Raw genomic sequence first — 60,948 nt, forward strand, 5'->3', positions numbered from 1 at the left:
TTGGGGGTTTGCTTGGGCAAAGAGCACAGATGAAGGGCAGTGGAAAAAACTGTCAAACTTTGGGAGGGAAAGAAGGTGAGAGGGGTGAACACCGTGCCCTGCGTTTCATGGCAAAGCCAGAAAGCATTCATCAGTGAGAACTGGTGATACTGGACGGGGTCTGAACTTGGCGGGACCCCTCAGCACCTCTGCTAGCTGGGGCAAATGTTGCTTTTGGAGTAACGCGTTTCTTCCTAATGGACCTTCTCCTTGCAAGTCTCACGGAAGCGTGTCGATACTGGGGTTAACAGCCATGTAGGCACCAAGGGAAAAAAAAGAATAGCTTGAGGAAGGCTAAGCCTTAATACCCATACAAAGCAAACAAATGGTATATCATTTGACGCGGATTAGGTGAGCCGCGAGATCTCTGGCTCTAGAGGCCCCGGGTAGGAAATGCAGAGCCTTTGACAAAGGTGGCTTGGCCGCCCCTGCTTCCAGAGACGGCATCCGCGTGCTGATGCAGGTACCGGTGCTGCCGGGAGCCACGAATCTGCCTCTCCCCTCGCCTTTCACAGGGATGCTCTTTCTCTCGCACAACATATTGTTTGCTGTCCTTGAATGTTGCTAGCTGGCAGGGAAAGAGATCAGTGTGGTTTTTTCCAGAATAGTCAGCTGATTTCGTCCCATGGGAAGTGGTTGAAAAGCAGGAGACAGGTGGGTTGGCATTCCTGCTTCGTAGCCTTCCATAATTCCAGCAGGAGAAGGATAAACGGAGAAGTGCAGTTGCTGGGTACTTTTTTATGTTTGCATTTGAAATAGCTTGATAGGCTGTGATTAATGAGGCTAAATGGAAGCTTGATAAATGGTAAATTCAAATGAACCTCAAACAAAAATGGCTTTGTAAGAAGGGTTTTGGTTGCGTGCAAGGTGCAGATTGTGGGTTTCGTCTAGTGCTGTTTGGTCTCTGGTTGGCAGTGTTGCAGGGGCTGTCCCTGCCGCGGTGTGTCCCTGTGTGCCTGCTGCAGGAATAGCTGCTGCGCAGCAGGTCCTGCCCGAGCGGGGTCTGTGCAGACCCTCCTGCAGGCGGTTGTTTCTTTCCTGGTTTAGGTTAATATAATGTTTCCAAATTTGGACTATCACATCTGCATCCTGGAACCCCCCATGTCCCCATATCCAGGCTCTAATTAAGGATGCTCTAAAAGCGGCAGGCCAGCTACCATGGTCTTGCAGATCAGAACCATTGGCCTAATCTATTTTTAAAGTGAATTAAACTAGAAAAAGGTACTGCCACTCTAGAATAAGAAGCCACCTGGGGAGTTAACCCAGAATAATTGTTCTGCTTTGAATTCGCACCCTATCTCACTTCAGAATAACTTTTCTTTCCATACATCCATAAGCACAAAATACAGGGCATGACTTAAGCAAGATCACCCAACAGAGCTAGGGAAGCATCTTGTTTTTCACGAGGTCTTCTCTGCATCGCCTCCCGGCGATCCGCACACGCTCCTTAACTTAGGCATCCTTTTCTGTAATAAATCTGCCCTGTTTCTTCCTCGATCCCTTGCAGAGAGCTGCGCTCCTTTCCCACCCCCACGGTTTGCTGTAACACCCTGACTGCCAGCTCCCCGCACCCACCTCTGCTCTCCTCCCCCGTCCTCTCTCCGGCTGCTGTGCTGGTCACACGCAGTGGAACGAGCATCCCGAGTGCTCATCCCCCCCCAGGTCCACGGCGAGATTGCGCAAAGATCTTTTCTTAGGCCGGATGGAACCTTATCACCTTTCTCGGTGAGTCAGTGTGGGCGCTCCGTAAGAGGCAGCATCAGGTGCCTTTTTCTAAGCTGGGGCTGATAACCTGAGCTGGGCATAGTGGCAGGCGTAAATTATTTGCAACGGCCGACCTAGGCGCTGCTCTCGTGCTGCTCTCGTCTTGCGTTGGCTGGGAGGAGGAGTGGGGATGTTTGCATGATGTTTTGAGTTGTGCTGAGACACTCTGCTGTTACACCGCTCCTTTGGATTTGTCAAGCTGAAGTTAAATGTATATAATTTTAACATCTTATGATTCTTTGGGGGCTGACTCATGTTTTTTTGGCCTGAATGAATCATAGCTCTTGAACTCCATTGCTAAATTCATTATGCAACAATTACAGGGTTGGAAATGCCACCCTAAGTGCACACAAACAAGCTGGCAGCAATTTTCCCCTCCTTTTCTCTCACCTCGTGTTGCCAAGAGACCTCCCTTGTGAGTTTGCTCATTAGCTCTTGCCTCCGCTCTGTAGGTGAGGGGCTGCTCGGCACCCTAACTCTTGATGCTTTGCCCTTCAGCTGGAAGGGGCAGGAGTTGCAGGTTGGGCATTTCTGGAGGAGAAGAGAGGGGACAGCCTGGGAGGGAAGGCTGGAGATGTGCAGCTTCGCTCATCGGTGCCAGTTGCCTTAATTTTGTCCCAACTGCTCCATGTGACGTTATGGTATAGTCATGGCACCTCTGATGATCTGTATGGGAAAACCCCAAGGATGAGGCATTGCTCTACAGTGGCTCCGTGTGGCAATATTGGATGTTGGCAGCATTTCACAGGCATAAATTCTGTTTGATTACTTGCTCGGCAGCTCAAAGGTCAAATACCCATCAGAGGAGAAAGACCAAGGAAGACGTGAGCCCCATGCTGGCTGTGACGTGTCTAGTAATACCCACCATCATTTTCTCTACTTTATGGTGCTAAGCTGAGATTTAGGGATTTGTGTAGGGCTTGGCTTTTTATTGCTGAGGTCTTAAGCAAGAGTTTGTCTGGTATGTGAAATTAAGAGGGGCTTTGTGCTGGGTGGGCTTTGCTTGCTGACTTGGTTAACCCACCAAAGCAGCTGGTGGGAGCTGTGCTGTAGATCTGTCAGCAGGATGCAGAAGGGCCATCTCCCTCTGCAGGCTCAGATTTCTGGCTTTAAGATGCCCCTGCTACCTGAATTTGACTTTTACTTCCAGAACACTGATTTTTTTTTTTTTCTGCCATCCAAATAAAACTGCTGCTCAGAACAAATATTCAGCTGAGGTACCTACAGAATGGCAGGGTGGGTACCTGTGCCCGGGAAGCCGTCCAGAAAGCCGTTCCTTAAGAGCAGCCACTCTTTCCAGCTGAGTTCTGGCCCTTAAATCTCTATATCTTTGGGAAGAGTCTCTCCCCTGGTCTGGCTGTTTGCCCATCGAGACACCAGAGAAGGATGGCTAAACCTTGTGCTCATGGGTGGACGAGGAGAGGGACCTTGGTTCTCCTTGGCCTGTGGCAGCAGAGCCCTAGTGCTTGTAATCCCAGAAATGGGAGAAGCAAAGTAAGGACTAGAGCAGTACCAGCAATTCTGGTTCATAGTCAAGTTAATGTAAAGTATCCAAAAATCATGTTTTCAAACCAAGAAGTGGTAAATATTTGATGAAACTGAATGTCAGCGCAACTGCATTGTCAGAGCAGCAAGTCAAGCCAACGTACCATCGCTGACTGTGGCCAAGAGTAGATGCAGAAAACATAGAAAGTAGGGCATGTATGGTGACGTGAGGGTTGATAACTGCGCCTAAAAATAAGGTACTTTAGAAACATAAAATCTGCCTCGCAAGCAAGGCAGTGGCAAGCTGTTCCGAGTGTCTGATTTAAGACTGAAACTGGTGATGTTGGCACTGCGGAAAGCTGTGCTAAAATTTTGTTAGCATTTTGCTAGCGAAACATTTTGTTTCAATCTGGTGGCTTGCATCTAAGATAAGGCAAGTTACTCCGGAGCTGTGCTTGGGCAGAGGTGGAAGCGAGAGGCAGTGGTGGGGCTGTTGGCGGAGATGCTTTTCCTCAGCCAAGCCCCGCCGGCAGCAGCCTGCTTCCCGTGCAGGGTTTCTGCTGATCTGCATTTGAAGGAGCCTTTGTCCTCTTGAAGTATTATGGTTCAACTTTCTAGAAGATGCGCTTATGATATTCTTGCGGGCTTCAAGGGAAAAGAGTCTTGATTGCCCTGCGGTAACAGTAGCTGGTGGTGCTGATCTTAGCTGCCGTTGTTGTGAATGGGCTGATACCGGTACCTATAGCAACTATATGATGCTGCATGTCGACATGCTGCAGGAAAGCCTGACCCACCGTGCTGTAGGTCTCTTAGTGTCAGATCAGCCCTCAGGACCCCCTTCTTGCATACTGGTGCCTGACCTTGACCTGCAAAGGCTATGTGGACAGGAGGATGAGTGTTTTGGAGTGGAGGGGAGAGGCACGTGCATGGTCTGGCAGTGGAATAAGTAAGTCATTGCGGAGTTCACCAAGGTATAAGGGCTGTGCTTTAGATAACAAGTCCAGATGTTCGAGCCATATGGAATAAAACATCCCGCACTGTAGCGTGGATAATTCATTTTTCCCAAAGTCTCACCTCTTTACTCTCCCAGCAGAGCCCGCGGGCACCCCGCTGGTCCCTGCACAGCAGAGGCAGGTGGGCAACACCATCCTGAGTAGATGTACGGGCTCCCTGAAGGATGCAGGATGGGTCAGAGGGCACCTTCTCGTGTTATTTGGTTAAGATCTTTTGAGGATTATTGGAATGGTTATAGATACGCTCAATAGTGTCCGTAAGCATTAGAGTTGAAAGCATTTTGTTAGCAATAATTAAATACAACTGCTATTTAAAAAGGATGTATCAGATTGTTGGGAAGAGCATCCTCTCCTAAATCTCTCAGAAAATCAATATTCCTCTTGTCAGCTGTGTAGCAGACACTTTCAAATCCTGCCAGTCGTATCCAAGCCCACCACAAAGCACCACATCATCCTCACAGTAGCGCTTCTTACCAGTCTCCCAAAACCTCTCTCCATGCCACGGTGAGCTCTGTGGCATGTTCGGCTCTGGCACCTGGGTGCTCAGAGTCGGGTGGTGGTTGTGCCCAGCTGGGGCAAATGCCTGGTGCTAGCGGGCTCCGTGGTGTTTGCTCCTATGGTCTTGCAGTCTGGAGACCTCTCTTACCTTCTGCACAAGGTAGTGCTTCCTGCTGGACCTGAGCTTGGGTCACTCTGTGCTATGGTCTAGGTGTCCAGCTTGGATGTAGTTATTATCTCTCAATGCCAATGTTGGTATGGCAAACTCCAGTATGGAAGTGCAGGGACAAGTCTTCTCTTGCATACCAGCATCATCTTGCAGCATGAACCCAACATGCGTTGTCCCTTCCTCCCATTTGATTGTTGTTGCGGTGGCTTCGTTGGCTGCTGGCATTGTCGCTGCTGGCATTGTCACCGCTGGCAGAATCACGCCTTTGCCTTGGAAAGAGAAGGGCGGCAGGACTCTCTCCTGGTGGCAAAGAAACCAGAAAAAAAATTAAAAATAGAGGAACGTAGTCCCATCAGATGGTAACTCCCTGGGGGGATGCTGGGTTCCCCAGCCAGCCCCGGGGGCTCTGTGGGGGCAGGTGGGCTCTCGCTGTCCCCCCTGTGCGATGCACCCCGGTGCACAGAGGTGACAACGAGAGCGGTCTCTCCTGGGAAAGGCACGTGCCTGTCAATAGCTGAGAGCCTGCAAAAGCCCTGCCGCTGAAACATCCCACGCTGGCACGGCTTGAGGTGCCCAGGAGCTGTAAATGGAAAATCCAGGCACTTATCTGGCTTGTTGCTGGGCCAGAATAGGGCTGTTGTTCCCAGGGGTTTTTTAGTTGTTTTTTTTTTTAACCATGGGCCAAAATGTGTGTAAGTGTGTAAGGCTTTAAACAATGGAAGGATTTCTGTTAAAGACTGGGGTGCGGGCGAATAGGGCTTTAATTTGTATTTTAGGGGAAGGGTGTGGGCTCTTGCAATGGTGTTTTTGAGATTCTGTTGGAAATTAGCTTTGTTTTTTTCCCATGTCTTATTTTAAAGCCGGTTTTGGGGGAAAGTTTGTCGTTTTTCAAATTACAGATCTCTAAATGAGTAGTTTAAAATGTCAGGAAGGGGGATGCAGTTTTGGAAGACTCCACACATCTGTCTGTGGCAGGGCTGATAAAAAAAGGAAGCTTTAACCAGAAAAACAAATAAAAGGAGGTAATATCACTGTCACAGATGGGTCGGGCTGCTTTCCCTGCAGGTGTCTGCATTGCAACCCACACTCACATATAATGTGCTGTGGAAAAAATAAATGGAGAGCCGAATCGGAGGCTTATGCCCTCAATTAATTTTTGTTCCACATAATCGGAGCTGCTGCATGCCTTTCCTTCAATATTTAACTGCCTGGCTCAGAAGATGGGGCTGCTCTGGTGCGAGGGAACTTGGGATTCGGTTCATGTTTGCACAGAAATCCCATTCTGATCTTTCTTTCTTTGCCTAAGGGCAGGGATCCTGCTGCTCCTCTGATGCTAGAGATAAATTTTGCTAGCAGATACTTTTCTTTGGGAGAGCAAAGGGGAGAGGGGAGTGGTATGTAATGAATTCTTGAAGGAATAAAATTTCCTTGTCTTCAAGCATCATCTTCTCTAGAGTCCTATGTGCTGCTCTGGGTTCAGTGGGGAGCAGAGGGGAGAGCTTTGCTCATGGTTTGATGTATACAGTCCTCATCTGCCATGGGGTGACCCTGGCTGGACACCAGGTGCCCACCAAAGCCGCTCTATCACTGCCCTCCTCAGCTGGACAGGGGGGAGAAAATATAACGAAAAGCTCGTGGGTGGAGATAAGGGCAGGGAGAGATCACCCAGCAATTACCGTCACGGGCAAAACAGACTTGACTTGGGGAAAAAAATTAATTTAATTTATTATCAATCAAATCAGAGCAGGATAATAGAACACCTTCCCCCCACCCCTCCCTTCTTCCCGGACTCAACTTCACTCCCAAATTCCCTCCCTCCCAGCGGCGCAAGGGGACGGGAATGGGGGTTGTGGTCAGTTCATCACACGCTGTCTCTGCCACTCCTTCCTCCTCAGGGGGAGGACTCCTCGCACTCTCTCCCCGCTCCAGCGTGAGGTCCTCCACGAACTTCTCCAACATGAGTCCTTCCCACGGGCTGCAGTTCTTCATGAACTGCTCCAGCGTGGGTCCCTTCCACGGGGTGCAGTCCTTCAGGAACAGGCTGCTCCAGCATGGGTCCCCCACGGGGTCTCAAGTCCTGCCAGCAAACCTGCTCCAGCCTGGGCTCCTCTCTCCACGGGGCCACCGGTCCTGCCAGGAGCCTGCTCCAGTGTGGGCTTCCCATGGGGTCACAGCCTCCTTCAGGCATCCCCCTGCTCCGGCGTGGGGTCCTCCCCGGGCTGCAGGTGGATATCTGCTCCACTGTGGACCTCCATGTGGTGCAGAGGACAGCCTGCCTCACCATGGTCTTCACCAGGGGCTGCAGGGCCTGGAGCACCTCCTCCCCCTCCTTCACTGACCTTGGTGTCTGCAGGGTTGTTTCTCTCACATATTCTCACTCCTCTCTCCGGCTCCAGTTGTGCAGGGTTTTTTTCCCCCTTCTTAAACATATTGTCCCAGAGGCACTGCCACCGTCGCTGATGGGCTCAGCCTTGGCCAGCAGCGGGTCTGTCTTGGAGCCGGCTGGCGTTGGCTCTCTCGGCCATGGGGGAAGCTTCTAACAGCATCCCCAGCTACCAAAACCTTGCCGCACAAACCCAATACATCATCTAAGGAAAAAAAGAATCGGTACCGTTGGTGCGTGCTCTCTGCAGATTTACAGGCTGTTGAATCGTTTTCTCTATTGCACGAGGTTAAAAGGGGACGGCTTGTTCTGGTGTGTAGTTTGAAATTGAGCCCCAAACTTAGTTTCTGATTTTTAACTCGATTAAAAATCACAGTTAGATTTTCAAGTTCAAACTGAAATGTCCCTCTCCCTTCCCTGTGTGGCAAGCTGGTGGCCAGGGTGTCTGCTTTTACTGATTCACCCATCGACCTGGAAGCAGGAGGCAAACCTGAGGTTTCACCCTTGGAAAGCAAAAAGGGGGCTGAGCAATTTCTGCAGCTCCAAGGCACCCTGGAAGGTGCGCCCAGTGCCCAGTCTGCAGCTACGCCTCGCTCCAGGGGCTGGAAGAGCCTGCTCTGCCCGTGGATGTGGAGGGAGGGCCAGCAAGAGCGGAGCTTGGCTGCCTCACCTCAGGAGCCTGGGTGATACGTAGGATGCTAGGGAGTAAAAATGGAGAGGGGATGAAACGCCCCAAACTTCTAGAGAACATAAAAACTATGCATGTAAAAGTTCTGGACTTGAAAATCTACTCAGGCAAGAACAGTTTAATGCAGAAAAGTGGCAGCCTTGAGAGAGCTGTGTGGAGCAGACGTAGAAAAGAGCATTTGCTCTACAGAGCTTCTAGATTAAGGTTTTCTAAAATGCCTTCAAGTCCTGCTGCCTTGCACTGGGAATTGGGCTTAAGGAGCAGCTTTGCAGAAGAACCACGTGGAGGGAAATAAGCGCTGAGTTGGTCTAGCTCTAAGGCTCTGGCTTGCTCCTAAATCATGCGTGTAAGCTGCGCTTGGGCTTGTGTCCGTGGCTGCAGCCATGTCCACTGGACCCAGAGACCCAGCTCTTCAGCTATTGATAGGAACTTAATGGCTGGTGTATATACGTCTGGAGACCACCACCAGATTTGTTTTGCTCGTCACTGGGTATCACTGGAAAGAGCAGCGTGTTTGCAAGCACGCTGATGTGGGGGAGGACTGCTTGGCACAGAAGGTCCTTTTTTTAAGGAAGCCCACGTTGAAATATTGATAGTAGAAAGAATGCATATTGTGCTGTGTTGAGTATTTACAGGAAATATATAGTGAAAATACTGAGGGGCTTTCCTCCAACAACGGCCAATATTGTTAGGAGTGGAACAGTTGGGAGGAGAAAAGAATGAGGCACTTAAAATTTTCTGTTACCAGCATTGGCTCCAAAGAGATTTTTTGACTTGCTGTTTTGCTTTTTTCTTCTTGCTTGTATTTCATTCCCACTGCTAGGAAGGAGCTCACTGAAGCGGGAGAGATTATCTGGAACTAGAGATAAAGCGGCCAAAGCAAAATGTTTTTAATACCCTGGGGAAGAATTTAACTTTAAATTTTGAGCTTTCCATTAAGTCCTAGAAAAAGGACTTACGTTGATGCACCTTCACCACCAAACTTACCTTTGCATCAAGCAGCAATGAACCTTCCTTTGCTGCAGATGGGTAAAACAATATCTTCTCTTCAAGAAGGTAATTGGGGCACAGATTAAGTTACTTACTTTGCATTCAAGAAACCTGTGGGAAAGCCAAGAATCTCTCCTGAAACTCCCGATTTCTGATGAGATCTCTCACCCAGAAGGCTTCTGTACCTGCTCTTCCTCACCAGCACTCCAGGGCAGACTGTAGGAGTGGTGTTCCCTGAGGGGTCTTGGCTGAAATCTCTTTTTTTTTTTTTTTTTTTGTTTCTTTTTTTTTTTAAAGTGATGTTTCTGCCACTTTCCCCTTCATTCCTTCAGGAGGAACCATTCATTTGGTAGCGCTGAGCATCTGCTGCTTAAAATGCTGTAGAAGCCCTGAGTGAGGAAAGGAGCTGTTTGCTTCTAAGATACCAGTGAAATTAAATCATGCAGCAACAATTTTCATAATTTTCACTCCTCCGTGTGGTTAAAACCTGCGGGTGCTGAGGGGCTCGCAGCACGCTGGAGGGAGAATCGCATGGTGCGTGCAAGAAGAATTTGCTACCACAAGCAATAGCCAGAGCTGCTAGAGTAGCACCAAGGGACGAGTAGGGTTTCACCGGTACCTCGTGGCTGGAGCACAGGACTAGGAATGATAATCCTGAGGTGGGGGTGTAGCTCTTGCAGTGAGTTTGCTGCCTGAAGTCAGGCGAGTGACCTTGTTCTGTATTCATCTGTTCACCAGTGGATGCTCTCGACCTCTGGAGAAAGGTTTGTTGTATATTATTTTGAAAGTACTGGCTTAGGTGGATGTCAAGCTGTGGTTTAATGTGCTGCCTTGGGCTGCGTTCAGGGTGCGTGCGTTACCAGCGGCAGGTTTCTGACTCAGCTGTGCTATCAGCCCTGACGTCCCGGAGGAGATGGTGGTCAGCGCGCACCTGCGTCGCAGTCGTTGTGCAGAGATCCAGACAAGGGAGATGGTACAACCTGTCTGGCAGGGTGTCATATTAGAGAAATAAAAATTTCCGTTTTAGAAAAGAAAGCCTTCAGGAGGCTGGAAACGCTGCGTTTTGAATTGCTTACCGCTGCAGCCCTTCACCGCAGGCGTTCTTTTCTCCTTCTCCTCCCCTGGGCTTTGTAGGAGACGTGACTGTCCTGTAGCATTGCAGGCGAAAACAAGCGTTTTGGAGCCGTGATTCCTTGGAGGGGCAGGCGTGTCTCTTGTGATTTGAACTCCCCGTCCCAGTTTGCCGTATGGTCGCTGTTGGTATCTGACCCTCTGTCTGTCTTTGTTTGGAAGACCTGGTGGCAGAGTCCCCTGTTGTAGGTGCATAAGGCTATAATGGTTTGGGTAGTTGGGCTTGATGCAGTGTCCTTGTTGACGATGCTCTAATGAAATGTTTTTCCAAGAGGCAGGAGGTGAGAGAAGCAGTTATAATAAGTAAAGAAACCCTGGTTCTTGGCTATGGTCGTCTTAGCATGAAAGACCCTCTTGTCTTGAATCACCCTGAACTAATTAAAAAAAAAAAAAACCCAACCCTACAAACCCCAAGAGCTTTTGATCCAGAAGAGGGCTCACGGTTCCCATCGGCAGGCCAGTAGAGGGGTTTGGTTTCCCATCTTCCCCGAGGTATTGCAGATTGCTGCAGGGAGCAGCTTGCGTGACGGCGGTGGGGTGGGGAGCGCCTTGGCAGAGCCGGCGCGGTTACGTGCTCGGCAGTGACACGGTTTAGGAAATGACTTGGAGCGTGTTCTGCTGGGGAGGGCGGGAGGGGGACGCTGCTGCCCTCCTCACCCCCGGTCTGGGCTGCAGGGAGGGAGGGAGTGGACCTCGGCTCTTGGTGTGTGGTCAGCCCCATGGCCCATCCACGCTTTGGGCAGCCCCTCTGTGTCCCCCGCCTTGTTTTCCTTGGGGACAGTTGAACTCCTATGCCTTTCTTTCCCTGCTGCTCCTGCCTGTCCCTCAATCTGTCACCTCCTTCTCTCGGTGGCTTTCTGGCTGTCTCTGGATGGTGTTATGGCTGCTGGGCTGCCAGTGAGCTCTTCCCCTCGTCGGGGAGCAAGCGATGAAGAGCTGCTCTGCTGCTTCCTCCAGACCTTGGGGAGATCCTGGCCAACAGCAGAAACAGCAATACAGAACATACGTCATCGGCAGCTTTGTATCACCAAGCAGTGACAATCCTGAAGGTGATGCCTGAAAGAGAAGCCTGTGAATTCTTCATTGGTGCTCGTTGCCGGAGGATGGGTTCAGCAAAAGGGCTGGGATGGGCTGGTCATCTAGCATTTCATGGGGCAGGGATAGCACCGATTGGCCTTGGCCCTTGTAGGAAGCAGAAGGGGTAAATTTGGCAATTCTTCACCTTGCCGTGGTGCAGGAGTTGGCTCTTAATGAAATAAATAAATCGGGCAACCACCTCCTCTGCAGGCTGCTTATGTGCTCAGATCCCTGCTATAGGCTTCCGTGCTTGGTTTCCAATTCCAGCTGAGAGAAGATTAGCTTGGGGTGGGGAGGAGAGGGCTATTTCTGTCGTTCTTCATGCCGCTGACTTGACTTTACACTGCAAACGCAGACGCTTCACCTAATCGGCTGGGCCCAATCCTGCAGGTGCCTCCCCACAAGCAATCCAGTGAATGAGAGTGATCTCCTTGACTTCAGAAGTGGCTGCTCAGATACCTGGGTCTTGAATTTTACCTTTGCTTGAAAGATGCACAACTTAGAAGAATTCTCTAGTTGCTGAACTATTTCATTTCAAGGTGTCCCATTCAAGGGTTGCTTTTCCATGGTTTGTGTTTAATTTTTTTAAGTGGAATAAAACCGAAGTCAATTGATGACACTTAAGTGAAGGGCTCTTGTAAGTGTTTGTGTTCTGCTTCAGTGTCATGCTGGCTTTAAGTGGTGCCTTGGGGAGATGTGACTGAGGATTTGCAGGTCTTAGCTCCACCTTCATCGTCTGGTGGGAAGATGAGGAGGCTCTCCAGCGTCACTCACGTGGCTGTTTTAATGGATCCAGCCCCAACCTCAGCAATACTATGGCAAGTTGAATGCTATGTAGGAAGGTCGAGGGGGGCAGCTCTGAGTGTGTGCTGGAACAGGAAAATAAGCGCACTCGGTTTTCTCCTTTGCGGAATGCAAGTGCCAACCTCTAAAAGTGAAATGGGAAGAAGTGTGTGTATAGGAGACGAAGGACCCCTCCAGGCGGGGTTGGAGGTACGGGGTAGGCAGCTTGTTGCAACCACTGACTCCATAAACTCCCACTTCACAGAATCGCCATCTCTTCTTGTATTGCAAGGGAGTAACCAGTGCCCTGAAAGTCCTTTTGAGCTTAGTGAGATGAATCTTGTACTAAGGTGAGTCAAAATGTACAGGAAATGCAAACTTCTTTAAAAAAAATGATTGTGTGTGTTTGCCAACACTTGCATGCCCTTTGTAGGGACTGATCTTTGACACGGTTGGAGCGGGTCTTTCTCTGCCGCAGCGCCGAGAGGACGGCGATGGCACAAGCACAATACAATAGCGAGCGTCTCGCCTTCCTCTTGGCCCCTGAAATAGAATCGCCTGTTGTCCCCGCGGGGCCGGGGGCCGCGTGCGTCTGGCAGGATGCTCTCGGCAAGGCGGCAGGCAGATCTGCTGAGCTCATGGAAACTCAGCTCGGTCAAACACGAGGAACAGCACTTTTTTTTTTTTCCTCTTCTTTAAATAAAACAGAAACCAAAATGCGATGCCTTGTAAACCACAGACACCCACACAGCCAGCTTCTGTGTCGCTTTGCAGGTAAACAAATGCTGGGGCCTGAAACTGTGCTATAGTTAGACTGACCAGTTTGTGCAATGAGAAGTCAATGTGCCATTTCTTTCGGTACAGGGAAGAAACTAGGTCATTGGAAAACAGGCACCTGGAGTGATGGAGCCAAAGTCTTTCTGGGGTCCATGGAGGGTGCTAGGAGACTTGTACCTAGGTCTGGGAGAAGTTGAGCTGTGTCCCCTTCAGGAAGACCTCTCAGGGTGACCACTCTGCTCCTTTAGAGGTTCATTCGCTGCTTGGTTTGAGGAGACGCTGGTGTCTGGTACTTACAGAAGATGTCTCTTGGTGTTCGTGGATCTCCCCTCTCCATTTCATTCCCCTCTGTAGGCCTTTTGTTCTGTCGTGAGAGCAGAGGAGCTGCTGGAGGACGAGGTGCATACAGGAAAGCTGAAACATGGGCAAGCAGAGCATGCCATGCTTCTCCTCTCCTTATAAATCAATGTCCTCTTGCTCTTCCCAAGGTGCAGTCCTAATACCACCAAGAAAGCTTCCAGCTTTTTTTGAGTAAACAGGGAAACACTGAAATAAAGTTTCTTTGCTTTAATAAACCTGCAGGATTAGGTCCTCGTTTCTACTTCAGGTGTGTTTTGGAAAATATTTGTTCATCTTTCAGCAAACAATGGCAGAAGTGGCCTGGAAAAGGAGCAGGGTGGGAGTGCCGCGTGTGGTATGCCGAGAGGCATTTCCTGCCCTTATCTCCCCTCCTTCGAGGTATTGTAAACGGGACTTCAGATCTGCAGCCTGTGTTACTGGAGCGGAGATCGCCAAAAAAGATACCTTCCCAGGAATGCCTGCAAGGGGCAGGAGCCGTGCTGCGCGGAGCCGAGTTCACGAGAGGTGGTGAAGAGCTTTCCAGCCAAGTGCCTGTGCTGGGAAAATGTATCTGCCCCAAAAGAAAAGCTTTTTGGAGAGTGGGCTGCATTTACGCTGCTCTTGTCGGCAGGGTTCCTGGGGGCTGTGGTGAGTCCCGGCTTGCGGGGGCTGCGGGCAGGGGTCAGGGAGAGCTGCGCGGGGCTCTGGTGCCATGGAGGAGCCGTGGCACGCGTCCCTCGCTTTCTGGTGGCATGCTTAAGTCATGAGTTGATATTTTCCATCTCAGGCAAGTGTTTGAATTTCTAGGTAGTATCTCTCTTATGAAAAACATTGCAAGGATTTGGGTTTTTCCCTATGTGGAACTAAAGCATTTTTTTGCAATCTTAAGTTCTTATGGAATGGAACAGGGTTTTTTTTGTTCAGGTCTATCCTGAAATCCTCAAAATCAGGTTTGCAGGTGCTGCTGAAGCTGCTCTTGGCCTTCTGTTGGCCATTTACTGGAAAAAGCGACTGCCCGGGACCCGCCTGTGTGCTCTGGCTGAGTTTGTTTGTTTTCAGTTCTCAAACCAATTATCTCGTGGAGGAAATGGCGTGCCTCGCTGTCAGTCTGCCGAGATATTTATAGGTAAGGTCAAACCCCTGTGGAAGGTCTGTAGCAATGTTTGGAAAGAGTGGATGTGTCAACCTTGCGAAATTCACGGGGACGTGGTGGATGTGCTGCATGGCATGGACATTTCCCTGCAGCTCCTCAGAGTAATGCCTCCCCGATTGGGGTGCTTCACCCTCTGAAGAGGGATGAACAGTGGCTTCTCCTGGCTTGGCTGGATGGGGTAAGGTTTGGTGCCCTCACCACGTCTCTCACCTGGGTCTAGCTACCTCTCTTCCTCTGCTATTTTTCCCATAGATGCTTTGCATCCATTGCTTACGAGACTGTTGCTTTGTCTTCTTTTGGGGCAGGAGAGTTGTGCAAGGAATGGCTTCAGCTGCCCTGTTGGGGCTTTCTCAGGTGCTTGTGAATACTTAAGCTCTCCACAGTCTCTCTTCCCCATCAACTCTTTTTTTTTTTTCTTTCTTTTTTTTTTGCTTTTCCAAGCTGGCTGAACCATAATAACTCTCATCTCATACGTGGTTATTTGCAGCTTACCTCGATTTGGCACGCTCACCTTGCCATTCGATGTGCTTTGCACGGGTCTGTTTGGAAAGGACTCGTTCAATTTGCTCGTGACATTGGCTTTATTTCAAATGCACCTTTCCCTGTTGGACCGCTCCTTAAATCTGGGACATGTTTCCTCCTCCTGTGCAGAGATGACTGGGCGGCTGCCCAGGGTCCCCCGGCTGATCGCTCTGCGGGTAGCGCTGCTCAGAGGTCTCTGATGTCGTGGTCACATCGAGAGTCTGGGGCTGTGATTTAACTGCTCTCGTTGCTGTGCTTGTGGAGCCCACACAGCAAAACCAGAATGAGCTAGCATGTGGTGAAGAAAAAAACCTGAAGGAAGGGAGAAATGAACACAAACCCCCATGTTTTTAAGTAGCTGAGCTGGTTTAAGTGTTAGTAATACCTCCTGGGGAGCCACGTTCTACCCGTCTGGCCTCAGCTAGGGCTGGGGTGAGAAGGGGCCGATGGATGAAGTAGAAGAACGCATATGATGCTCCTGCTGGTGGGTAGAGCTCTGGGAAAACCTGCCTGGCCTCGGGGCACCGGACGGGTAGCCCCATGCATCTCCAGCCTCTGGCTTCTGGGTTATTTGTGCTGGGATGGCCTCGTCTGGTGTCGGTGGCTGCCCTGGGCTCCGCCACCGTGGTCTTGGTCCCTTCTGTCCTGTGTTTTGCTGCTCAGACCGAAATGCTTCAGGGAGGCGGCTGCTGGTGTGCATCAGTGCGGCGCAGTCCTGGCTGCAGTGTTGGGGACACCGGTGACAAGGGGTGATGGTTACGCTGGAAGGGGCCAGCTAGAGGGAAGGATGTGTCTCAGTTCTTGAATCTCTCCTGAGTTGTCGGAGGAATGATATCAAATACTATGGAAGATCTTTGCTCGTTAAGACTTTCTTCTGCTTATAAGAGAGGGCTACCTTGAACTACAGACAGGAATGAATTGCACACTAAAACTACTGCTTAATCAAGAGGGTTTTGCTTGGGTGTTTGGAGTGGGTGAAGGGTGCAATCATCAAGGCCAATGAGAACAACCAAGCAATTAAAGCGCAAGTAAGTGAGCTGCCTTTTGAGATGGTAGGTGTTGCCTGTTGCGTTTTCCAACGGGCTGGTCTTAGTTGCTTGTCTGCACGGGATGATGAGACTTGATCCCTCACGCTTTCCTCCTCATTTCAGGTTTCCACCATATTCTCATCGGACACTGCAATGGGCCCTTCCCAGCTCGGCCTCAAGATGCTGGTATAGCAGCAGGCGGCTGCGATCCAGAGGACCTGTGGTGGGACATCGTTTCCCGCTGGGACGTCCTTCACCCCCTCTCTCTCAGCAGAAGCGATGGATGCCCACGTGGACCTCCTGACAGAGCTGCAGCTGCTGGATAAGGTGCCCACGCTGGAGAGGCTGCGGGCAGCCCAGAAGCGGAGGGCTCAGCAGCTGAAGAAATGGGCACAGTATGAGAAGGAGATGCAGCACAAGAAGAGGAAGCATGAAAAGAAGAGAAATGCTGTTAACCGAAAGAAAGTGTCTTTTGAAGCCAGCGTTGCTCTGCTGGAGGCTTCTCTGAGGAACGACTTGGAGGAAGGTACGGCACTTGTATCTGGCAATTTCTTTGTCTGGCTACGTGCGAGGTCCGTGTAGTGCTGTGGTGCGCAGGGGCATCTGTGTTGACATCCGTGGACTGGACTACCCTTGACGTGGTGTTGGTCTCTAGAGCGTTGCCATCTCTGATATAGCCATCAGGTCCTCAAAGCACTGTGTGACACCAGCGTTACCTAGATTGACATCGGGCGTGGGCGCACGAATGCCAGGATGGGGCAGGAGTTATGACCGAGATTTGGGGAAAGGGAGGCGGCTTTCATCTCTTTCCTTTTCACAGTTTCTAGTTCCAGAAGGTGTGAAACACTTCTTTGCCTTCTGGGTGCGCTTCTTTTAGTGGTTTTATAAAGTCTGTCGCAGGGATTTACATGTCAGTGTAAATCTCTTTAGCTTCCCTGCTTGGGGGGATGGATTGAGAGCTACATGGATGTATGAATTTTTTCCCTATTCAAAATACTGGAAAGCATGGCTTTGCTTAATGCTTCCTGTAGAAGAGAACTGCAAATTGTTCAGAAATTGTTTTAATTGCACCATTTCAAAGTGGATCAAAGTGCTTTGCTTTTGCTTCAAAATCTGAAGGGAGGAAAAAAAAATACATCTAAAAGTCAATCCCCATTAACCTCAGCACAGCACGGGGGAAACCCTGTAAGCTCTGGGGAGCCAGAGCTCACCTCTCTGCAGAGAAGTAAAGACATTTCTCGGAGGAGAGCTGGAGCAGCCTTTGGGGTTGCCGCTCTGTCGGGTAGCGAAATTGCTGTGATTTTCCTGATCCCTTGGCATGGCAGAGACAAGGGAGATGCTTAGGAAACCTGGCCAGTTGAGTTGCGTCTCTGCTGGTGAATGTTGCTCTAGTTTCCAGCCTCTTTTGCAAGAAGCTACCTGGTATGTGGGTGGAAGGCAAGGACCTCATCTTGTCTTGTTGAGGAATCTCCCCAAAGTCATGTCCCTGTTTCTGAGAAGGCCTTTTGTGCACCGTGACTTGTCCCTGTGTGTGTGGTTTTTACCCGTTTGGAAATGGAGCACTTTGGTGGTGGACAGTGGTGCCTGCCTGGGCCGTGTGTTACAAGCGTTTGCCAAGCCCTGCTGTGCCTCTGTGGTTTTGTGTGCATTTGTGGCCTCTCTCTGGGAGAGCAGACCTGTGATAATGCCCTGGAAACTGCAGGCTTTTATTTCTTTCTTCCTTGCTTTAAAGGTTTAACAGTTGCTTCCAGCTTTTTGCTCCAGTGAACCTGTGTTTCTCGCTCTGAGCCGTTGTAGTCTTCTAGCAGAGCCCCAACAGTGAAGCCAGCTAGAGCCCTGCTGTGAAATTGTCTGTTGGCATTGCCTGAGATGGCAGATTTATGACTTGTATTGCCTCTGTCTGTGCTGGCAGATACTTGGCAGGGTATGGCTTTGGGTTTTGTACCCAGCTGCCCACTGTAAGTGGCAGGTCACAGCGCTGGGGTGGATAATGAGCATTTCATCATCCTCTGCTCCGTGCAGCGACGGTGCCTCCGCTCAGCGCTTGGGCTGGAGGGTGCGATGGGGCCAACGGGTCTGCGAAAGGCCCAACCTTGTAGTTTTGCTTTCTGCATTTTCTGGCTTTGGATCTGGGCAGTTTGGAAGGAGGAAAGCTCCTTCGCTGTCTGCCTTACAAATACTTCTTTATTTTGTGCGAGATGCACAGATGGCGGAGGTGGCACTGGTGGAGGGTGGTTGTGCACCCTGATGGCCCTGAGCAGGCAGGGCTGGCGTGCGTTCAGGCAGCGGCGTTAACGTACTGATGTCGGAGGTCCTGTGGACGAGCGTCTTGCACCACGTGTGGACATGGATGCTTTGCTGTTGGGGGTGCAGGAGTTGAGCTTTCAGCTCACAGCTTCACTCTTTTCCTCCTGTAAGGGAAAATCCATTGCTGCAGGTCTCTTTTGGTACTATAATCGTCTCGACCTCTTTCTGTAGGCGAGCCCAGGTAGCGGGCTTTAACCATCGGCAGCTTTTTCCGATGCGATGCTGGTTACACCAAACGTGATAAAGGCACTTCCCTGCTCGGTGGGAAATCAACCCCTCCACCCGCCGGAGAGGGCAGGGCAGCACCCCCGGTGCCATGAGTGCTTCCTCTCTGTAGCTGGATTTTTTAGATGCCTCAAGTTTTTAAATTCAATTTGGTTTGTGGTCAATTAATTTAAGTCCTAAAAATAGTGTGTGGGCAGGTTCTGTCCCTGCTCTGCCCGCTCTGTGCTGTGGGACCAGTATAAAGGGGAGGAGGGGACAGTCAAACCCAGATGCCAAACTGGGAAAATTCCTTATCAAGTGCCCTAGGCCAAAGTGAGGGAATTCATGAGCTTTTGGAGGTCCCGGGTGATTATTTTGGTGTATGAATCATCTTTTGTTTCCATGTGGGAAGTGGAGAGGGAGGTGGAATATAAATGATTAAGAAGTTGAGAAGTTGGCGTGAGGAGGGTTAGAGAGCTGGCGGTGCAGCTGGCACGCATCACCTCCGAGCTACCCCTGAGCGGGTGTGCCGTTTCCATTCTTTGTTACTTTTCTGTACTTTTGTATTTATTTTTAACATTCCCACTTCTGAAGTGGGAGAGGGAATGGTAGTAGGTGCTATGCAGTGAAATCAGGGAAAAGAAAGCCGGGTTGGATAGTGAGTTGGCTCTTTGTGCGGAAGGCGTCTTGTGCTGCGGTGTAACCTCCCGATGCAGGCGATGGGTCGAGCACCCTGGAGTCGGTGGGTGCAAAACCCTGCCCTGCTCTTCAGGGAGCAGCCCCGTGCCCCGAGGACCTGGACGTGCTGACTTCACTGTCCTACGCCCGCGCCTTGCCCAGGTGTAACTGAAAGAGCAGCGCTCGTTTTGCTCAGCTCCCGTGCACCCGCGGGTATCTGCAGCACCTTCCCTCGTCCCCATTTCTTCTGCCATCGATGGCACGGCCAGCGGGCTGAGCCACCCCGGCTTCCCACCTAGCCTGTGACCTCTCTGGCTCTGCAAATGTGGCAGCCTCGGAGAAGAGGGCTTCTTTCCCATGTAAAAAAATCCAGGTTTGTCTGCAGCTGACGAGTCCGCGGGTGACTGGGCATGTTGCAGAGTTGCTGTACCTCAGCGTGGTGGCGAAGCAGGGCTGAAGGCAAGGGCTCCTGCGGAGTGTCAGCCCCGGCGTGGGCAGGAGCTGCGAAGGGGTGACGGCTCCTGCCTGCTTGTTCCTCACATCTTCTGCAACAGATCTGTCAAAATATCCCAGGTTTAACAAACAAGCTGCTATTAAAAGCTCCTTTGGATCCCTGCTGACAGAACCAGGGTAGAGAGCACGCTGGTGGCAGATGTGAGCGGACAGTCACGCTGGGGAGAAGTAGGTGATGGGCAGCGATCCCAGCCGGAGGGCAGCAGTCCGCCTGGGCTGCAGTGTGCTGGCTGGGACCTTTCGTTTGGAAAGCTGAAATATCTACAGACAGTTCATGGGTGAGCTCCGAGGTGAGAGCAGAGCACTCCCAGTTGCCACACTGGAGCCGCTCCACTCTCCCCTGTGGAGGAGCTGGGAAGGGCATGCTGTGGAGGGGCATCATGCGCAATCACCGTTTTAAGTGGAAATATGGTTCAAGCCTTCACCCAGCTCTAGGCATGATCTGAGCTGGTTGCAGGGGGACGGTGCAAAGGGGAGGACGCTCAGTCCGTACGACGCTCCCAGGGAGCGGCCGTGTTGTGTACAACCTCCGGGCTGGTCTGCGGGCTGCCAAGGAGAGTTGCTTTATCATGCAATAAAGCAATGCTTTATAAGCTACCGTACTAATTGCAAAGAAATTGTGAGGGCTGCTGAACACTGTGGCCCTTCGAGGCCGTCCTGCAAGGTGTTGGACTGAAACTGTAGGGAGGAGGCTGGTCCCGCTGTTCCCAGAGCAGCACCTCATTCCCGAAAGGGCTGTCATGTCCAGGTCTTTCTACATCACTGAGCTCCTACAAAAGCAGCCCCAGGGCATGGAGAGAGGAGCTGGTGTTCTGTAAATCGAAAAAAGAGATCCCAGAGGTGGGTAAAGTGGTAAGAGGTGGGTAAATGCCTGTACAGACATGTGGCATTTGCTGCCTGCAAGTCCCTTTGCACACCCAGGCCGTTTGCAGGGGGAGCTCCCACTTGAATGACAGAAGCTGGGGGTGTTCGCGTTAGCTGGGGGGTGAGCTGCGTTCCCTTCAGCGAACCAACGGAGAAATAAAGGTCCCGAGGGACCCATTCACCTTCCCGCAGCGCTGGAGGTGCCCTGGTTTCTCCTGCTCTCAGATGAGAGCTCCTCCCCGCGGGCGCCCGCTGCCGCCCCGGCCGTGGCTCCGGGAAGCATCGCCGCAAAGTCCTTCAGCTCCCACCTTCTGGCACTTCATCCTGCAAGCAAAACTTTGTCAGAGCCAGAGCGTTGCATAAAACAGCTTTTCTGCAGGAATTTAACCATGCAGATCCTTACGGCTGGTGAGCCAGAAAGTGAGCCAAAACTCAGATTTGGTGACCTTGGACTTGGCATCCAGCAAAACGGTTGCTGTTAGGAGAGCAGCGGGTGCAGGCTTGGGGCTCGCTGGGTCCTGCACCAGCACGGAGAAGATTTCCCCGGGGAGGGTGGAAGTATTGCACAGCTTATTCGTATAAATACATCCCCCACGTTTCCCTTCATGCCGACCCTTAAATCTCCTGTAAATGTGCGGTAATGACGAGCGTGGTGAACCCTTTTAGGAGCCATCCCCAGGCAGCTCCTACTGCGCTCCCTTTGCACCTTTCTGGAATAAACCCAACCTTGTCATTTGCAAAAGCACTTTAAAAAGAGGCCCTAATTAGTGTCTATAAATTGCTTTCTTTAACCTTTCCAAGTTGATGTGATCTGTGCCCTTGTTACTAAAAACCTTTTATGAGGTGCCTTAATTTTCCACCCACATTATTAGTCTCCTGAAGCTTTTTACATGGGGTTCCTGTGTCCATGTATATGATCGAGTGCATTTATCTGTCTGAGTAGGTTTTTCTCCTGGGTTTTTTTGTGCCCTTTGAAGGGCTCTGGAAAAAAAAAAAAAAATCTCTTTCATCACCAGCAGTCTGAGTGTATACCTGGGTATTTGGGGAATGACTCGAGTCAGAAATGAAAAGTTTCTGTTCAATAATAAAGGCGTTTCTTGAGTTTAAACTCCATAGGTGTGGAAATGAAAGCTGTCCTCTGTGGGAAGCTGTGTGTGAGACCTCTTGGCAATGATGGATTTTGTTAATTTTGTTGGTGGTAGTTGGTATGTCTTCCAAAAGCAGATTCACATATTTGGCCACATTTAACTTGGCTTTTTCATGCAATCTGGATGTGATGCCAATGCGGGGTGGCAGCTAACTAGATGGCATCCGGGAGCACGAGCAATATTGAATGTGCAACTTTCTCTGTTGTCATAACAAGTAAATAATCTTCTTTTTTTTTTCCTGACTTCCTGGAATTCCAATCAAGTGGGAAAATTATTTCCATTTCCGTAAGAGCTTGAAATGCCAACTTTTCTCTTTGGAAATTAATGCTGAAAGTCCATCTCAGGTTTTCCTGGGATGAGGCCTGCTCCCTCCCCAAATCTGGAGTCAACTTAAACATTTTGTTTCAAACCCTTTCTTTAAACAAAAAAGTTTGATCGGAAATACTTTTTAAAATTTTTTAAATAACAAAATGAGATATTTCCTTAACTTCAGAATGTATTTTATAAAATGTGACACCAGCTGTTGCAGAAGAGCTTTAGTTTCAGTGGGTCAAGCCTCTTCTCAATCCCTTTCAGAAGGATCGGGGTGTCTGTTCTTGGGGCACTGGCTGTTGCATGCGCTGAGCATTGCTGCTTGCTGTTTCAAGACGTGCGAGTTGGGAAACAGACTCTTTCCATACCCACAGACCAGAAATTCTGCATCTTTTGAGTTTCTCATAGCACAGGCAGCCTCCCTCCTGCCCCGCGCAGTGAGCAATTGCTCTCCTTGACTAAAACAAGAACTGAAAACGTGCACGCAAATGCGCTCTGACTGTCCTTGCTCAGAAACGGCGATGCAGGGATCCTGGCTGGAATTTTTTTTGATCAAAATTTAACCTCCCCAGCCCCCAAGCTCTGGCAGGCCTGGCTGCCCACCCCCACCTCTCTGGGCACATCTTTCCGCTTGCACCGTGTTTGGGCAGAGCGCGCGTTCTCGGCTTGCGTGATGGAAATGGGTTGATTTCATGTCGTTTCAGTTTCTGGCTTTTACACGTGTGCCAGCTTCCACCATTACTGATACCACTGAAAATAGTCTTATGTATCTTGTATTACAAGATAATGATTACAAGATAATGAATAAACATTGGATTCAAACTCCTTGTCCATCCAGTTTGGATTCAAGGTGTTTTAAGTCAAACAGGGATTGGCCAATGACTGTTGCCAATCCCAGATTTTGTTTCTAACTACAAGTGGCTTAAATCACTTAATCGACTTTTAAAATTTACCTACTATGTGTTTTGGAGGGGGGACTTGGAACTGGTGTCTCCTTGGTTGCATGTACGCCTAAATGCAAACTGGCCATTTCTTTGGTTTATTAGTATTGTCAATGGTTGCTCCTTAATGAAACTGGGGGTAAGGAGTTGTTGTGGTTTAACCCCAGCCAGCAACTCAGGCCCACCCAGCCGCTCGCTCACTCCCCCCCCGGTGGGATGGGGGAGAGAATCAGAAGAGTAAAAGTGGGAAAACTCGTGAGTTGAGGTAAAGACAGTTTAATAGGGAAAGTAAAAGCTGCGCACACAAGCAAAGCAGAACAAGGAATTCATTCGCTCCTTCCCACCGGCAGGCAGGTGTTCAGCCCTCGCCAGGACAGCAGGGCTGCATCATGCGTAACGGTGACTTGGGAAAACAAACGCCATCATCCCAAACATCCCCCTTCTTTCTTCTTCCCCAGCTCTATATGCTGAGCATGACGTCATATGGTATGGGATATCCCTCTGGTCAGTTGGGGTCAGCTGTCCCAGCCGTGTCCCCTCCCAATTCCTTGTGCCCCCTCAGCCTCCTTGCTGGTGGGGTAGGGTGAGAAGCAGAAAAGGCCTTGACTGTGTGTAAGCCCTGCTCAGCAGGAACGAAACATCCCTGTGTTATCAACACTGTTTCCAGCACAAATCCAAACCACAGCCCCATACCAGCTACTGTGAAGAAAATTAACCTTATCCCAGCCAAAACCAGCACATTCTAACAAGTAAAACATCAGTGTGTTATCACATTATTCTCATCCTAAATCCAAAACACAGCACTATACCAGCTACTAGGAAGACAATTAACTCTATCCCAGCCAAAACCAGCACAGGAGTATTTCCTTTCGAAAGGAGATGTGGGCAGTGGGGACTAAAGGCTGAAACTCTTAGGGCTGTGCATGCAAGGTGCAGCAGGTAGGATATGTAAGGTCACCATCTGCTCTGCAAACCCTGCCCGGCCAAATCACAGCAGGAAGAGCTCAGGACGCAACGGCCACCTTCACCGGGAACGTCAGGACCTTTTGTCAGCTGAAGGCAGATTATCGATGGGACCTTAATTCAGTCAGGTGCCCGGGGATGTTCGCGCATACAACCAAGTGCTAAATCGCTGGCGTTTAAGCTTTGCCTTCCCTGTCCTGGCTACTCTGCTTCCGATGACGTGGAGGCAGCCTTGGATGGCTGCTTATTTTCTGATATCTACAGACTGCCAAATGTCGAGGCCAGAACTTCCCAGTTGGAGCCTGATAATACTTGCTGATACATCGGTTGATGTATGATGATGATACATACATTTTTCTAGCCAGTAGCTTCCCAGCTTGGTTGTCCCTGTGATTTCCCCGGGGGGATCACTGCCTGCCATCCGCACGAGGGGGACCAAGGCATGGAAGTGCAGCAATGGCCAGGGATGTGGGTGGGATCCAGCACTGAGAGCAGCACACCTGGCTGCCTGCTGGGTGGGAGAAACGGCGTGGAAGGGCTGACGCTACAGCCCAGCCAGCTCCTCGCTCCGGGGGGCTGTGACAGGGGGTTTCTTGCAGGCAACGTGTTTCTTGCCTGCCTGGCTGCCTTCCAGGTGTATGCTGTTTCCTACAATTAACTGTGTATTTTGTCCCACTCCAATAACGAGAACCCAGAGAGCATATATGGCAGCTCAGGGGGGGACCTCTGGTATCTTCTGTGTAATAAGCAGCAGAAACCTGGGGTGAAATATTGTCTGTTTTCCCACCTTGGCCGTGACTTCTGATAGCCAAGGCTCTGCCTTGCTGCGGTGCTGTGTTGCAATATCTGATCCAATTCTGCCAAAAGGACGTAAGATGTTAGCCTGATCACTCCCGAGAGCTCGCTGGTACCTGGAGTTCTGCAGCGTCATTGTGTTTGCAAGAGTATTCTGGAAAAAAAAAAAAAACAAAAACCAAACCCAAAAAAACCCCAATCTCAAAACCCCCTCTTCTTTGCAAATGAATATTGGTGGGGAAATGAATATTGTTGGAAGTGAAGCCTTCTTGCAGGGCTAAACCTCACGTGGCTGCTTTACCCTGATGCAGTTGAAAATGCGGTGCTTGGATATAGTTTCCAGACAGGAAGAACTTGGCTGAAGCTGTGGCTGCAGGCTCTGCTTTCTGCCCTGTCTCCTGGTCAAGGAGAACTTGAAAAGTGGATTAAATCTATTTTTTTTCCAGATTTAAATTCCTGCCTTTCTGGATTCGGGTCAGCTCAGCTGGTGTAGATTTCTTCCTCCTAGAATCATGGAAAATAGAGGTTGAGAGGGCCTTGGGAGGTCATGTAATCCACCTCCCGCCCCAAGGCAGGATCAACTGCATCTGAAATGCTTGCTAATGAGGTTGGGGTTAGGTATCTTAGTGTATTTATAGGTATCTCTGCAACACGAGAGCAGATACCTGTGCAAGGGGCCCTGCTTCTCGTTCACTTCTGCATATTTTTCCCACTTGCTTATATTTATCCCCCTTTATTTTGCTTTGCATCCCATCCTTACACTTACTGACTGCGAGTTTTCCTACTTCCGTGAAGAATGCTCTAATTCTTTCTTTAATAGCAGTTGCTATGGCAGCTGGTTCAGGCAGTGCCTTATAACCTAGTGCAGAGCTGCTTTTACATACATTTTCACTGCTTTTTTTTTTTTTTCCTCTGGAGCCTGGCCAGATCTTTGGGAAACCTTATCACCTGCTGCAAATGTCTTGACAAAAAATAAAAAATAAAAAAAAAATCAGATTCTGGCACAAATGTCTCCTAAGCTTTGCCTACCCTCTAACCCGTCACCTAAAGGATGCTAAATAGGCCAGGAAGCGAACTGCTTAATTCTGTCTGCTGATGCCTTTGTAATCAAGAGCCAAGATGCAATCAAGCACCCTGCACTCCTCGTAATTCGGGGAACAAGAGCCCATGTGCAGCTACTAGCAAGCGGATGCAGTTTCCACTGAGGTCCCTGCAATTTGCAACTGCTTATTGCTGAGTTTGGCCTCCGGATTCCCTAGATAGCGTGAGGTGGACCGGCTATAAATGTCACTCGTGTAGGAAACTGGCTTTAGTTGCTCGGTTGTGTTTCTCATGCTCCGTATACATTTTATAACAGTTTGCAGCATCTGTCAGTTTGGCCAAGGATTTCAAGCCAGATCTCAATTCCCTTTTTCCTGGTGGTCTCGTCTGCTCTGCCTGGCTTTGCTTTCCAGGTGGCACAGAGGAGTGCGCCCTGTCTTGAGGATAAGAGCACCAAGCTCTGAATTGCAATGGAAAACTTCCAAAGTCTCATTTCAATCTCTGTGCCTTTACCTGGCTGGCAAGAGAGATCATATTAGTAAAAAAAAACCAAAACCAACCATGAAACATAAAAAAACCACTTTTTTTTTTCTCCTAAGGACTATTGTTATAGCATCCACCTCTAAAAAGGGGAGACTAGAGCAGGAATTAACCTGGAAGTCCCTCTCACACCATTCTTATCGGTTGCACCAGCCCTGTTTTAACCCAGTCGGCAGCTGATGGTTTCCGTAGTAGAGAAGCGTTATCTGCACGCAGCTTGTATTTTGTCCTGTGTTACACCTACATCTGTCTGGAAACATCCACATTTTGAGTGGGTGGGGGAGATTCTGGCACCTTCAAAGTATTTCCACTCTGGTCTGGTTCAGAGCAGCAAAGGTTGGAGATCAAGTGCTGATACTTGCACGGTTCCGGTTGAAATGATGAGGCTTCAATGTACTGAGACATGATGGCTTGGTGTATTCAAACAAAGTCTTTCCAATTACCCAATCTGAAGGACCCTCTATGTAAAAAACCATCTATTTCAATAAAAGCAAAATTTTACCTGCAGAATATTCTCGAACGGAAGCACGCGGTCCTTGCACAGGAAACACCGAGGTTTCATTGCTGCAGGACATCTTCGGTCTGCCCAGCGGCTTGGGATAAGGAAGTCACCTGGAAATCCATACCAGCTCTCAGCCTCTTGGAGAGGGGAAGGAGCAATGCCCCTGCAGTAAAGGACAGCCATTTTACTCGTGTTAAGGACGTGGCGAGAAGAGCACTTTCTGCATCTGTCCACCAATGTTGGGTTCAATTCTCACATGTTGTCAGTGGAGACAGGTGAGATCCAAACTGGGGTGCTGTGATTAACCCTCTGGAAGTCCGTCAGCTCTACAGAGATCAGGACCTAACTTAGAAACCTGGGGCTGGACGACACGTGGCACTCCTGCGGAGAGCGAGCTTCAACCTACTTAGGAGCTCAGACTCCTTCTGTGACTCTCGAACTTTTCAGACCTGGTTTATTTTTTCACTTCAGATCCTGTCAGTTTGTCTTCAATTAGCAAGGCCAGAGCAGGGCTCCTCGGGAACTTAAATGGGACTCTTCTTTTAATTAAAATTTTGGTTTGGTAGCCTGAAATAGCAGGCATTAGAAAGAGCCAGAGCTCCGTCGAAGGAGGACAGTCCCCGTGGATCTGCAGTGACATTCTCCTGGCTGTCAGGCAGTTGATCACAGGGTTTTCTTTCCTCCTAAAGCTGATGCTGTCAAAACAATGATGCAAGTCCTGAATGTGATATGAAGCTCCAGTCTAGGCTATAACCAGTCAGCTTCCAACCTGCTGCTGGATGCTGTGCCAGAAACACAATGTATCTGGGTTGGTAGGTGACAGCGGGTCATGGAGGGATGCTGAAGTCCATTTTGCTTTTATTAGAAGGGCCAGTGAGTTTAAAATTTCATCTTAAAGGGCATCTAAGCAGGATTCCCTGTGTGCTTTCACAGTAAATTTATTCTTCCATAACTTTAATCATGCGGTTGTGAAATAGCTATGAACAAGCTGCCGCTCTGCCCCCTGACCCGAATTATTCTCATCTGTGGCAATTTTCCATCACTCTTCAGAGCAAGGGAAACTGTCGTTTGAGTACTGGTCAGCATTGAATCTGTAGTGTGGATTCAAGATTTGGGTCATCATTGCATTGTATCAGTCAGCGCTCTGGGATTTCCCATGTGTTTAGTAGCAGGAATATTTGCAGCGTTGATCTGTCCAGTTACCCTAAGGGGAACAAGAGAACAGGAAATATTTCTTGCTTGACTTACATTCAGAGACTTGTCTTCTAGCTGAAGGGCAATATTTGTTGACTGATTTCCTCCCGTGAAGTGGGATTGACAGCTTGAATTGCAGCTGGAGGTGGAAGGAGCCGTGCCCGGAGCAGCACGAGGGTGACGAGACAGAGGTCTGGCCATCTGGCTTTGCTTGATCCTTGTATTAGTCTCTTGGGTTTGAAAGCTTCCAGAAACACGTTGCTCATTCAGCCTTCCTGGACCAAGCTCTGACAGGAGCACATTCAGCTACCATTAACTGGGAGCTTCCTGTGAATCCCTGAGGATTTTGGCACACATCTCGAAAGATATCTAGATATTTTAACTTCTACTGAAGTCAGTTTGGTTTGGTCACCTAATGCATTTGTGCTCCTTAAGAATACAGAGTCCATCTGAAAAATGCTCAGCTCCTTTCTGTTGGATGCTGATATAAAGACCACCCAGTTAAGCACTCCTACCCCACAGTATTAAAATATACTGACTTGGCAGTTTGTTCCCCTTGGGGATTGCCCCGATCCGCACCAGGAGATCCCAGCAGCAGTGGAAACATCTCCTCTCTTCGCTGTGGGGAGGAGTGGCTCCCTGTGGCAGCCACTACCCAGTTCTGGAAACCAACCCCGGTTTGTTGTGGGCTCCCCACCCTCCTGCTTCCCCTCCCAGAGGAAGGGGCTGTGGGTTTTCCAGCCGTGGAATAGGAAAGAAATGGGGGATCCTGTTTACCTACCCACTGAGCTGCTCACATCTATTTAAAGCTCCTCCTTGCAACATGCTGCTTATCGCTGTGGCACCTTGTCACCAGCTGTCCTGTCTCTGCTGTGCTCTCTGGAAAGATCTCCTCCACGGAGCATCGCGCGTGGAGGTCCGAAGATGCCACAGCTGGGATGCTGGAGAGCGTTTCAAAACCCAGCGGGCTGATTCGAGGGGTTAAGACACCAGCACTGGTTGCTGTGTAACTGGGAAATGAAAATAACAGCTTTGTCACCCACAGACCATGGGGTCTCAGGACTGGGGGGCAAGAGAAGGATATTTATTCACAATGCAGTGGGCAAAATTGGTCTTGCAGTTTTGCCCTGTCCCAAAACAGCTTCTGTCTTAGATCCTAATAACATCCAACTCAATATCAGCTCCTTGGGAGGTGTCAGATAGTGTCTGACCTGTGCATGAACGTGGAGGTTTATGAGACTCATGCAAAGCCTTGGCTACATTTATTACCTCTCACTAAAATACGAGAGGACGTTGGGCACTGGCTATTTTGTTGTGGACATCCCTTTGCTCTTGTTGGGATGTCTGAATTCTCCGTAGCTGCGGCAGACCCGCTGGGTGGGAGGCCACCTTCCCACAGCGGACAGGAGATAGCTTCGAAGCAGGAGAACCAGGAGTGCCTCCCATGCACGGGTCGTGGGAGCGCTCTGCGCTTCTGGGTGCTCCTGATGCGTCGGGAGGGTCTGGCTTCTGCACGGGAGCAATTTGTCTCCTGGTTACAGCTCCGAGGGCTGTTAGCAAAGGCAGACAGGGTGACAGAGCTGCGACCGGAGAGAGTTTGTTGGTGGAAATGCTTGTGGGGGAGGCGAAGGGAAGGCTGGAGGTGTCCTTGCCAGCGCAGGATGCCCACGATGCAGGGGCAGGGGGAGCGGTGCAGCCTGCCCCTGGCTCTGGGACAACCTCCTGGAGCAACAAAAACCTCATTAGATTTGGCACAATTTGCGGTGTAGAGAGTGATTGTGTAAAATGCTGACTTGCGGGCTTTAGGCATTTAACCTGAGCAGAAGTGTCACGGGCTGGGGGGAGTATTTGGTTTGGAAAGAAAACAGGTACCTGGGCTTGTGCATCCCCTGGGATGCGCGCGGCTCCGGAAAGCAGCGGGACTGGCAGGAGCGTGCGGGGACGCGGCCAGGGCAGCCTTCTCCGAGACTGCTGGCGGTGGGGAGCTTTTTGCACTGTCATCAGCCCTGGGGAGTGAGTCGTTCCATGGGGTTTGGGGAGAGCGGGTGCGGAGGGGCTCCGTGGGGCTTTTTACCCTGCCAGCCCGGTGCGTCTCGCTGCGAAGGTGCTTGCACCGTGGCCCCAGTGTTAACGAGAAGCCCCGTAGCTGTGCTGTGCATGGCAGAGGGTTTTCAGGTAGTGGTTAACAAGTGACCGGTGGAGCAGGAGCCCAGGTCCACAGCAAGTCTGGATCGATGGGCTGAGACCAACTGTATGAGGTTCAACAAGGCCAAGTGCCGGGTCCTGCACTTCGGCCACAACAACCCCAGGCAACGCTACAGGCTTGGGGAAGAGTGGCTGGAAAGCTGCCCAGAGGAAAAGGACCTGGGGGTGCTGGCTGACAGCCGGCTGAACATGAGCCGGCCATGTGCCCAGGTGGCCAAGAAGGCCAACGGCATCCTGGCCTGTATCAGAACTAGTGTGGCCAGCAGGAGTAGGGAGGTGATCGTGCCCCTGTACTGGGCACTGGTGAGGCCGCACCTCGAATACTGTGTTCAGTTTTGGGCCCCTCACTACAAGAAGGACATGGAGGTGCTGGAGCGTGTCCAGAGAAGGGCAACGAAGCTGGTGAAGGGCCTGGAGCACAAGTCTGATGGGGAGCGGCTGAGGGAACTGGGGGTGTTTAGTCTGGAGAAGAGGAGGCTGAGGGGAGACCTCATCGCGCTCTACAACTACCTGGAAGAAGATTGTAAAGAGGTGGGGGTTGGTCTCTTCTCCCAAGTAACAGCGATAGGACGAGAGGAAATGGCCTCAAGTTGCACCAAGGGAGGTTTAGATTGGACATTAGGAGAAATTTCTTTACTGCAAGAGTGGTCAGGCCTTGGAACAGGCTGCCCAGGGAAGTGGTGGAGTCACCATCCCTGGAAGTATTTAAAAGAGGTGTAGATGAGGCCCTTAGGGACATGGTGTAGTGGGCATGGTGGTGTTGGGTTGACGGTTGGACACGATGATCTTAGAGGTCTTTTCCAACCTTAATGATTCTATGATTCTATGAAGTCACTGAGTGTCCGCGTTTAACTAAAATTAGCCCCTTGTAAGCGGCGGTGGCAGCTGTGCATAACAGTGAGCTAATCTCGCGGGGGACAGGATTTGCTGGAGGAGGTGATGGCTCCCGAGTGCAGGTCTCGGGAGTTGTACTGGGTGTGCATGCATCCCTGGGGGGAGCACCGACATGCCCTGCCTTAGTTCGAATGCCAGCTTGTATCAGGGACCACGTAACCGCCCCGGCGTGCATCCTTGGAGCGGGATGCTTGGGGACCCGCGCATGGGCACAGCCAGTGCTTGAACCAAATCCCTCCTGCCTGGCCCTTCCCGCGGTCTGAAACGGGCTGAGCCAAAAGCCTTGCTTGGCAATGCGGCTTCGACCTGCCCGAAATCAGGACAAGCTCCCCGGCGCAGGGAGAATGGCACTGCCAACAGGCAGTGAGCATCACTTACTCTATTTAATTAAATTTGGGGGGGCTTTTTTTTATGGCCTATTTTTTTTTTTGGACAGCTGCTTAACTGGGAAAGTAAGCTGGGGGGAGGGAAGCTGTCCTTATTTAAAAGGGTCTACCCTTAGCCCGTAAATCTGGGCCAGATCCGCTGGTACATGCTGGCTGCTTTGTGCGACCCTGGTAAGGAAAGCAACTATAGATGTCACTTTATAGCTGTTCTGCTTTGCTTAATGAATCTGGATCAGTGTCTTTCCCCCTCCTAATCGGGTTAGTTTTCTTTTGATCTACTCCTGTTAGGGGAAACCTAAACTGATTTAGCTATTCCCATCCGTTGTCCGTTTGCCTGATGGCTCTTTCCACAAGGCCATCTCGGCTCTACCCTAATTAATGTTGAATTGTCTGATGCTGTACCAGGTGACGCTCTGGTGCATAACTTTGTAAATCTTAGCCAATATTCACTGGGAATTTTTTTGCCAGATGTTTTGTTTCATTTTTGGGTAGATTAGTTTTAAATTGGCAAATGCGCTAGATTTAAGGAGAAGACAATTGCTACTAGCTGTCAAAAAGAAAACGCTAATTATCAATCATGTTTTATTGAGCTTCTGTTGAACTGATTTGCCGTAGAAAACATCATTTTCTTGTACTCTATCTTCAGGAAATTTAATTTTTGAGAGTTCTGCTCTCTCGATGATGGTGATGTATGCTAGAGCATAGAAGAGAGGAAAAATTAGCTGAAGATTAAAATCTGTGACACCCTGGAATTTAAATCACCTGGTTTTAAGAGCATAAAACCATTATCTGTGCTGGTGTGCCATAAAATCATTGCAGATGCGCGTTCCTTGTCGCTTCTGCATATAAACCCTGTCTATGCACGTGATTTACAGCGCTTCCCCGGACGCAGCAGGGTTTAGTGAATGCGGTGACTTGTTTGTTTGCTCTGAATAGGCCCCGGTTTTGAAAACGAGCCTCGAGTTACTGTGAGACAAGATAAGAATAGTTGGGGGAAATCTCCGGGGTGGGCTGCGGCGCTGCGCTTCCCGTGACTCAGAGCGGCAGCAAGGCACCGGCTTCCTCTGAAGTCACCCGGGTTTTGCAAAGCTGCTGGTACGGCCGTTAAGTAAATCAGGTTTTTAGTGAGTTATTCTCCGCTGCAGTTGCGTGTGATGTCTAAAATATATCTCGCTGTGCTCCTCTTGTCTTTAACACACTCGCATTGACTGCCTGGAAAGGCAGGTGGAGGCGAAGGGGCTCACGTAGCCCTTTCCTGACTCCAAACTGGTTTCGTTTTTCTCTTGTGATAAGTCGAGCAGGGGTCAGCAGTTTTTAATCAAGCTATTTTTCTCGTGAAAGGGAAGTGTTATCTGTGAGGGGAGATAGGGTACCCTGTGTGACATGGACACGTGGGAGCTGATCCAGAAATGTGGCCAAATAGGACCCGTGAGTCAGCGTAGCCTGGCCCTGTCCCTCGCTGCTGGTTTGGTCCTGGGGGATGTGCTTCATCAACAGCAAATTTCTCCTTATTTCCAGCGAGAATATCGGAAAGGAAGGGATTGCCAGCCAAGAAGTTGGGGAAACCTTGTCGTTCAAATCTAGTCCACTATCTGAAGAACCTCCTTGATTTAAATACTCTGGGTGGAGGAAGGAGGGACCGGATGGTTGCAAAGCATCTCAAAACTGCTGACAATGTAAGGACTTCCTTATAAGAGCTCCTGCTCATCCCACAGTTCCTTGAAGAACCTCTTTTAACGCTCTTGGAATTTTACTGCAGAATAGAAATCCAAGGGAGGGTTTGCACATCTTGCCCAGCTGCTCTGGGGCTCAGGTCTATCTGAATTCCCATCTGATCCGGGGCTCTCATGACTGGTGCTGGTGGGCTGGTGCTGGGTGGAGGAGATGGCTTTGCCTTACGTCTTGTCCCCTTCCCACGGTGACTCTGCAGATCACAGCTGCTGTGATTTGTTCCTCTCCCCCTGCGGTGGGAATGGCCTCGCCTGAACCTCTCCTGCGTGTGCTGAGCATTCATCTCCGCTTTTATGGGTGTTTTATTTCCGAGAAATCCTGTATATTCTCCTTTTCAATCTCTTTGATGCTGTTGTGCATTACAGGCACAAAACACCTCAAACCAGTTTGGTTTATTGGGTCTGTCTAGAGAAACAACCCTCTTGAGGAACAGCCCCGCTGGGGAGCAAGGCTTCAGCAGTGAAGAGGTTAATGCGGTCTGTCACGAGAACTATCTGTGCCTCATGCCAAGCCGAATTGTCATCTCGCTCCTTTTAGCCCCCGCAGTTGTTCTGTCCCCGGAGCACCCTGTGTGGCCATTTGATCTACGAGGGATGCATGTTTGTTGGGAAAACTGTCCCTTGCTTCAGTGCTCCCAGTGCCCTGCTAGGTGGAAGAGGCAGCGCCAGAGCCTGCTGTTCCTTCTGTGTCCTTCAACCGAAAGTACGTGGTGACACGTGGAGGTCTTGGCCAGCAAAATGTGCTCCGTCCTCTAGAAATAGGTAGCACAGATTATGCAACTTATGCAACCAGGGCCCATTTTAACTGGCTTTTTGCTGGTGATCCCCTTCTTCCCAGGTGTGCCGGATGGAGGAAGGGTAATGGTCCTGTTGGGGCACGGAGTCAAGGCAGAGGTTACAGCTGTAAGAGCTGGCAGCAGCCAGGGCAGAAGAAGCGTGCAGCCTTCACGCGCTCGCTTTTCGAAGGGGAATAGCTAGAATTTGGTTCAAGGTTTGTAGGTCATGTTTCCATTATACAACTGTACTGGTTGCAGCTGCTTGTGTGAGATCCAGACCTCGTTGGATGCTCCTGGTCTGGTGGGCTCCTTTCCCCAGGAATTATTCTTTTTGATGAGATGTACAGAACGAAGCAGGATTTCTCTGTTGTAGCACTAACTGGGGTGGTAATGGAGGCTTGGAGTGGGATTTGCTTCAGTCTGTGAAATGTGGGAAACATCTCAGAAGCATTTGTTACAAACAGCTGCTTGGAAAGAAATCAATTTTTTTGAGACTGTTTTTCCAGACAGAGGTAGGACCAAAAACAGTTGAGGAAGGATCTTATAATTGATCACAGATCTAGTAATGAGGATCAGATCTCCTGCATCTCCCAAAACAGGTACAAGTGCTGTTGGCACAAGTCGTGCTGAGCACGTGGATCTCTGCCTGTGTTTGAAGGACAGGACTGCTTGTGAGGAAGGTTCTACCCTGGTTTAGTGAGTGAGAGTGCAACCCTCCCGTTTCATTTCACGAGGGGTGAAATGGTCCGCGGTGTCTCCAGGAACCAGAGCACTTTGATTCCTGTCCTCACGGTGGTCTGTAAGGGCCCCGTCACCCTGGCTAACCAGCCCCGCTCCCCTTCTTGAAGGACCTACTCTTGAAAAGGGTGTTGAGTAAGATGCTACGGGCCTCTTCTGCTGGATGTTGGTCAGCAGAAAAATACGTGTTCTTTCACCAGAAGCTGCCAAAGTTGCTCAGTTATACTCAGTGCTGGAGATACTGAATTTTGGGTTTCGTAGTAGGAAAAAGTAGGGGAGTGCTGGATCGGACCCAAGCGGTTGCGTGGGACTGCACGTCTTCCCAGTACCGTGCATGAGCCTCAGACTGACTCCGGGTCCCCTGCGCTGTCACTGGGATCCACCTCTGCAACCTGTAATTAGTGCTGTCAGCAGAGCAGTGGAAGCAGCCACTTAAGCATTAATTACTTTAATGAACTTACTAAGGTGGGTTTAGCTACTAAAGCGTTTTGTTGTTACTATAAATTTTTAAGTCAAAATATTAGACTGTGGAATAGATGGGAGATGACGCAAAGCTCGAGCCTGGCTTTCCTCTTGTCTTAATGTTCCAAGTGTGGGGTTTTTTAGGTAATTTAATCACGCAGTCTTTTCTCCTCCATTGCACAGAAGCAGCCGTGGCCGGCAGCGGGGCAGGAGAGCGTGAGGAGGCTCTCTCTCTCCCCATTGCTCATACGTCGGCGTAAGGGATGCAGTCAGGGCAATCTGCCATTCAAGCCCAGAAGATGGATGTCACCTTTCCGGCATTGTGACAGCCAAAAGGTGGCCCGTGATGCTTGGGCTCTTGTAGTGTTAAATATGTAATGAAAAACTCCCTGATGTGAGGGATCCGCTGGTAAGGGAGCTCTCTTGTAAGCAAACAGGATGGAATGAAATAGTTCATTAACAAAACTGGTTTTAATACAGAAGTAAGCAGAGTTTTCACCACTGTGGAGAGGAGAATGATCCTGCCATTGCTAATGGCAAAACTTAATGGGGAATTTTAATGACTGTTAATTATTTTGAAAACTGCAGTTTTCTTGGGAAATGCCACATACTTTGGCAAACTGAAGCTTTTCTCCACTGTTGCAGAAACGAAAATTATAACTCCTCTGAGCTGACTCTTGCTGAAGAGGGTATGGGAGGCATTTGACTTGCAAGAGTAACGTGGAGAGTTGGACAGGGTCTTTCGTCCCAGGACAGGGTCTTTCATCCCAGGACAGGAGACCTCCCGAAGGGACAAAGGGAGAGAAGTGGGATATATTGCTCTCTCTGTGCTCCCTGCTGTTGCCTGCAACTCCTTGTTCCCAGCATCGAGGAGTTATGTCTTCAATATTCAGAGATACTGCTCTGATAAATGGGATGCTTTAAACCTGCATAAGAGCTGTAGGAATTATGTATTTTTTAATTTGGTGGTTAAAACTGTGTATTTTGTTAGTATTAATAAGCTCAGCATGTAAATACAAAGCAAAATAAATAAAAAAAGAAATCACTGTATGCACTGAGACTAAAGTGCTCATCTCAGAAACAGGATGAAACATCGGTGACCTGGTCTGAAGCACTAAGGCAAAGCACTTTCTGGAGGAGAATTTCAGCTCTTTTCCTCTTTACATTAAATAAAAGACTCCTGGACTGACCCCGAAGGCTGTTAGAGCAGTCTTGTAAGTGTTGGGGGTCCTGAGCTCGCACCCCCGGTGTGAGCTGTGCCCGTGGGTTTGGACCCCAGACCTCCCCTCCCGTGAGCGAGCATCCTTGTTCCTCTGCCACGACGTACACAACTCCCCCGCAGTTTGTGAGAGGGAGCTGCTTTTCTCTCTCTGCCCAGCTCTGATCTGAAGGGTTTTGCCGAATTCAAGCCGTATTCTGCAGATGAAAGTTTTAAGCTGACTGAGATGGCTTTAGAAAGCGAAGGAGGCACTCAGTAAAAAGGAGAGCGCTCCCGACCCCGTGCACAGTTTCTTTCTTTACTGCATCAAAGCGCAGGAAGCTCAGCAGAGGAGAGCTGGCAGCAGAAGCTGTCTTGTTTTGAGTTCGCGTGAGGTTGGCACTTTGGTGTCTGCGGATATGGCAGGGACGGGTGAAGGCAACAAGTTGGACTTTTTTTTTTCTTTCTGAAAAGTCTAAATGACCTGTCAAGCTCTGAGGCTGCTTCCCCGTGGGCTAACCTCCCGGCAACCACGAAGCATCGTGGCATCGTATGGCATCATCCAGCCTGGGAACACTCATCTTCTACTGCTTGAGGTGGTGGGAAGCAGAAATCACATAGGACTTGTGACAGAAGTTGTTTGAGAGCGTTTTCAACTTTGTGTGATGGGGCAGGTGAAATAACTATTAAAACAAGGTGGTCCGTATGCAGAGCGCTTGTCAGTCAGGTTCTAGACCAACCCAGGTTGTATCACCGCGTGCCCGCTTCTTTTGACCTAATTTAAAGGTCTTTTGTGCAGTCTCTGAGGAGTCATGGAAGGGGATTTCAAACCTTCTTCAATGAAATTAGGAAATGTTAAGGAAATTAACCTTTTGTCCACTATTCTTCTTTTTTTTTTTTTTTTTTTTTAACTTGGATGCTCAAGATAACGGATCTTAAATTTGGATTGCACGACTAGCAACCTGCAGCAGGTTTATGCCATGATCTTTATTGAGCGGACCATCCTCAACTGGATCAGGCCCAGGGCCCACGATGTGGATGGTCTCCAGCTTCAGCCCCTGGCTGGGGGGACTGGTGTCCTCTGTGCACAGCAGCCGTCACACAGATTTCTTTACATTCCTTGTCAGGCCTGTCTCGTTGATTATAAGTAGCCGTGAAAAACCTGCATTTCTGCCAAGCTCAGGTGCTAACTTCTGATTCAACTCTTAGATGTATGAACCAGTTTCCATGCAGTGCTGAAGACCTTTGATGATGATGTTCACGGATAAACTCTCTTGACTTCTCTGACAAGGGTTTGTTGGTTGCCAAGAGCTGGGAGAGCGGTCCCTGCGGCTCTCTAATCTGTTTGGTTATGTTGAAATCAAATTTGCAGCGTGGAGAGTTGGGGTGCACAGGTATTTCTTGGAAATGCCCCTGCTTGGTATGCGGTGGTACAGGGATCCCCTGCGCCTCCAGGCCAGGTCCCACCAAGGGGCTTTGTGCAGTTGCTCGGTGGCCCGGGACAGCTGCCCGCTGCCTCTGCGCCCCGGGCCGGCGTCGGGCTGTCGCGGGCGCTGCGAGGCAGCAGCTGCGCGGGGGGGGACGCTCGACGTCGGGGGTTGCTTTGGGATTGGAGGTGGAGAGCAAATTGAATGCGCTTTTTCGTTAATCCAAAAAAGAAGTTCTAGACGGTGTGATTTGTCTGTGTGTGATAGGTGCTGACGTGAAGAGAAGTGGTTTGAAACTCTGGGGGAACAGTGGGATTTGATCAGCCCCAAAAACTTGCAAACTTCTGGGACTTGGGCTTGTGAGAGGGGAGATAAAAAAGAGGTTGTCCTGGCTGGGTGGCTGGTGAAGATCAGGGACGGTGATCAAATCTAGGCTTGGCGACCAAACGTGCTTCCTTCTCCACCTCGGTGACGGCATTATTCCTGACTCGTAATTAAATGAAGCGTGCTGCCACACTGCAAGCCCCTCAGATGACCTTGCTCCCCCACCGCTTGCGACTCGCCCTCTTCGCCCAGCCCAGCTCCTCGATGTGGCCAGCAAACAGGTCCGAGCCGAGCGGTGGAGACCTTCCTGAGGGAGCGATACCAGCCAAGAGCTGCTGCCGAGCCACAGCTTTGGCTTCTCTTTTTAAAATACCCACAGACGCAATTACCGAACTCTGTCAAGTACAAGGTTCACCTTGGGGTCTGGTTGCTGTCGAAGCTGCTAGCGTTGAGACTTCAGCTGCTTTGCCTGATTCCTCTCGGCTGAACAACCGAGAGGACGGGGGAGAGGAAAGGAGAGTCTTCTTGTGCTTAAAGGGCAGAGCTGGGACCTGGAACTCAAGGGCACTGTCACAGCTGTGCCATGGACTGTCCCTGTGACCTTGGCAAAGAAACCTGAGCCTCCAGAATCTTGCTCTAACTCGGGCTGAGATGTCACATCTGTGAAACGAGGCGAATACTGATTGGAAAATCCTGGGAGACGGCCCGGAGCTCGCTCTGCTAACGGCAGCAGCGCTTTCGGAGATCGCTGGATGAAAGGCTCTGTTGAAATTCAAATCTCTGAATCATGTAAAATTTGCTGCTGAATAATTACAGGTTGCAAAAACTGGAGGGCTGCTAAGGATCAGTCGATGCTTCTCTGGTAAAGTTCAGGTTGCTGCTAAACTTGCGTGAAAGTTTTCTTTCTGTAGCATTTGCTTTTTACAAGGAAACCACAATCTCTCTTTATTTGACCAAAAAAAAAAAAAAGAAAGGGGAGGACTTTCTGCTTTTATAGACATTTCCCTTCCAGCACTGCGCAGCAATGCAGCGTTTCCAGTAAGAAACAGTGCTGTTGAGCAGGGGGTGATGTTTAACTCCTGGCATGCCCTCTGCGGTCTCCCGTGTGGGGTAGTGGAGTGGGACACATCTGGGCTGGCACCATGTCACACAAAGCCGGTTTTGAGATGACTGCGTTGCAGAGCGTGTCCCGGCACACCACGCTTCTGCCTTACGCAGGCGTTTAGACCTTGGCTGCGTGGCACCCTGTTTCATGAATGCGGTGATCCCTGGCAGCAGACCTAAGGATGTGATTTGGTCCTGTATCTCTTAAAGATCTTCATCCTAAACTAAAGGGAGACAAAGTTAGAGGGAAAAAAAAAAACCCAAAATGTACTGATGGAGGTCAGGGTGGGTGCTGCTGAGGATGGAGAAGGTACCGAAACAGCCAAAGCACTTGGAGCTTCTCTAAAGACCAGGACAAGGTTAGAGATGCACAACAGAGAAAAAGGGTCTCCGAAGTGGGGCAGGCTGAGGAGCAGAGAAGGGGGAGAGCCCGCTCTGCCGGCGAGCTCCTGGGCTGCGGTCAGCAGGCTGGCATGGAGGGGAATCGTTTGGTATTAATTCAGGGCAGCTTGAAAAGCAGATATGTATTTCCCCACCTCTCCACCAAAACCTCTTTTCCGTTACTTTAAATAGAAAATTTCCTGTTGTATAATTGAGACTCTTAAAAACATTCATGTGGTTCAGGTCAACATACAGCTGCTTAGCTGAGGCCATAGAATGCCTGAAATATGAGCTGGGGCAGAGGCTGTTGACTCTGGAACCTAATAACACTTTCAAATGGCAATATGAACTATTTCCTGCTACGCAGAGCACATTAGAGTATCCTCTTGCAAATACAGGCAGGCTGGCTCCGCGTGGAGCTCGGGGGGGTATTGCAATTCTGCTCCTCAGATCACCTGTTATGTTATTGTGTTAATGTAACTGGGGAAGCTCTTCGTGGACTCAGACAGCTGCAGAAGTTTACCTCCTGACACCATTGGTCCCTTTTATCTAAACACTTCTTAAGCTGTAATTTCTATTAAAGCCAATTAATTTTTTTGCTGCATTTCCATTTTGGTACCTGAAAGATTTATTTTCTAATAAGCTTAGTATAGACATCACAGGTGATGATTGCTGCATGTCTCAGTAGATAGGTTTTGGTCCAATACATCAAAAGTAGTTTCTGAACAGGTATATAAGTGGGATCCTCTGTGCTACTCAGATAAAAGGCTTTGATGTTGTGTTGTCTGAATGGATCTGCATGTGTTGTCATGACTTCCAAGAAGAGTTTTTTGTAGGAAGAAAGCTGGAAGTAGCCAGAGCAGTAGGAGAACAGGAGGTCCTGGTTAAGCGTTTACTGACTCTGTAGGTGCCCTTCGTCTAACTCTGCCTGAAACGTGAAGAGAAGCAAGATGTGTTGCTTGCACCCACCAAACCCAACATCCCAGGTGTGAACTCAAGAGATGGGGGATGAGGGTTCCTATCAACTGCTGGCTGTCCCTTATCCCTCACTTTCTGTAGGTGTTCCCTGCTCAGGCTATTGGCTCGTGTGGCTCCGACCGCAGTGGGACAATTCCCTCTGCACTGTCAGTGCCTTCTGCTGAGCACCATCACACCCTGAAAGCCTTGCTCTGCTCATCGCTACTGCTTCTGAGTCATCCTTGGGAAACTTGGCCTTGGTCTCCTTGATCCATACCTCCATAAGTCTGACTTAATTTTTTTTTTTTAGTACTCTTTAAATGGGCACCATTCAAATACCTACTTCAAAATGCCTCTTAAAGAGAGAAGAGGCTCTTTGGCAGCCCAGGTGTCAACTGTCGCAATGATATTCAGGAATCTGTTTTCCTGGCTCCCTGCCCACAGAAATCCTGCTGAAGGCAGCTGAGCCCGAAGGTTACATAAAACACTCATCCCTTTTAAAGCCCATCGTCTGTTTAAAAACCTTACCAAAATGATTTATTTATTCTTCCAATAACAGATGAGGAATGGGAAACCAAGAAAATAACCTCTGACTTTAGTTTTCCTTTATGTATTTGGTATCTCCTGCATGGACCAATTTCACTGTTAGTCTGAGCAGGAGGAGAGGATGAGGATGAGGATGCTTTTGAAGATGATGCTACATCCTTAGAAAGGCTTGTCAGATGGCAGCATCCTCTAATTTTTATTTTCCCTGTTGAAATGAATTTGGCTTTGTTTCTGCTGTGTCCTTTGAGCAGTGCTGTTGCACATGGGTAACCTGCACACCGTTACTCATCTGAGTAATCCCAGGTGGATGGCAGCCATTACAGAAAGATGCCTTAGCGTCACTAGCACCAAGTGGATGTCCTGGTTCCGGCTGGGACAGAGTTAACTTTCTTCCCAGTGGCAGGGGAGTGCTGTGTTTTGGGTTTGGTATGAGAGGAGCATTGATGGCCCATTGATGTTTTGGTTGTTGTTGGGTGGTGCTTGCACCGGGGACTTTTCGGCCCCTCCATGCTCTGCCAGGTGCAGGGGAAGCTGGGGTGGGGAGCATAGCTGGGGGGGTTGACCCAGCTGGCCAATGGGATATTCCATACCATGTGATGTCATGCTCAGTATAAAAACTGGGGGGGGGGGCCTCGCCCCCCTGTTGGGGACACACTGTCAGCGGTCGGTGAGCAGTTGCATTGTGCATTGCCTGCTTTGTATATTCTGTTATTGTTGTTGTTATCATTGTTATTATTACTGTTCTACTTTGTCTTATTTCCATTATTAAACTGTTTTTTTATCTCAACCCATGAGTTTTCCTACTTGTGACCTCCCGATTCTCTCCTCCGTCCTACTGGAGTGGGGGGTGAGCGAGCGGCTGCGTGGTGTCTAGTTGCTGGCTGGGGTTAAACCACAACAGTGGATTATCAGAGCTTGAAGTCCTGTAGGTGCAGAACAAGAAAAATGTGGGCTGCAGTAGGGTTTGGGCACCAGGCTGTGGCCCGTTCATCCAAGACGCAGCTGTAGGTGGCTGTCCCCTTACAGTATTCTTCCTGGTGCTCTGGTATGACAATGATGGATAGGGATCAAAGCATAAAGCAAAAATCGATTGCAATAAACACAAGGAGGGAGGAGAAAGAATTGGACCCTATGCATTAAATAAATGTATGAGTTGTTGACAACTCTCACTTGCTGTCAGAAAAAAACTTCTGTACAAACCCAAGCTCTGCAGGGAGACCCTACCATGCGAAGCACGAAGGGGCTAAGGAAAGGTATGCCCTCTTAAGCAAGAAGCATCAAAATCAGCAATAGATTTTTCCTGAGAGAAGCAGCACCTGGGCTGAGTGTAGCTGCATGAAATGTCCCTGCCCGTGTGAACATGGCACCAAGCAGATGGAGCTCTGCTGGCCTCTTTCCAAACTTCCCAGATTTTGTGGGTATATTAGAAGGAATGTGTGTGCCCAGCTATAAACTAGGTGGGGAGTGTCTTAACAGGCTTTGAACCTTCCCGAGAAAGCTTGGTGATCAATCATGATGGGATGTCTCAGTTGCTAGCTCAGCAGGCAAACTGGGCCATGTTTATTTTTAGGTGTACTAAACGTTTGAAGCTGTCTGAGTGTGGGGTTTTGTTTTCTGTGGGTTTTTTTGTCTTTCGGAAAGCTTTAGGGAGCTGCAGAGTTTATCAATGGACCAGGATGGGCTATTGGTTGTACGTTGCAGGGAGTGGAGGTTAAGGCTAAGTTCATCCTGTTATTGCTCAGGGTTTAGATATGCTCTTAAATATGAATGTCATAGTATGCTGTGTTAGGAAGCTGGATGCTTTGCTGGCAGAGTGCTCATAGCTTCAGTGCTGTTTTCCTGGCGATGTTTCTCCCGTGTAATAAATAGCCCATAGCAGAAAAAATGCAGCTTTGAAGTAGCTGAGCCCATCCATAGGACCGTGCCTGGCAGGCTGGGGATCAGTCTTTCTAGACCTTTGCCAACACACCTATGTGGCACAGACACCACCGGTATCTCACTGCAAGTAATGCTGGGAAGAGTTTCTTCCGCTACGCTGGGTTTTTGACTAAAGCTACATTTGGGTGGAAGTGACTTCTAGCAACGTGTAAAAGCATGCATCTTAGTCCAAGTGAAACTTCTCTTCATTTTATTCAGTGAAATCAGGTATAAACATACAAGAATTATTCTACTGCTGTAGAGACCTCAGTGCAATAGCAGCTTTTAAGCGAACCAGAAGGTGAACTAGAAGAATTGAAATATTTTCAGAAAGAAATTGTTGAGTGCAAAGGATCAAGATAAACCTGGATTTTTAAAAATTAATGGCCTGTGTGTGTATGTAAACTTGAAGCACACAGGTAAGCCTGCTTGCCAATATGGACAGTTTTCCACTATATATTTTTGGGAGGAATCAGGACCTCCTATCAGAAAGGTGTTTGGTTTTTTTTTCCCTCCCTGGTATCCATTTCAGTTTCAGTTGGCTTTTTCTCTTATGAGTTATTAATTCTTGAGGTATGTAAACGCTGGGTATAGATGGGAGTGTATCCAGAATTTTATGGTGTAGCTTATTGACTTAGGGGGAATTGCACTGACAAAGGCATTTTTTCTTCATGGAAAAGTCTTCATCTGGTTTAGGAACTTTTCTGGAAAAGCTGTTTCTAGTGTAAACTCAGTGGGAAGTAACATCGATGCAAAACGATAGTGCTGTAATATCTCTTCAGGTGAGAGAGCCGATCACCCCGCGTTGAATTTTCCTTAGGGCCTTTGCAGTGTTTTTTTTGTCTTCCCCCTGTTTTATAGGTTTTGGGGAGAATAAGCCAGGCTTGGACATGCTTGGGAGGAGAGGGAGCTCCTGAGAAGTGGGTTTGTTGTGTTCAGGGAGGAGAATCTGTCTGAGGCTGCCCCAGGACATTGGATGCAGGGTGACTTAAAACCTAGGATGTATTTTCACAGCTGCTGTGGGAGCTTTTTCCATTTAACACAGCACAGATGTGAATGAGAAAATATAAATTGAAGATTAATGTACACCATCCTGGTGTGTGAGAGGTTCAATTATAGGCAGAGCAAGCAGAATAATGGAAAATACATTTGAGTGATTGTTCAGTTAATATAATTTGCAATGAATTATTCACAACAATTTGTTCACCCAGCTCTTATTGTAATCATTTTCATTCCTTCATTTGCTATGCGTTTGAAACTGCTTCCCACAACTTGTGCTTGACACCTAATAAAGTATATCCACGCATCCAGCCCCCTCCCCCCACCTGCCCCCGCCTACACGCAAAGAAGGACACATTTTAAAGAGCTCAGCATTTTAGGCACTGAGCTCTCTTTAAGAAGTTAATCGTAAGTGTTAAAGTGGAGGCTGCTGCCTGCTGAACCCGCCGATGTGACCCATAAAAGCCCATTCTGTTGGGCTGGGAGTGCCCGGAGCTCGCAGAGGGGCTTGCAGAAGACCCATTCCCATGCTATACGTTGGGTATATGGGGGATCTTCCTGTCACCAGCGGTGTGGTGAGGCTTGAGCCGACAGAAGGCGATCAGCTGGCGTCAAGTGATTAACCTGCGTCCTCGCGAGCTGAAGCGTACGCTCCCTACCTGTATGGCATCATTCCTGCCTGGAGGCGGGAGGAGAAGGTGTTGGGCTCTGCGGCGAGGCGTGCGGCAGCGGCAGGCTTGAAGAGAAGCGCTTTGCTTGCTCAGGTCCCTGTCCCTTATCTTGTGCATTAAGCAGCGGAGCGGGTCGGTGGCAGTGCCACAGCCCTGGAGCTGAGGGTCCGGCTTCCAGCACTGCAGTTGTGCCCCCCCTTTCCTATTCTTAAGGCACTGGAAAACCCACAAATGCACATTTTTCCTGAAGTTTATCAGAAAGGAGGACTTGTTCTTCCCGGCCATGTGGGAGGTGCTGTTCCTGGGTCGTGGGCCTGGGGAAGATGTCCATGTTCTCCCTCCACGTCCCTCTGCAGGTCTGTCCGCAGGGAGCAGGGGTGGCGAAGCTGCTCTTCGCCACCCCATGCCCTGCTGCTGGGGTGGTGGGTAGGAATCGAGGCTGCGTTCTGCTACAGGCTTGGTGGGACGCTGGGTAAATCCCCTCGCTTGTAAGAGGGGGCATATGTAATAGGAAATCGCAGTTCTTGGAGACTTCTGCCTAGCTGTTGGGATTTGTTGTCTGGAGCATGAGGAATACAGAAGGCAACATCCCTCTGACTTTAGAGGAAAGAGCCAGGACTCGTTGCTGCCCAGCCCTGTGCTCCCCTGCCCAACCCTGAGATGCAAACTTCAGCCTAGGACTGGTTGGAAAGGAGTTTGATCTCTTCTTCAAGCCATGCTTGCCTCATTGGTACCACATCCATACCTACCTTCATTACCTGACTTTTCTGTGCTCTTTTCTGGTGTCTCGTGGTTGTCAATCTTCGGTGTGTTGGGAGATACTGGGAAATGTTTTGAGGGCTGTGGTGAGCCGGTCCCGAGGGCAGATGGGAGCCAAGGGGAGGTGCGCTGCGAACATGAGGGCTGCTGCAGGGGTTAATGGAGAATTCAAAGCTGCTTTAGGGTAAGATAAATCCTTCTCTGAATCTTAACCCTTCAAGGACTCTTACAAGCTCTGTCAAGCCATGATCGCAGAGCCTTCAACACAAAACCCCATACTCCATAACAAGCTGGGATTTATGCTACTGCTTCTTCCCATGGAGGGACAGCACTTGTAAGGTTAATCTGCCAGCATCTACTTGTCCAAATCTCCATAATCAGGCAAAACATGATTATGGAGCTACACATCATTAGTACACAATAGCTCTTAAATTACTGAGATTGAAATAAAACCCGAATGGCAGAGCATCCCAAGTAAATAAGAGACAACCAGATCCACTGGTGAATGACTCCCCTATCACTCAGCTTGGATTAGGAGAGCAGGAGCGTGGGGCTGGCCAGAAACAGTAGAAGCACAGTCATTAAATTGGATATACTGGCTGGGGTTCAGCGCTCTTATTACTGTCAAGCATGCGAGTGTCGGGGGGTGTGAGCTGAGTGTAGGCGTGGGCTTCCTGCACCGGCCTTTGAGCTGGAAAAAACTCAGACTCTTTGGACTCGCCGCAGTGGGGGATGAGTTTTGTTCTTTGTTGTATTCTGCTTTTTTGTATCAGTTTCATCAAGCAGGTGTCAATGCCTTGAAATTGTTTCCAGCAAACGTAAATTCCAGCATTCATTTTGAGTTGGGTGAAACAATCCTGTGATGTAAAGTGGTTTATTTCACTTCTGTCTGGTTTTGCCTTCCTTTTTTGATAATGTCAGACCGGTGGCTTCCAAAGAAAATTTCACTTTGGTTTCGATTTGCCTTTCCTGTGAGTGCGTTTTCCAGATCTTTTAAACAAAGCTTCATAAATCAACATTGATGTCATTGTGGACATTGTTTTCCATATTCTACTTTGGATGCCAGAAGTGCTCTCTGTCCCCAGGGACAGCCCTGATGTGCTGGGGAAAGAGCTCCCTCTAACCGTGGGACAGCCATCGGTCAAAAGCAGCAGAAGCAGATGCTGCAGGATGCTTTGGGAGTGACCGGCCTTGCAGTCTTTTCGATTGCCAGCTCTGAAGATGGTTATTGCCCTTTTAGCTTTGTTATCGTTCCTTATTTTGCAGCTCTGGTTACGCTTAATGCTTGCATCTTTGCCAACAAATAAGATGGGACTTGAATATCTGTTGCTGCCCTGGCCCCAGGGAGATGATGATGAACCTCTGGCTTGTGTCTGTGCCGTCAGTGACATTTGAGGTGGGAAAAGCATTAGGTAGTGAAATCTCTGGAGAAAAAGCAGGGAATGAGCAAGTAAACAACAGAAGAGGGGTATAGATCATCAAGATTTGTCAGCAGTGTTGAATTTGAAGAGTTCCTGGTGTTGCTATTAATTTACTTCCTCTGCCAGCCTTATTGCTATTACCCCGTACAAGATCTGTACCTCAGAGCAAACTTTATTTTTTACCTAGGGGCTAATGGCTTTTCATGTGTTTCAGAAATTTGCATTTTAATGGAATAAATCTTATCCTTTCCCCCCAAAGCAGCAATAAAAAAATAAAGCCTCTGGGAAGCTTTCTTCAAATACCCAACAGCTCATGTGAAGTGTCCAAAGCAACCCCGGTGTATTTTTGATGTGGCAGGCCCCTGAATGTATTGGGCTTCTCGTCCCAGCTTGATAACTTCTTGAGGCAAGACCTCATCCCTCCCACAGTGAGATCTCTCCTACGGTTTTAACTCAGGACCCAAAAATGACTGATTGCCTTTGAGCTCTCCTGGGCTGCAGGTGCCGTGGTTGCACTCAAATGTTGCAAAGCACGAGATAAAAATGTAGATTGTTCCAGGCAACCATATGAAAATGATAGCTGTACTAGCAAAGTCTCCTTTGGAAGGAAGTTGGGGAAAATTGTATGCTGGTGCTCTCTGCTGGATGAAACCAAGAAGGCTTTTTCCTCACCAGCACTGCGGTGACTGTGGGTTCATGCCAGACTTGGGCTCTTGGCTGCGAGGTCTCCCGCAGCTCTGCCCGCACTGGGACACCCTGACGGTGCGGGTTGCCTTTGTCTTGAACTGGCCAGGGCTAGCTGAGAGCGAGAGATGTGTTAGGATTACTGACCTGACTCCTTTCCTCCTCTCTCCTTCCCTTACAGTGTGTTACTTGCTGAAGAGCAACATCAGCCCGGACCTGTGCAATGAAGATGGATTAACTGCACTGCATCAGGTGAGCGTGGGAGGAGGTCACAGCTCCCTGCCGCTCCGCACTGTCACGTCTTCCCACTGCCCTCTGAGCAGACCTGCCGGGGAGAACGGAGAAAGCTCTTCTATTTCATTTTGTTGCTCAGTTAAAGCAGTGAAACTTCACCACGTTGTGCTGGCAATCCTGTTTCTTGGGGAGCAAACTGAGATGAAACCCTTCTGCTGGATCCCAGACTTTGTTCAGTGATAATAAGAGCTCAGGAACTGGGGCTGGGTTTCAGATGTGAACAACATTTCTCCCACCCTTTCATCTCTGCAGGGTGGGCTGTAAACTCTTAAAGCAGGTTAACTCAAATTTAGATACTTTGGCAACCCACGAGTTTTGAAACCGGTTTAAATAAACGATGCACAGGGTGTTTGGAGAGCCTGCTGCTGCTCTCTGAAGGCTCAGGGACTTCCCAAAGTCTGTATGAGATGGCAGCAGCTGATCGCCAGTAAAATACAGACTTGCCATAGTGGTGTGTAAGTCTGTGTCCTTCCTCAGAGCCTCTGCACTGATGTCATGAGGTTTTTTCTATTCTTCTTCCTAAGGCCCCCATCCCCACCCCTCCTCTGAGTCCTGATTTTCAGTGCGAAAGCATCAGGAGAGTCAGCTCGCAGGGGGCCCGTGGGACTCGCCGTGCCTGGCAGCTGCCGCCTCCGCTGCCGCGGAACAGCGGCACGCTTGTCACACTCACTCCGAGGGCGGAACGGGGACTCGTGGTTTTCTCTCCATTAGTCCCTGCTGTAAATGCTCCCATTGACTTGGGATTTTGGATTCTTCTGCAAGTCGCTCGCTCTCTTCAAAGCTGGATGGATGTTTGCTTAAAAATGCAAACTGGCTTCTAGAAGAATAAAAGGTCCCCACCACCACCTCTCCAAAGAGATTCTAGTCTGCACACAGAGAAACGCTGACAGCCTCATTGCTTTCCCCACTAGCACTGAAGCCATGGACAATCCCACCTTGCCCACTGAAGGATCAGTTGTTGTAAAGGTGCATTTGGGAGTTGAGGTGGGAACTTTGCATCCACTGGAATTAACTGAATCCCTGAACAGAGGGAGGCTCCTAAGTGAACACTGTTGCCCACTAGCAGTGGCTTCCAGTGAAAGATGCAGTTACACTTCTGTGATAACTTGGCTGTGTGACAGGCATGATTTTAACCTCACTTCCATATACGAACAGTAAACAGAAATACATAACAAGTCCTTGTCACTCAGCTGCTAAAATGCTCGTTGTGGGGTGTAATTCAGCCCCATTACAAGCCCGTACTGAAGTGCTGAGTCTCCCCTGGGCGTCTGCAGTAATGCCTAGACCATGAACAGACTTCTTGCACAAGAATGAATCTTATTTTAGTGTCTTTATCACACACAAGTTCATGTCAAGAAGTGAGCACGAGGTGGATCAAAGAGCAAATTCCACCTTCCCCAAAGGAAAGCAGTTGAGACCCTTCTTGCAGGTTGCCTCTGGGACTGTGGTGTGTGCCTCGAGGATGCTGATTTTTTTTCAGGAGATGAAAGGTGCCCTGTGAAGTACCTCATAGTTCTGGGAATCCAACTTGCATTTCTTCAGATAACTGTGGTAGGTAGCGTGAGCTGCTGGGAAGACGTTAACTCATCACATGCCAGTGCGTGGGATTTTCCCTAAGAAAAGGGAATGACAGCTTGTCAGCTCATCCCTTGGTATGTGGTTATACTGGTTACGTTGAATTTCTGCTGTGTTTGCTCTTGAATATGGAAGACCCAGCGGAACAGAAGCTGTGTGCATATTTGCTATTGTTCCCTACTGGTTCTGTCCCCAAACCAGAAGGCCCTGTAAAACACCAGTGACCTTCAGTCTGTCCAGTGTAGGTGTTCTGCATGGTGCCGTTCTGACCTGGTTGTGCTCAATTTAGTGTTTAACTCTGTTGGAGATGCTTGTTGCCAAACACTGCAGGATAAAGTAGGTCTCTGGTACAACTGAGCCCTCATCATCCCAAAATTAAAAAAAAACAATCTGTCTGCATCTCTTCCTCACCAGTGCTGCATAGACAACTACGAAGAGATAGTCAAGATTCTCCTCAACCATGGGGCCAATGTCAACGCGAAGGACAACGAGCTGTGGACTCCACTGCATGCAGCAGCTACATGTGGTCATATCAACTTGGTGAAGATCCTCATCCAGCAGTAGGTGGCTTTTTGTGTCTGTCCCTTTCTGCAGATCTGATTGTACCCACAGCTTCTGTGGATGGAAACCGAGACTGCTTAGTACCTTGTGAGATGGCAGCGGTGGTGATTATTCCCTGCTTTCAGGCTATTCATGGGACTCCTTCCTGCTTGGGGGAGAAGGGGGTGGAGGAGGAAGAGCAGAAAGGCTGAGGAAACACAGTAAAACCCTAGGTGACTTGACAGTTTCACAAAGCTTCTGGAGGCTGGGCCAAAATTTGCCACTTTTTGCCTGCATTCTGGTGTGTACGTGTGTGTGTTTGTGTGTGTTGAACCATGCTTGCTGGATGGGTAGAAATAGGAGCAGCCAGCAGGATCCACCCTCAAGCTCTTAAACACGCCTTCAGGTCTTCCAGCCACAGCCAAAGAGACACTGATGTAGGAGGACAGCAGCATGTTTGTATAGCTCAAATACTTGGGTGAACTTTGTGACCTGTCTTACTGGCTCTTAATTAGTAACCAGTTAGCTTCTTGTAATGCGTTTCTTCCCCAGCGGTGTGACACAGGGTGCTCGCACTGGACCTTCCGCTTGACTTTACCGAGGCCCTAAAGCCCAAGTCTTTTCTAGACTTGCCAGCAAGGAGGAGGAAGCCGGATGTGTTTTGAGCTATACCATGTGCAGATTTAATGAGCACCTGCTGTGAAGCCTGTCTGGAGCAGGTAGTCCTGACTCCCTACGGAGCGTTCTCCTCCACTTCCCGGAGTGACGGTGTAGAGAGCAGGGGGTGCTTTGGGAGCATTAAGATGCTGCCTGGCACAGCAGTGCCTGCTGCTTCTCCCTCGGGGAGGGAGACTTCTTCCTGTGATGCTGTCATTTGGGACACTAGGATTGAAATTTTGGCCCTTCTTCTTTGGCCGTATAATGAAGGAAGTGGAGTGGAGGATGCAAACAATCATCCCTTGGAGGACGTTCCCACTTGGGTTAGGAAATTTTTGGATGGGAGGCATAAAAATGGAGCAAACAAATATGGAACAATATAGTGCATTCCTGACTCTTAACTGGAGATAAGGGAGTGTCATGGGGATGGGTGGCAAGGTGAGGAGCTGGAGTTTATGGCCCTAGTTGTCATAGACCGCCCTGAGTAGTTGCCAGCAGATTTGGACTCTAGTAGCCTAATGTCACGATCCCATGCTCAGAAACAGTCTTCCTCTGGACTTTTGAGGAATGGGGTGATTTCATTTGTTTGCTACAATCAAAGTTGTCCTTTACAGGAGGTGTCACATATCAAATGACTGGTTAAACACTGCTTTTGAAGGCAATGTTACTGGTGGTGGGACCTGGAACCCTTGGAGACCACCAGAGGAAGGAGCCCACAAAAGATGTCCAATTCCTTGCTTTTTTATTTGAGGATTAAATTAACGCTGGTACTTTGCAAATGTGAATTTCAATGTAGTTTGCTCTGCTCAGGCAGAGGGGAAAAAAATGAATAAAGAAACAGGAATCTAAATGCAAGTGGATACTGCCTGCTGTCCTTCCATGGCTGGTAACTGTTAAGGTAGATCAGAATTCAGCTGAGACCATTTAACAGCTAGCTAAAACGGCACAGTTCAGAAGGTGCTGGAAATTTTCTACTATGTGGGAATATGGGGACAGTGATCAATTTAGCTGGCAATTTTACTTCCAAATAGTGACCTCCTGGAGGTCACTAAAGCATTTAGAGAAGTGCTTTTGGACAATCAGAAAGAAAAATTCACCAGTTGACAGGATATTTTTTTTATTGCTATTTTTTGCCAACGTGCCCTTGGCTAGATGGAAGGCTCCCTCCACCACGTAGCCCCTCTCTCTATCCCAACTTTTCTGGTCCTTGCAAACTTTTCATGGAAGGACTGCCAGATGCCCAGATAACAAGCACCTGGTGGTTGCTTGGCATTGTTACCCAGAAATTCAGCAAATAAATCACTTCTATCATTGAGAAGCTGCCAGTCTGTCCAGTGCCAGGATCAGGAGACGACCGGAACGGCTCAGTGGCTCATGTCCCCCACAACCCATGAAGAAGGCGTAGCGTGCTGCCTTTCATCCGCTTCTGGAATTTATCTTCCCCATTCACAGCTCCGTGGCTTTGCTTCAAATCTTTCTTATCTCACACAAATCTTGGTGACATCTGGGCAACTATGAAACCCCAGTTAGTTTTTGCTAAGCATTTATCCCAGTGTTTGGCACTGGCTGCTCTAGGACATCTGAGGTCCTTTCTTGTGTAACGTTGCTTTCTCCTTGCAGTGGAGCAGACTTGTTGGCAGTGAATGCAGATGGCAACATGCCGTATGACCTCTGTGAAGATGAGCCAACTCTGGATGTCATTGAGACTTGCATGGCCTATCAAGGTAAGGAGACTGAGTTCGTGTAAAATACAAAAATGGGTCAATGCAGTACTAAAAATTACCTTGTTTCTCAGCTCTTGATTTGCCTCTGGAGAAAAGCAGAGAGCTGCTGCCTGGCATAATTTCTTGGAACCTGACTCTGTCTAGTTTCTCTGATTCCTAAATACTGATGAGGGTGAAGGACAGCTGTCAGTCCCTCCAGCTACATAGCCTCTGAAAAGGATCAGGTCATATCAACCAGGAATTATTAACTCTAATTTTACTCAGTCAGTGGAGACAAAGACTCCTTACAACTCTTTTCTCTCCAACTGGACTTTTAACAGGAATCACACAGGAAAGGATCAATGAGATGCGGGCTGCTCCAGAGCAGGTCATGATCTGTGACATTCATGACATACTTGCCACTGGACAAGACCTGAACAGGACTGATGCCCAAGGTGCTACGCTGGTGAGTGAAACTGCTGCGGCTTCACTTTTGCCTTCCTTCAGCCCGTAGGTTATGAAACCTGCCCTGCGGCAGGAGTTATACAAAATCAACACGTACAAGTCACTGAGAGGAGTGAGGAAGCTATTTTGATCTTTTTCCCTCTTTTAGTTTGTTGTCACGGAGGAACAGGCTCTGTCCCTGAGTACAGCTGACATAACTTTTTGAAGCGAATCCTTTGTTCATGTGAAGTTGTCCAGCAGCTCAGGTCCTGCAGCAAGGCTGCTGAGCTCCTGCATCCTGTCTGACAGCCGCTGGTACCAGTAGCTTCCAAAGAAAGATGGAAGAAATCCCACAGTGAGGAGCTGCAGCACATAGCACTTCTGCTGACCTCTGGGGAAACGGGACTGAACGACCTCCCAGTAATCTCTTGCTTCTCGCTAGTCTCGGAGTCTGATCTGACTCCCACGGAGGAGACGCAAGAGTCCTCTGGTTTTCATGGGAGCAGGGTCTGGTGTTGAGCACTCTGGAGAATTTCTGCCTCCTCTTCTTTCTGCTTTGCATAGCATCTGGCTCATACGGAGTCGACGGGGTGCTGCGTTTATTCGCGTAGGATGGCATCTGCCCCTGGGCAGAGGAGAGCACCCAGGACAAATGTACAGCACAAAGCAAGCTGGCACCTGATTTGTCTGGACAGGGACCAAGAAGGCTGAACAATCCTAGTCCTGTTCCCTTCTTTTTCACCTGCAAGCGTGTGTCTTAAATCCTTGCTTACAGCAGTCCCAATTTAGGGAAAGTTCAGTAATGCTGTCACGCGTGTTGGGACTTCCATACAGCCCAGACATAACTGATACCCAGGCCACTTGGTGTCATTTGTTTGATGGCCAGACTACGGCAGTGCATTCAGTTTTCTTAATCTAAATTGTCACTTATAGTATATACCAGAAGCGTAAGGGGAGGGCAGGCTCCCTCTAAGATAATCGGATGACTGATGCTTTTATTGCAGCTTTTTTTTTTAACGTTTTTCCCTTTAACAAGGATTATATACGTAAATTTAAGCAGACCCCTTGACTTGCCTTTTCACATCACCCCCAAGTGATTCCTTGTTAATTCATATGGCCTCTAAAGGGTATGACCCAGGGCCATAATATTTATGTAGAAATTAACTGAATTGCCAGAAAGCATCAGAATTTATTTCCAGAGGGTTTTACTTTGTGTCATGGAATCCACTTGAAAATTTTTGAAAAGAAGCTTTAATTCTCCTCTTCAGCACAGTTGAAATAGGATGAGCTCTGAGTGGAGTTCAAACCTTCGGAGTAGTGCATAGGTCAATGTTTCGCTCAGAGATGCAACAGCAGACCGCAATTATAAAAATCTTCAGAGACATGAAGTGTCGTGGGGGACTAAAGGAGACTATTATTGATGTCTCCAAAGTGATGGTTGTAGTTAGAAGCCAATATCTGAAAAATCATATTCCTTTAACTAAAAGTAGCCAAGGATTAAAATGTTTTTTATTTTCAAATGGTGAAAACAATTATAGCAAGAGCGGAAGTGCAATTGCATGAAGGGAGTCCTGACTAAAGCAGGCTGAAAATTTGATCAAAAGAATCATATCCACAGCACTTAAGTGGGGAAGAGGAGACATTCTTTTGGCATGAGGAATGCAGAGTTTACAGTGGATGATGTTCTCCATAGCAGGCTTCCGTTTTGATGGTGCTGTTTCCCTACCGATTGGGAAGCACTTAAGAGCCCTTGATTTAAAATGTGAAAACATTATTTTTCTAACCCATATATGTAAGTTATTTTAAGAACTGTTAAGCAGTTTCTTCTCCAAACAGAATTATATGCAGCTAATACTGAGTTTTAGTAACGGGAACAACCTGCTTTTGACCTGATGGCATCTGCCAAATTTGAAATGTGCTGCCTGTCCAGATCTAGACTCAGACGTTATCCAAGAAATTCCACTGAAACTTGGTGTATAAAACCATTCGTGGTCCTTGCAGGGGGTTCATGCTCTGTTCCTTGTCTCCTAGCTGCATATAGCTGCAGCCAATGGTTATCTGCACGCAGCTGAAGTCCTTCTTGACCAAGGGGCAAGCCTGGATATTAAGGACTGGGACGGCTGGGAACCTCTTCATGCTGCTGCTTTCTGGGGACAGGTAATGATTTTGTTGCAAATGTCATGTACGAGGGTGACTTTTCTTTCTGCCTGGACAAATTGTGGAGTACTCTGCAAATGGAAGAAATCTGTACTAGGGCTGGACTCACTGGACAGTGTCAGATGAGGTCCTTGGGGCCCCAAAAAGAACCTGTTGCTGAGAAAGTTCGGGGAGAGTATGTCTGTGCAGTTGGATGGCAGGAACAATGTTTAACATCACACACGTACCAGAGTAATTTGAGGCGAGTTGAGCCTGCATGCCATTGCTTCTTATCCTATTCCAACTTTTAAGCTTTGAGGAGGAAAGCGATTGCCTAACCTACCTCTATCAACGTGGCTTTCTTTCCCTTTCTTTAGATGCAGATGGCTGAGTTGCTTGTGTCCCATGGGGCTAGTTTGAGTGCCAGGACATCTTTGGATGAGATGCCAATAGGTGAGTTTACTAAGCTTAAAAAAAAGAGATCGCTAAGAAAAGCTTTTCCTCCTAAGCGTGCTGGAGTCTTCACATGGTGCTTTCAGAAGCATTAATGTTATTTTTCAGGTGTCTTTATAATTCAAGTTGCAGTTACTGTAATTGGTATTAAGTTTTGAAGTGCCGACTTTGTTACTTCTGAAAACGGTTCTTTCTGCTCATACAAACAAGGGAGAAGGAATTTCTCAAGCACTAAGTCTTTCTCCTGTGTGTTTCCACTCATGTTATCCCTCTGTACCTCTGCTTGGGAGTTTCCCTGAACTTACGTTGTAGTCTTGGACCTGAGCAGCTGTTGAGTGCAGCCCTAAGACTTGGGTGTCTAACTTTGCTTTGATGCAATGAAGTGTGGTAAGCTATAAGGGGTTGGAGAGGAAAGAGAAAGCACACACAAGACTTGGAACAGATTGGAAGTAAAAATGCCGAAGTGCTAGCATCTGACCATGTGTATTATAACCTTGCACCACATTTTCTTTGTCAAAAGGTTTTATGAGCCTTAATTGAAAAATCTGTGCATCCTTGCTTTGAAGGTCAAAAGTTCTTGTCTTCTACCCTGATCTGCTTTGCTTTTGTCTATATTCTTATTTTGGAGGTTTAAGTAAAAATGTATTCAGGGGAGCTGCAGTCTGGTAATTACAGAAACTTCTTTTCCTCCCATCTTGAAGCTTTGATACAGTGGTCAATATATCTCTCACCCTTTCACGGATAAAGGCACAGAATGCTGCAGAGATGGGACAAAACCTAGCTGAATAGCTGGATCACTGCAAAGCTGAGCCCCTGTCACAATCAGCAGCTCTTGTTTTCTGCTCCTGTTGAGGTGTCCAAACCATTCTGCCTCTCCTAATTTGCTTAGAGATTAATGTGCCTAAGCATATTCTGCTTAAATTTCCCTTCTCTTCCTCCTAGCATTTGCAGTTGTATATTCTAGGAAGGCGCAGTTAGTAACATGATATTAATGGTACCACATTTGAACCGTCTGATTAATGGCTTGGTTTGCCTGTGCCATAGATCTGTGTGAAGAGGAGGAATTCAAAGTATTACTTCTGGAGTTGAAACACAAACACGATGTGATCATGAAGTCTCAGATGAGGCATAAATCCTCCCTGAGTCGAAGGACCTCCAGCACTGGCAGCCGGGGGTAAGTGCGTTGTTCCCTGCAGTCACCCGGCGCGTTACTTGGCCACCCAGACGTGGTTGCAGAGCACCCTGCGGCCGGCGTGCGGAGAACAACCCATCTGTCCCTTCCGAACAAACTCTGAAGGGCAGAAGCTGACTTTCTGCTGAAGGCAGAGCTCCTTTGAAGAGTGGTTCTTTCACTAAAGGGGGAAAATGGCTCTGCACTGTTGTGGTTTAAGAACTGCTCCGAACAGAGAACCAAGTGGTGAGAATTTACCCTGTTAAACCACTGATAGTGGTGTCTGAGAATCAGTGCTTCAAATGGATTAACTTGAGCTTCTCAATAATATGGCTAATGGCCAAGATACTGTGTTCAGAGACAGTTTGCACAGGTCTTTATAAGATGTTTACTAGACACCAAAGCAGTCCTGCAAACCACAAAACTCCCTAAACAGCCCTTGGGCCCTTTCCCTCTACATTTACTCCCCTGGTTGCAGAGTAGATCCATTAGCTGAGCTGTATGAGATCTAACGCAGATTTGCAGTACTACTTTAAAACCCCTTAAAATTCCTCCCACCTTTAATATCCACACTAGTGCCTTTCTTTGCGTGGGTGCCAGGAAGCTAAATTCACGTTCCATTCCAGTGGGAGAGGCTGTGAGGCGCGAGGAGGAGGTGAGAAGAGCTACAGGGTAAGAGGAAATGTCATGTCCTGCTGACGGCTTCCATGCCCCTTCTCCCTGTCCCGCAGGAAGGTGGTGCGGAGGGCCAGCCTTTCGGACCGAACAAACCTCTACAGGAAGGAGTGCGAGAAGGAGGCCATCGTCTGGCAGCAGCTGGGGGCGGCAGAAGAAGGAAGAAATTCGGGTCTCATTGGAGAAATTGGGGAGACTCGGTCTGACCAGGAGAATACAGACCCCGTAAGGAATCTCTTCTGTATTATGGGAGTCAGTGAGGAGGGCTGGTAGCGCAGGTTTAGTAGCAGTGGGTGCCCCGGGATGGAAGGTGGCTGAAAAATTCATAAACCTCATCCATCAGGTGTAAGCAAAAGACCAAATTCTCCTTTGGTATAAACTGGGATATCCCACTCACGTGGAAAGCCTGTCTTGGATTTACAGCTGCATAGTTTTGAGATATGGCCCTAGTGAACCAGGAAGTTCAGAAAAAATAGCATGCGCATTTCTCTAACCAGCTAACCAACTTGTTAGTGCTAACAAACTGCTAATCACAAAAGCATTGTAATCTTGTTTTGCAGTTATTTGTTTTTAATTCAGTTATTGTCATGTTATATTAATATGCTTATCTATCTACTTTTTTTTGTAAGTGAGTCCGTCTGAGCTGATGTTCCATGTGCCTGGTTGGGAACCAGCTCCTGGTTGGGGCTCACAGCATTACAGGGTCCTGCTAGTGGGTGAATTCAACGTTTGTGCTGCTGTCTGGTGGAAGGGCTTAGCGTGACAGGCTTAGGCAGTTGTCACAGGGGTGAACTGCGTTATGAGGGATGGGGGAAGATGCTCTTCTTTCATGTCTTCTTGTTACAGAATTCAGTGCTGGAGAACTCTTCCCTCCTTCCGGAGTTAGCAAACAAAAGCACCCAGTGTGACTCTGAAATCCCCCTCCAGAATGGACTCATGGCATCTGCCAGCACTTACCAGTACACCTTTTCCAACGGGGACGTTTGGAGTATGCACGCTGACCCTGACAGTAATCCAGGCCACATGCTGCCCTACGGCAACCCCGGGCTCCCTGACACACAGCAGTTCTGGGGTGCCTACAAGGAGCATAACCATCAAACGCTCTCCGAACTTAAGCGGCAGCGGGCTGCAGCCAAACTCCTCAATCACCCTTTCCTCAGCACCCACTTCGGCAGTGGCATGGGAGGAGTTGCCGAGAACGGGGGTGAGGCCAAGTCACACCTAATCGGATCCAGGACTTCTCCCTACAGCTCCAATGGGACCTCAGTGTATTACACAGTGTCCAGTGGGGATCCACCCCTCTTGAAATTCAAAGCTCCCATGGAGGAAATGGAAGAGAAGGTGCATGGGTGCTGCAGAATTTCCTAGTCTCATCTGTTTCTCACCCCAGAGGAAACAAGACGTGGGTGGGCTGGTTGGATCCATCGCAGCGGCCAGGTTGTTTGCATTCCAAAGGGAGAATTTGGTTATGGACATCCTGACTGTGGCGGCCTCGTTCATCTTGAATTGTACTTTACCCTGCCAATTACGTCCATGGCAGCTGAATGAGTAATGCAGGTGGAGCAAGGCTCTTGGGAGAGGAAGGGATGTGCATCAGTATGATGTAAAAAGAGTCGCCCTAGTCTTGCTCCCTGGGGAAGAAGGTATGGTGCACTGCCTCCCCATCCTTGGGAAGTCATGAGATGCCTTGGAACGAAGAAAGGATCTGAATTAAAATCTTTGCATCTGAGCCTCTTGCTGTAAGTCACCAAGCTTCTGGAAGGTGACAGTTCAGACCTGAATTTTCACTCTTGGGTGATGCATGTATCCTGGAGGGGAGATCAGTCCCCGCACAGGGTTTAAGAGTGGACAGAGCTGTTTTCCGCACAGCTGGATCCAGCACTTACAGGGCCTGAGCAACAAGCAAGCGTAGATGCTGCGCTTGCTTTAGGAAGTTTGCAAGGTGTTATCTCCTTGCAGTGACAGCTCACCATCAAAAACTGTGCACTGGTTGGGTCCTGTTCTGCTCGTGTAAACTCGTCAGTGCAGACTGCCATCAGGTTTTAAGCAGAACTTTGCCTGGAACAGGCTTCACTCGATAGGCTTTAAAACTGATGTTGCAATAAGGGGCCCTGGCAATAGAATTTTACTGCAATAAAATACTGACAAAGGTCTATATTGGGATAAGTAATTTAAAATCCTTATTTGTACTATTTAGACTCTTAATTTGTTAAAACTGAAAAGACTTTTGCTGATCTCACTTTCCTATTGATTCTGTTTATTTACTCTGTACGCTCAACACAGATACTAGGGGCAGTATGCTTTGCGTTCTGATTTTTCTGGATTTCCAGAACCACAGGGCTCAGGAGGGATGAGGAGGAAAGGCTTGCCGACACTAATCTAGAAACGTCATGAAAGCATTTCTAATCTCCCTAGATGTTACGACACTTGCATTAACCTGCAGTCTTTGGCTGATAAATAAATGTTAAATCATTGCTTTGGTAGTTGAACATTGCAGCAGGGCAGGATATTTTTTTGTCGGTTTTTCCAGCTCCCATGCTGAAGTCGTCAGCAGTGGTTAGTAGCTGTCAGAAGACTTAAATGTATAAGGGAGTCACCTAGCGCCATGCAGTGCTTAGCAAAGCCTCTCTGCTGTAGAGCGGTTGGCACACCAACACCAGTGTTTTAGTGTAGTCCGTGTTAGCTCTGACAGACTACCTGAGAAACGCCAGCATGGTATAGCCGGGGGGTTTGGCACTGGCTCTTCAGCAAGTTAAGGCTTTGCATGCCCGGGGGAGGTGAAAGGAGAGTGCCCCGTGGGAGACGGCTCTGAGGAACTGGCCACAGTTGAGTTAACAAGTTGTATCTACAGAAGTAACTGAAAATCTTCAACCCTTTTTCTGCACAGAGGGGCTATTGCACACGTAAGTATTTGCCTGCATGAATGTGTGTCTTCTCGGGCAGTTTAAATTCCAAACTCTGAAAACATAAGCCAGTTTGGGTCTCTGTAAGCCATCAGTGGATTAAATCCAGCTCACGTAGTTGTGCTTCAGCCAAGCAACAGCAAACGCAGCTTCCACCAATCTTCATTTTAGCTGGCGGCTGTTAGACATCAATATTACACTTCACACATACACTCTCCCTTCGGGAATTCTCACAGCCTTTTCTTTTTTTCTAGGCTATAAAAAGTTGACTTAGGCTGCCAGTCACTGTTAAGCGCTACCCTCTGCTCCCCATCAAATCTAGCCCGTCGCTGGAGCTGGATATTTTATGATAGAGGGCTCTGGGCTCCTCATTCTCGGCTCCCCGAGGCAGCAGAGGTGGCTGTGTCACCACCACAACCACGCTCCGCAGGAAACACTTTTGGACCTGAGAGGTTATTAACAGGCTGACAATTTGCTCTTTCAAACTCTGAAGATACAATTCTCTTCCCTCACCAGTTTTAGGAACAAATTAGAAAATGGTAGCAGTTGATCTGATTTTTTTAAAACCTCAGTTCAGGTAAAGGCAGGGGGTTTCTTTGTATGTTTTGAACATTCAGAGAAGTTGGGCTTTCTCCATTATTGAAACGCATATGCTAAATATAAGACTAGAAAATACTGTTGTGCTTGGCTTAACCTTAAGGGATTTTAAAAGTCATCCTCTAGTAGAAAGAAGATGATTTGGTAACTGGACAGACTTTACCGCATCTGTGTGTGGTTAACAGTGGGTCTTCTGATTAACTCGAGAAAATTCTTCTGGGATACCACCAAGTGTAGCCTGGGTATTGCTGAATGGGGAGAGATGATCTTTCAGGTGCCTCTCTTCTCCCGTGGTGGGGGGCTTGTCTCTCCCACATCCATCCTAATGCGAATTCCGGACTCAATGTAACAGATTCTGGTGCTGCTATCCACTAGGTTTA

The 60,948-nt window shown here is 48.8% G+C and overlaps 1 protein-coding gene across 1 annotated transcript; it reads left to right on the plus strand.

Moving 5' to 3' along the window:
- The first annotated feature begins 14,331 nt into the window (after positions 1-14,331).
- On the plus strand, positions 14,332-60,552 carry PPP1R16B (protein phosphatase 1 regulatory subunit 16B). Its single transcript, XM_075166342.1, has 10 exons — positions 14,332-16,365; positions 47,602-47,672; positions 49,704-49,849; positions 52,107-52,210; positions 52,531-52,655; positions 54,665-54,790; positions 55,147-55,222; positions 56,267-56,396; positions 57,125-57,293; positions 57,915-60,552. The coding sequence occupies exons 1-10, from the start codon at positions 16,119-16,121 to the stop codon at positions 58,434-58,436; spliced, it is 1,716 nt and encodes a 571-aa protein (XP_075022443.1). The 5' UTR covers positions 14,332-16,118; the 3' UTR covers positions 58,437-60,552.
- The last annotated feature ends 396 nt before the right edge of the window (positions 60,553-60,948 follow it).

This window comes from Calonectris borealis, chromosome 17 (genome assembly GCF_964195595.1).
Source record: "Calonectris borealis chromosome 17, bCalBor7.hap1.2, whole genome shotgun sequence".
Taxonomy (NCBI): Eukaryota; Metazoa; Chordata; class Aves; order Procellariiformes; family Procellariidae; genus Calonectris; species Calonectris borealis.

Bases quoted from the DNA above. Each gene is read 5' to 3' on its own strand.
- PPP1R16B (XM_075166342.1), top strand. From the start codon at position 16,119: ATGGATGCCCACGTGGACCTCCTGACAGAGCTGCAGCTGCTGGATAAG. The intron at 52,211-52,530 runs GTAAGGAGACTG...GACTTTTAACAG, and splicing joins GACTTGCATGGCCTATCAAG to GAATCACACAGGAAAGGATC. The intron at 57,294-57,914 runs GTAAGGAATCTC...TTCTTGTTACAG, and splicing joins ACCAGGAGAATACAGACCCC to AATTCAGTGCTGGAGAACTC.